The sequence below is a fragment of the Triturus cristatus genome, chromosome 6, assembly GCF_964204655.1.
Source record: "Triturus cristatus chromosome 6, aTriCri1.1, whole genome shotgun sequence".
NCBI lineage: Eukaryota > Metazoa > Chordata > Amphibia > Caudata > Salamandridae > Triturus > Triturus cristatus.
Window position 1 is genome coordinate 1,245,376,077 of NC_140589.1, and position 72,089 is coordinate 1,245,448,165.

The following is a 72,089-nucleotide window of genomic DNA, read 5'->3' on the forward strand; positions in this document are numbered from 1 at the left end:
TTATTTGTCCACACTCTCACTGTAGGCTTGCAATACCCTGCAATTATCCAGTTCATCATCTTCCTGTCTCAGCCCACCCTTTAGAGATGTCATAATTAAAATCCCAGTCTGCCCTGTCCAATGCTTTTTCAGCATTTAGGGAGACAAGGACTGTGTTCCTACTTATCCTAACGCCTATGTCTATGACGTGCTGCACATTCTTTGTGTTATCACTTATTTGTCTCCCCTAAATAAAAGCAGTTTGATCTGGGTGTATGCTCTGCCTCAAATCCCACGGAATGTACATTTTAGTGAGAGCGATCCCATTGTGATTAGGCCACCTTTGGCTTTACCAAAGGAGGTTGGAGTGGCTGCAGAAAAGTAAGATGTAAAACCATCCAAAAACAGGTCTCCTGGAGACAAATTAAGCTTATTTCATGATAAAACTGAGCCAGGGCTTGTAATTTTTGTTACAGGCCAAGCCCACTATATTCCAACTTAAAAACTCAAGAGAGTTGGAGACCAAGCTATTACGTTATTAGTAACACTACCACTGGGACAAAGAATAGGCATCTGTTTAGAAGTATTCTCAAGTCAGTCATCATTATCCGGAGTACTCAGGGCCTCAAACCTGTTAGACATTTGCATGTTAAAACTGTCAGGTAGAATATTGGCCCGGGAGCAGCTGGAAACAGAAATATTAGAGACTCCTAAAGCCTGGATTGTAGAAGATACACCAAGAGAGTGGGAAAGATGTGACATCATCTTACCTGCAACACCTGGCGGATCAAGATTTGCTACTACATAATCCCTCTCAAACAGTTTATGATCCAAGCCAATCCAGCCCCTAGGAGGTCTGCATTCCATTTATCTGTAGATGGCACTGAATGTATTTGGGCTATAGTTTGCATTGATGTGTAAAGGGTTGTAACAATCTAAAATATGCTTTCATTTGACAAGCAATTCAAGTGGTTTAAAGGCCAGGAGTTCCTGCGGGAACTGAGGAGTTAATAGCCTGCTCACCAATCTAAGACGCAAATGTAAAAACATGTTCATGTCTCATGCCTTAGTGTGGTTTGAGGATATAATGGTCGTCCATCCTATGGATCTCCCACTTCATGAAGTTCAGTGTGAGCAGGTGGGATAGGACCTTGTTTTCACTAGTCTTAGTGAATTGTGGGAGGTTATGTTATGTTAAAAATATTTATATAGTGCACGTTCACCGACCAGTTTCTTGGCACTGTGGTGCGGCAGAAGAAAAGAGGGTGAATGTAGTAGCTCAAGCTTTGCTTTGGAAAGAAGTGTGTTCCAGTCCTGCAGTGTACAAGTGCACCGTAGTGATATCAGCTGACCAACCAGGAATATTTTTGCACAATACCGTGGATAGTGGCGTCGGGTCAGTCACACATCGTTTTAGTGCCAGATGGGCCAAATACCATTGAGGGTCTATTCAATAAAGGGCAAATTGTGCCTGAGCACAGAGCACAGTTCCATGTCAGATGCCACCCTGTTGAAAAAGGAGACTCATTATTTCTCAAGACAATCTAGGCTGCTTTCCGGGCAACACCAGCCTCACCAGGAGAGACTTCAAAGGTTGGAAAAGCGTTTTAGCAAGGGGTTTTGGTATGTTAGTGAAATAATATAAAATTATAGGAAGAATCACCTTTTTGTTGCTTCAAACACAGCTTGCCTTTGTGGTTGGAAGCTTCGTCTATCTCTGTATTTGGTCTTCTAACTAGCTGAATGCAGTCCTGTAGTTAGTTCTAAGTATATTGTCTGTATTTCCACTAACCCAAATGCATAGATATTTAATCAGGTTGCCACACCATTCTAGTGGAAGGTCTGGCTGAATTGTTTTAGGAGGTGAAAGGGAATATTGCACATTTTCCTCAGTTTATGAAAATGCCAACCACTGAACAAAATGTTATTATTTCACTGAGTACCTGGCTCAGAGTCATGTTGGAGTCTCTCTTATGTAAAGTGATATCATCAGCATATAGTGATACGAATATATGTTGGGGTGTAAATCTAAGAGCCTATACAAAATAAAGCTGACAAAGTTTAGCACCCAGTGGTTAAAGGGCAATTGCAAAAAGGATGGGGGACAGAGGGCATCCATGCGGCGTGCTCCTAGACATATGTATGAGGTTTGAGATCCACCTATTCATGTAAATGTTGGCCACAAGAGAGGTGTATAATAGTCTTACTCAGTTCTCAAACAATAAGGGCATTCCCATTCAAGTTAGTATTGTTATCCGGTAATCCCACTCCAGGGAGTCAAAACTTTTGTGGCATCTAAGAAGTTCACCACTGCATTTGTCTATGGGTCCAGTTGGTGCAGCATAGGGTGCGTAAATTGTGGAACATGGAACAGCCTGGGACAAATCCCACCTGATCAAGCAGGACAAGGCACAGCAGCTAGGGGAGCATTCTATTACAGGATATTTTAGCCCAGATCTTGGTGTCACAATTTATGAGTAGTAATGGTCTGTTTGGATCACACCTGCCTGGGGCCATCCAATGCTTCAGAAGGGTGATCAGAAATGCCTCCCACATCAAGGGGGCAAATAAGTATTTTGACATAGTCTCCTCAAATACCTCTTAGAGGTGTGGAGGCAATAACTCAGAGAATTCAGACAGAAATTCATCCATGTGGGGGCTTTACCAGTTGGTAGGTCCTTAATTACTACCTTGATCTCATCTATTGTAATGTGCTAGGCAAGAAAGGTTCTGTGGGCTTCACCTAACCACACTATAGTTGTATTATCCAAATATGCATCAATGTACTTGGCCACCCTGGGATGTTTATAGAGCTTCATAATTTTTGACATAGACCCATAAAATCTCCTCTGTTTCATACTTGTGGTGGCTGTCTGCATCTTTTATGTATAAGATGGTATTAGCTGCCCATGCCTGTTAGATAATGCCAGCTAGCACCTATCTTGAACTTTCACCCTCTCCATATGAGTTCTATGTGCCATGTTTGCCCATGTAGTGAAGCTCTATTTCAGCCACCTTGTTGTATTTTGATATTTTGGATCTGATCTGTTAGTGAGTGTTTTTGTCTCTAGATACCATGAAGGCCTCCTCCAGCTGTTTAATCTCTCACTCTAGTATAGCCAAGTGGCCTGTGGCATTTTCAACACTCCATGTTGCTTGGCAATACATTGCTGACTACTTTAATTGTCTCCCATACACTCACCCTTTTGACTGAGCCCATGTTACTCTTAAAGTAATCTATAATGTCCTACCTGATCTAGTCTCTATACAGTCTGTACAGAAGTGCCCAAGCAGGCAACCTCCATTACGCCGCATTGTTCAACTATCCAGTGAACGTTAGTCTGAGGAGGACTGGGGACTGGTCTGATAATATCTTAGCAAGGTGTTCAACTTCATGCATCGAGGCGCACACATCACAAGTGACTACCCTGTTGTCCAGCTGAGGACAAATATGTGCCCTCTGTAAACTTAGGATGCTAATCCTCTAAATGCACGCCAGGGAGTAGTCAGCTATGATTTTCTGCAAGGCAGTCACTGCTCAGGCAATGCATCTGTGTCCATTATGTGAACAGTCCATCTGAAAATTGAGCGCCAAATTAAAGTCGCTCCACATAGAATGGCCTGCAGGGCTAGTGATAATGTCAGATCCCCAGATGCCATAAAAAAAGCTGGGAACATTGTTTTTGGGACTATATTTGCTGACTAATGTACTATATCAATCAATCAATCAATATGAACTTTATTCGGATAAAAACAACATATCCATAAAAGTACAATTAAAAATAAGATACAAGAAAAAAGTACAAATATACAAACACATCAGATAATAATGTACTATATGTAGCCCACACTACCTTGTACTATAACATATCTTCCCTGAGTGTCAGGCAGTCTGAGTGTAGCAAGTGGAAGGGTACCCTCTTTTTGATAAGTATCCACAGCTCTTGCGTACGTACAATAGAGGGTGTAAAGTAATGTCCCGACCCATTTGCAAACATGTTACTATTTGTATTTAAGTGCTTCTGCTGCAGAAGGACAATGTCTGTTGTATTCCTGCCTTCAAATGCCAGAACCTGTCTAGTCTAACACGGACTATTGAGACCTCGGGCATTCCATGTGACAATGGTGAAAAACAATCCTGTGGCACTATCTCCCATGTGTGTCAGAGTTTAAAGGTACCTTGGAAACATTTAAGAATATGAGCAGTAATACTGACTGATGTGCTACATGTAACAGCGACCCTGACTGGCTGAATCATATGAAATATGATGAATGCACAAAATCATAATTCCAAACCCACGCTAACTTTCCGAGCATGCCAGTGAGTTCAGCCACCCTCCCACTGACCAAAATAATTATTGTCACTAGCAACCAAACTCAGAAAGTGCAAGGTACAGACGTTCTCACGTAAATGCCCAGTCATTCTCCTCCAGCCGAACTTGGGGTGGCCAGAGGCATCAAGCACGAAGCCCCCACCATTGGATAAGGGCACCTATGAACTACTCATCAGATTCCACTGTGTTTTAAACTATGATAAGATTTATAGATGATGGAGCAGATTGTGTCGCCCCCTATGTGTATACATTATACCAACTGTGTGTTTATTGCCGTGCATTCCCAAATCATCCTTCGTTATATTGCACAGCAATAACTAAAACAGGCCTGTAATTGCTTTTGGATCTTCCAGATTGGGCAGAACATGCATTGCAACACCAAATTAAAGCATTTTACACAGCTCAATTGGACCCACTAGCTGACAGATTTTGGTGTAATTGTTATCTCTCACTCTTGCTTCATATTTGGGTCATCAGAGCTTATACGGGTAGGAGGAAGCATGCAGAGGGCAGGCAAAATTTAGTTGTTACCATAGTGCATTACTTTCAGATTTGCCGGGTTAAGCAAAGCATATGGTATCTGCAGCTGTTGCAGTTTTTTCTTCGCCTCTAGGATTGCCAGAGTAAAATCAGGGTAGAGAGATATATTACAACCTTTAAAATTCAGATCCCTCTTTACTCTTGCCAGTTTACGTGCCTGATCTCTACCCCTGAAGTTGACTGTTTGGCAGTTATAGGCCTGGCAGAAGCTCCAGGCACAGCCTTGGGGCCAGAGAGCAGTGCCCTCTTTCTTACCAAGCAATGAAATCAGAATATGTTCGGCAAAAAAATAAATTTTTCTAGTGTCTGTAGATTCGTATATGCCCAGCATATGAAGATTGTTCCATTGTGGCCTAGCTTCCAAGTCTTCATTCGTCACTTTCGTGATCGACAGGACCTTGTCCTACATATGACCTTATGATGCATATTGAGACATTGCTCTTGCTTGGACTTCAGATTGTCTTCCATGTTTGAAATCCTTTGTTCAGCTTCCACAAGAAGCCCTTTGGGTTTATCAATTTTCAGAGCCGTAACATCTATTTTCTGGTTAAGGGCATCTATCTTGTGGTCAATTGAATTCAAGCTTTATTGCATGCTCCTCAAGCACAATTTCATGACTAAGTCTGAGTCACTCGTCTCCTGACTCATTGCATCTGTTTAGCTCAAAATGTTATCACATTAAAGCTTCTACTGCTTGGTGTCAGGTTTGCAAATAATGATCAAGAAAGCCTATAAGTTGAAGTGGAGGTGCAAAGTTCTGGTAGTTATCCATCCGGTAGTTTTATGATGAAGCTCAGCATGGGGCCATTTCTCAATCATTTATTTATTTATTTGAGGGTTTTATATAGCGCTAGCTAGATCTGAAGGTATCAGAGCGCTTTACAACAGTAAATGTTCACATCAAAGATAACATTACGTTTTTCAAAACAGAACACGCTCTTTCTGTGTTTAGGATGCTTCAGTGCAGCAAAGGCGCATGTAACCCAAATATAGACATGCACTCAAGATATGTGCTTAGATCAGAATACGTCTAATGTGTTCTTCGATGTGAGATACCCACCTCAGTGGGGGCATTAGCAGACGGCTCACTATGCCCACAGCGCAGTCCTATGATTTCCTCTCTTTATGAAGGACCGTGTTCTGCCTCTATGTGCTTTCTTGTTTCTGGACATTTGTGACCTTCGTTCTTGCACTCTGTGCAGGCAGTGAAAGCCTGCTGCAGAGGGGCTTTTAAGTACCTAGAGATCACATTCTTGTCCTGACTTCGCGAGACTTCAATACAATATAAAGGTTTCAGGCCACGGCCACCTCCTTCAGTGAAGACTCAAGGCCTCATTAATGAGGTATTGCCGTAAGGCGGCGCCCCAGGCCTTCATGCTGCGCTGCCCTACGGTAAAAGAAAAGGGCAGGAATGTGCCATATCTGTCAGATACGGCGCAATCCTGTCCTTTTCCCCTGCGCCGGCGCACAATTGGTTGCCGTGTGCCAATGCAGGCACCTTTGCACCATGGCGCAAGGGTGCTTGCGTTGCAGGGATGATAAATGTTGTGCATAAAACAATCACAAGCTGCAGCCCACATAGAAAAAGGAAAAATGAGGAGAAATAAAGATATTTCTCCTCGTTGTGCATGTCTTACATAGTTTTTGGCGCTGCCTCAGATTAATGATTTCTTGTAAATCTGGGGCAGTGTCAAAAAGCCATGGATGTTGCTGGGAACGCCCCCAGCAACACCCTTTGCCCACCCCTTTAACACAGAAAACTGCGTTAAAGGGAACGATATTTACGAGGTAGCATTAAACCAAAAAGAGTGGCTTTGTACTGCCTCGTAAAGATGGAGCAAGCTCCTGCGCCACGGAACGTCACAAAAAGCAGTGCAAGGAACCTTCTTAATGAGGCCCTCAACATCTTGCGATTCTGGGCAAATCACTTAATCTCCCCAGCCCCCCCCCCCCCCGCCTCCCCCAAAATGAATGGGTAAACTAGTGCCCATGTAAAGCGCTCTAATACCTTCTGGTCGAGTCGGCACAATAAAAAACTGCAAAACTAATAATAATAATAATAATGTTAATAATAATAAAGCATCATCTAACACTGACTGAGAAGCTTGAGACTCACTTGGCTTGGACTACGGATCGCCTCAAGTATAGATTGTATTGCCCTTCCCGAAGCTACTGTAGCAAGACTGGCTTTTGATATCACAGAGTGGGCCAACAAAACTGGCAACAGCAAAACTAGCCATATCAGTGAAATATATATTTTTTTACTTAAATTATACACTTACCCGAAATGGGTACGCCATATCAGGCGAGACAGGACAAAACAGATGAGCTGAAGGGTTTATGCCTAGAAGAGGCGGGGCAATCATATGAAATCCAAACCAGAACTATGTTACAACTCCTTGTTTACCATTGCACAACAAGCCAGTGGCCTGTCTCAGGGATGGGACTTTCCTCAAGCTGCTAGGACTGCGACGAGGAGATGGTATGGGAGGCAATGCTCACCACTGACATAGGGTGATGTACTGGTGACGAGTTTGATATGTAACAAGCCCAACCCAACCCTCCATTCTTCTGAAGGTCAGTAAATTGAATAAAGTGGCATTTGTACAGCACATAGAAATAGCAGAAGTGAGACATGAAGTGCTATGTAAAAACAAGCCATTACTTTTCAGTCCCAGCCATGTTAGGGGCATAGCCAGGCTCCTGCAGAGTACACCGCCGTTACAATGAGGTTTTTACCTTGTGCCTTTACCACACATTTTTAGCACGAATATTTTTACCACATGCATGCCTTTACAACGCATTCCTTTACCACGCATTTAAGGTAAGTTGAGGAGTGTGGGGGTCTCCCCCCACAAATACATTGTTACTATGTATACAAACAAAGTGTGGTAATGGCATGCGTTGTAAAAGCATATGCATAGTAAAAACATGCATGGTAAAAAAATGCATGGTACAGGCATGCGATGTATTTTCCTGCGTTGCACCATCATACAACCCTCCTGCAGCCCCAGCGGTACAGGAGGACCCTCAATCCTCTAGGGGGCACCCAATATGTGAAGGGGCATCCATCCATTTGACCCAAGGGCAATGAATACCATTGAGATATGGGAGACTCAGGGATTCCTCATCACATTTGGAGAGGGGGGGGGGGCATCATTTCGCGCTATGCCACTGTCCCCATGTCTGGATCGGCTGCTCGCAAGTATTTTTGAAAGACGTTTTCTAGCTGTGTGTGTGCGCGCGGCTCTCTTAGCCTGGGAATGAATGACAGTCTGGACCTTTTCCTTGAAGACAACAAAGAGCGCTGTATTCTTCCAGCGCAGACGAACAATAGTAAAAGAGGATGTCTGAGAGCAGAGGCAGCGGAGGTCGCTCAGAAGCAGAGACTGGGCAGCAGTCTGAAAAAGGCAAGATGCTGAATTTGAAGCAACTTCAGAGGACTTACTGAAAAAAAGAGGAACCAGCTGGTTTTGTGCTTCAGTGCAGTACTCATTTATTTGCATCTGAATGTGGGAAGGGTATTTGTGAAAGAAATGAACACGAATATTTTCCCTTTCTATTTTCAAAAATTGCAAGTCCCAGAGAAATAAAGTGAAGACAAATCATTCCACACTATGGGGCAGATTTACAAGCCCTGTGCACCACTTTTGCGCCGCCGTTGCGTCACTTTTGTGACGCAGCGGCGGCGCAAAGCTAGCGCCATGCTGCGGCAGATTTACAATGTGACGCATCTAGGGAGATGCGTCACGTTGTAAAGCCCTAGGCCACATTAAACCTGCATCAGGTTTAATGTATGCAGGGTGGGCGTTACGTCGGAAAAAGCCTCGGAAAAGTGACGCAGTGAAATCTACGAGATTTCACGCAGTCACTTTTCCGACGCTGGTGCATCAAATCCTTACGCCTGCTTCAAGCAGGCGTGAGGCGTGACGCACCATGTTAGGGATCGGGCAGGTTGGAACAGTGCTGGAGTTGCGTCGAGCTTGCGACACAACTTCAGCACTGTGCCAACCTTACGCAGGCAGATGCGTCACGCATCTGCTTGTCCATGTGCCACGATGCACCGCATTGTAAATGCGGCGCATCTGCAGTGGCGCAAGGGCAAACTTGCGTGACGCATCTTCCCTGGCGCATCTCTGCTGATTTGCAGGGATGCGCCAGGGAACGTAAATCTGCCCCCCAGTATTTAAGTGAAAGTAATCCTCTATGTATGGCATTGCCTGAAGGCAGCTAGTAGACAGCAAGATGAACCAGTGAGGAAAGTTTCTGTAAGCTGCAGCTGCCTACTAGTAGACTGTCTAAAATTGACAGAGGTCAGGAACATTAAATGGCTGAACTATGTAAAAGGGTTATCCACTGACATCGGGCATCCGGAATTTTTTGCTGATCCATCAACCTTATCTCACATATCCAAAGCCGAGCTTAAGCGACTTATTTTAAATCATCTGTACCGTAAACGCTGGCTCTTAGAATCACAGAAGTCCACCACTGTTGATTACCAAAATTCGATCACTGTGACTGGTATACAGCAATACTTATTACTAGAACCATCTCCATTCATCCGTATGCTCCTGACCCGTCTTCGCACTAACACGTTCTTCAGACTCCTTACTTTCCCTGACCCAAATTGCTGGGACACTGACCTACAAAAATGCCCCTGCGATGGCCTCTCGCCCCAATCCAATATCCATTGCATCCTTTTCTGCAGATTTTATCATCTGCCAAGGACTACTTTTTTAAAACCACTGCTGAGATCTTGGGGTATACGCACATGCAAATTGGCATACTGCAAATTAAAATCCCTGGAAACCCCTTTAGTCCTGGCAGCTATGTCATCTTACCTGAAAATGACGTTGAGGCTGAGGTCATCAATGCAACCCTAACCTGTTTTACATTTTGTTGCTTAGCTGTACCTATCTTTTTAACTTTTGTGATTTTACTTATGTTATTAACTGCATGTAATTTTAGCTGTTTTAAGGATTTTTATTCATGTGTACTTTTTTGATATTGTATTTACATATCGAATAAAGCTCAATATCTATCTATCTATCTATCTACTAGTAGTTGTCCTTATAAGAGACACTGTAAGGTGCGCATTTATAAACACTCTGGGTCGGTGCAAACTCACAAAAGGTGCCGCAAACTGGCGCCCAATGTTCATAAAGTGTTTATGCCCATATTTATCAAAAATTCATGCAACGCAGCAAACCACCTTGCCGCACTGCGTGAAAGGGGAAGGGCAGGAGTGCACCGTATTCACCATTACACGCCGCATTCCTGTCCTTTTCTAGTGCTGCCGTACTTTTGGCTGCTGGTGGCAATGCTGGCCTCCTTGTGTCATGTTGGAAGGGTGCCTGTGCCTGTTTTCCTGCACAAAAACAATCCTTAGAGGAATTTTCCTCTTTCTATGTGTGCTACAGAATGCAACACACTTAGAAAGAGGAAACAACCAGGAGAAATAGAGATATTTCTCTTCATTGTGCCTCTAGGCGGAGGCATACAATTCTGATACATTCTCAGGTCTACCAGTGTTGGTAAATCTGGGAATGTGTCAGAATCCATGGGTGCATATGTGGGAACCAATGGAACACCTCTCTGCCGTAGAGTGACGCAAGGCAGCGATTTGAGCTACCTTCTGTTACTCTAGATTTAGCAAGCCACACAGAGCTACCTTCCCAGGTGTGGCAGCTTCTTATGAAATAAACTTCCAAGGGGCATATCATCAAGGACCGGCGATAATTATCGCTAAGCGCACTTAGCGCTAGGATAATTATCGCCGGGTATCGTGGAATTTTATCGCTGAGATAGTGTGCTATTAGCAACGCTTATCTCAAAAGCGATACAATTCAAAGCGCTAACTTCCAAATGAGAGATTATCTCTGGAAATCCAGCGATAATCTCAAAGTTTGGCGATAGCTTGATGAAAAAATGTATTGTTACATTCCTTGTACTTTAAAGGTCGTACTATTTTCAAACATTTACCTGATGTGGAAGGGCTGGACGGTTGAAGTAATAGATGAGTTAAAAACCTAGAGCTACATTTTGATGGCCAGCCCAGTCTGGTGGTGTTACATCACAAATTACTCATGTGAAGGTAACATAGTGGGGAAAAATGTAAATACTTAAGTGTCGTCACTCAGTAGGCCAGTGACAGATTGTCATTTGTAAAATGTTACAGATCAGTTGGTTTTTGACCAATTTATTTGTCATTGTACAAACAAGACCATTCAACAAAAACTCTTGTCATTAGGTAATCCATCGTTGGAGGAAACATTGCACATAGCTAAGAGCATTGAAACTTCCAAAATCTTAGTGGAAGAACTGGTGGGAGAAAAAACTGGTGTTATTTGTTTTGTATGACTAAACAGGAAAACTATTGTTGAGGAGTTACGTTATGCTAAAGATGTTGCCAAGTTTTCATAAAAGTTTTTTAAACAAACTAATTTATGGTTCAGGTGTGGTAATACTGCTCATTTTAAAAGTTCGGCTAAGAAAGTTACTTGCAGAAAATGCTACAAATGTGGACATTTTGCAAAGATATGTCAGTCAGACAAGACAAACAGAAAGGGTAAATAATGCTGTCACTGAATTTGTGTAAGCGGAGAATGATGATCATTTGGAAAAACTCCTAGTGGGGCTTCAAGGCATGGCTTTGGTTGTCAGTGAGGAAATTGTGTCTATAGGCAATCCCGCTGATTGTGTGGACCCCATACCTTGATATGTTGGTGGGTGACAGATCAGTGTGGATCCTGGTGGATTCTGGGACCAGAATAGCAATAACCAAGGAATGGTTTGAAGAAAAATGGCTGGGTAGAGTTCTTGTCCCCCCATTTCGCGCCCCAGTGTCCTAAAAAGGAAGACGTATTGAATTGTCAGGAGTTTTATAGGACATGTTAACGTTCAAGGACAGGAAATATTTTGGAAAGGTTTATGTGGCGGTCAAAGGGTTATCTATATTGGGTTGGTTCCACCAAGGCCTCCTCAAGATAATTTTGGGACCTGGCACTAAAGACCAGGTTTCGATAATAGGCGAAAGATTGGTGAAGGAGGTTATGGCCAAGTTTCCCTCTGTATTCTCTGATAAACTGGGAAAAATGAAGTTTGGGGGCCCCTATTTGGAACAGCTTAGAATTTATGATTCAATTTCACCTCTCTCATGCCCTCTTTGGCCAGGTCACTGACAGTGTACAGGCACGCTCCTCCAGATTCTAAATGTTTTACATCTAACAATCAGCAATTGTGAGGTGTGTTTTCAATATTGTAACACAGCAGAAGCTCAATAATATTACTGCAAATAATCGGTGAGGCACTCTCCCATTTCTCATACGTGAGGTCCTGTTTTGATCTAAAAAAAGCTTTTTCTATGGCTTTTGAATAAAACATAAATATGAATGAATGTGTCTGTCTGCAACACAACCGGTGCTCTTGTAAAACGCTCCGATACCTTCGGGTCGAATTCGCACTATATAAAACTGCCCAACAAAAAAAAAACATTTTCCTGCAAAATGTCTGTAAAAGACTCTCACACATCACCCACATTAAAATAAATTGAAGGAAAGCTGTATTTAAAACAATCTGTTTGGGAATTATTCTAGGTTAATAGGGCAAGACACTGAAGAACAGAGCTGGCTGGATCAGGGGACTCCCCTGAAAGATAGGGGCCCTGGGTTAGAACCCTCTTTGCTCATGCCTTAAAACATCTCTGTTGGCAACTTCCAAAATCCACAAGCTTTTCGATCTGAGGTTGTCATGTTGCATTACTGTAGATGCAAGTAATCATGGTCTGTGGGCTGTCCTCACTCAGTGGTATGGTAATGTCGAAAACACAATTGGACATGCTTCTAGAGTGTTGAGAGAAGAGGAGACCCACATTTCCACCACTGAAAAGGAATTGTAGGCCTGCTGGTGGGCCAGTCAGAAGTTTAAACCATACATTCGGGGCACAAAATTCACTGTGAAAAGAGATCATAAATCTCTGGTGTTTATCCTGAGCGGTGGTAAAATAAACAAACAGGAACCTAGAATTTCCATACTGTCTAAAAAACTGTTGTAATATCATTTTGCTATAGTACACATTCAAAGGGCAAAGAATGTAAGAGCTTATTTTCTTTCTAGATTTGCATCCGAAGCAGAGTGTGGGGGTGATGGTAAGGATCAACTTGATGAGCATTGTTTATTGCAACACTTGATCTGGAGGATATGTGGTATTTTCAGAGTCTGTGTAGAAGGCGGAAATGTTGGCGGATGAGAATATGATGTTAGTCATTAGGTATGTGATTAATGTATGGCCCACCGAAAAATCGGTTGAGAGTTGTTGCCAACCTTTTTGGAAAGTTTGTGATGAGTTGTCAGTGCAAGATGGACTTTTTGTGACAGCGGAGAAATTGGTGCCACCTGTTGGTTTGAGGGATAGGTTGATCAAGGTAGCTCATGGGGGACATTTGGGATGCACTTTTCCTAAACGGTGGTTGAGGCAAACACTGTGGTGGCCCTCAGTGGACAAAGAAGTTGACCATTTTGTCAGGGAGTGTGTTATATGTGCTAATTCGGAGAAGGGCCTGGTGGTAAAAAAAAAACCCCTTACAGCCTATTGAGTGCCCATTTAGACTGTGGGAGAAAGTTGTATTTGGCCTGGTTGACCTTTTCAATATTTTACAGAGTCAGTTCCAGTTTGCATTGGTTGTGGTTGATTTATATTCAAAATGGCATGAGGTAACATTTGTAGCTGAGCTGAAGGCCAAGGTTGTCATTGAATTTTTAAAAGATAATTCCTTTCAGGAAGGGCTTCCATCATTTCTGTCTTTTGATAAGGGTGTACAATTTATCAATGAGGAGGTAGACAGGTTTTTGAAATCTGGGGCTGTAAAGCATTTGAAAACTTTGCGATATCATCCCCAAACCAACTGCAAGGTGAAATGCATGAACCAGGTTTTAGTTAAATATATTCAGTGGGCTATTGCCAACAGGTGTGTTGTGATGAATGCTGTACATTCGATGTTATGGTTCATCGTACCAGTCCCCATTAATCTACCCAGACGTTTCCATTCAAATTGGTGAGAGGCAGGAAACCTGTTACCAAGGTTTGCCCGAGTTGGATGAGTAATTGGGTAAAGTTTGCCATCACTAGATGATATTGATGCCAAAGCAAAGAGAAATATAGTGGAAGCTAAGCCCAAGAAATAGGAAATGTTTGACAGTCACAACTTCATAATCGAGGTCAAATTGTGTGTAGTGCACATAAAGAAGGGTAATTATGTGAAGAATTGTGGTGAGAAATGTAGTGGACCCTTGGTGGTAGAAAGGGTGTGTGGTAATGCGGTAAGAGATAATGATTCCAATTAGTGGAATATCAGAAGAGTGGTGAACTCAAGGTTGGTTCCAGTGCTGGGGATTTGAGTGTTGTTGAGGGGAGCAGAGTGAGTGAAGCTAGTGGAAATGTTTCTCAGGGCTCTACTTCCCAAGGGTTGAGAGTGGTGAATAAGGACAGGGATGCGATTCAAGTTGTCAACAAATTCGCAGTTATGAGGTTTGTAGGAGCATGCAGGTCAGAAGGTGCCACTCAGGCTCAGGAAGTAGCTCGTGGGTTCATGATCTGTTGCTCATTTTTGCTTGTCACCTCTGTTCTTCTTTGAACTGGTTTTAGTTTTAGGTGGGACGTTTTTGGAATCCATAGATATTTCCCCTATATTATAAGGTCTAGATGTAAGGTGATTTAGATATTGTTCTGATATACCATGTTTATGTGCAATGATTTCATTGTCATGTCTATTCTATTTTGCTCTTATTTTATGTTATTTTATTTGTTCTGTTTTCTCCAGTGGTTGTATTGTTTCCAGTTGGGTTCCCCTAAAGTGGAAAAGTAATGTAGTGTTCTTATGTCATTAGGTGGGTTTGGGTATGGGTAGAATGTTGATATGTCACTGTTGAAATGATATTATGTCAAAACTGGAATGTTGGGGAGAGATTCTGTGTCAGTTGAAGAGAGACTGAAGGTGGCTCCTTGATGCTTCCCAGGAGTGGTAGCTTCATATGAAATAAACTTCCAAGTTTTCTTCTCATCCGTTTCGGTCTCTGGGTGTTTGCTGAAGGAGACACCACAGTTGCCCATGTGCCCCCTTGCACGGTGCATGGGCGACGCGACACCTTGATAAACATGCCCCTTAGTTTCCAGGCCAACACTTTATCACACAGGAAAGCAACCCTAGAAGTAACACAGATTATGCTTTGTGCTGCTTTGTTTCCTGCATGGAGTTACACTATAAATTGCTGAATCCCCCGACAAATTTGTCTTTATCAGCTAAGAAGAAACTGATGCCTTATAGATGTCATATATTGGCTTAATCATACTTTATGTGCCTGCCCCCATTTGAAAAGAGAATTCTCTTGAGATATTACTCCTCAAGAAAGCATCTGAAAATAGTCGAATTCACCTGTGTAACAATATAATATTCATAGAGCTAAAACCTGAGCATACCCAAGGCTAAAAATAGGAGGAACCAATGCCATTCAAATCGTATTTTGTAATTACAGATAAGTAAACATGATGTTATAAAACATTTGTAAAAATATATGAAGTAGTTAGAAGTATGGTAACCTACCAACAGTAGTTTGTAAAAAAGCCAGCTCATGTCAATCTAACATAATTTCCAACTTAGAGAAAATAGCAAGCGGCTGTGGCCATCAGCCTATGATGTAGAAAAACATCTCTGGAGCTCTGGAGCTCTGCAGCCATCACCCCGGCCCTTTCAACATTCACCTGTAATTCGCGTTCCCAAGTTCACTGAGGACAACATCACTGGAAAGGGGAATCTGCACTAGCTGGGTGGAAGTTATTTTTCTCTAGGCACACCCAGAGATGGTGGAGTTGTAGTATCCAAGGGATGTGCCACACTTCCATCACAGCTCCCAAGATGGCGTCCAACCTGTAATGGCATCCGTCTCTGTTGGCTATTCAGTGTGGCCTCTGCCCTACCTCCAAACCATACAGGATGCAAGTTAGCTTTGGTGGCCAAGGTGGATAGAGTGGCCCTTGATGTTCGGCAACTGTAAGTGGATCAGTGCAAAGTGACAGACAGGGAGAGTGCCACTGAAACACCAATAGCAACTCTAAAACGCAGGTTTTCACAGCTTAGGGCACAAGTGTTAGAGTTGGGTGAGTGAATGTGATTCGGGAAAAGTAGGGCAGAAAAAGATACTGGCTGAGTGACATAGTGGTGCTGCAGTAGGTCTTGAATTTTTCTCGGTAGAAAAAGTTCACAAGGCAATGGTGTCCCTTTCCGCTTTCTTTCCCTCTGGTGGTCCATCTCGGTCAATAATCGCCGAAATGTTGAATTACAGAGGGCCAGCAGATTGGACTGCTGCATTATGAGAAAATGAGAGTGATGATCCTTTCGGAGTACACACTAGCAGTGCTGAGATTTGTAGAGAGACACTATTGGTAATTGATGATTAACTTTAAAACCATTTAAACTTTATGCCACGAGGCTCTCCATTTTGCAAATGTCAATGGTTACAGAAGTGTCGCAGGAGATGGATAAGAAGTTGTTGTCAAAGGTAATAATTCCCATGGTTGGAGATCTGTTTGATGCAGGGGAGCTAAGAATGGCAATATATACATTTTAGAGGGCCATATAACATTCCTATTGGACAATTCTTTAATTGTGGCTTGCGGACCCTAGTGGCTAATTTAACTTGAGAATGGGATATGGGAGCCAGAGACACAGAATGTAGTGCAAACCATCTAGAAAATTGCGACAAGTAAGAAAGTAGTATAGCCAGCCACGTAACACAGGCCGCCGCAACCCCGTGGTGCGGGGGGGGCCCCTGGGCTGCAGGGGGCCCCCCTCAGCAAGGTACTCAGGCCTGAGAGCTCCGGTTTAAATCCAGAGTGGGGCCCCTCAAGGTATTTTGCAGTGGGGCCCCTCAACTTTCGTTACGCCACTGAGTATAGTTATTTAATAAATACAGGCTGGGGATGCCGGGTAAGGCCTTGTTAGTTGTGTTAAAAGTGCGATGCGATGGGACAATAGGAAGGTATATTTCAGATGCTGAATTGGGAATTGTTGTGCAAGTTGCCAAAGTATAGAGGAGGCCAAGATTTCAGCTGATGCAATTCAACTACTTCCCACTACATCTCTCTGACTCCTGTCCCCCTCCATCTCCAGAATGCATGGCTTGCAATCTGGCACTTGTCTTACATGCAGATTATCAGTGCAACCTTCCTCCATATGATCTGGGAGTTCAATTTTAGAAACGTGTAGTTTCTGACATTGCTGTGGTTAAAGGGAACCTGTGTCGAATAAACTAGAAACCAGCATGGCTGTTCTAAGAGACTGAGGGGCATATTGACAACAATGTGGCAGAGACTCCTTGGTTTAACGCCATGCTCCGCCACTTCTGAAACACAGGGCTGCACCATATTTAAAACAGTACGGTGCAGCCCTGCGTTCCCCACTGCGCTGGCACTAAATTTAGCAGCCTAGCACCAACACAGATACCCTTGCACCATGAAGATTGCTTATGTGCAGGGAGGTGCACAACTCAGCACACATGGAAACAGCAAAAACGAGGAGAAATAAAGCATTTCTTCTCATTTTGCCTGATTAAGACCAGGTTTTCCCTGGTCTTAATTTGGTGCTGCCTCCTATTTACACTGCCCTTGTAAATAGGGGGCAACGTCAAAATTAATGGGTGTGGCAGTGGAACGCCCACCACAACACTCATTGCCCTCCACTTTCACGCTAAGTACAGCGTGAAAGGGTGCCTTATTTACAAGGTGGCGTTAAGCCACGTTAAGTGGCTTAACGCTGCCGGGTAAATAAGACGAAGTGCATATCGCAACTGGAGCGTCACGTTCCTGTGGCGATAGGGGCTTGTAAATATGCCCCATAGGCAGGAAAGCAAGTATAAGTATTCCCGTCCATAATGTAGAAAAGTTTACGCTCACCGTTGCATGGAAGTCATCATTTGTCCAGCTTGTCTGATTGCATAAACGATATCCCTAAATCATCTGTCACAGAGTGTCTGAATGAGAGAGAAACTGGTCCGCAGTGGCTGGTGCTGACCCCGCACTTCCTGTTAGCACTTTCCAGAGACACTGGTGATAGACCTTTGAATGATGTGATGAGAGATGTACGAGTGTAATTAGTCTGGTTGTGCATGACACACTTCTTTGGTTGAAACACTGCAATAGCATTTACTCTAGCATGGGTCCCGCGCACGGTCTCTATACATACGACTATGGAATGCAGGTGTAGAGGGGGAACTTACTGTGGGGAATGATTATTTACACTTCAGTAATTTATCTTATTACCTAGGGCCTCATTTAGTTCATAGGAATTTTGGACACCTTGCCACCTCAGTTTGGACCCAGTCATATGCACATCAGTCCTGACCCTGCTGCAATAGCAACTGTCCAGTTCGAACTACCAGGCCATGGTCCTCTCTAAACCGGGGCACATGCAACCCAAGACTGGTTTTGGTTGATTGAAACACCTAAGAACACCTGCCTGTCTCCTCTAAGAAAGACTGTCACAGGATTCACCCACTATCTGTAACCAGGACTGGCTTTATCGCTGTTGGCCGCCGGTGTGACAATCATTTTTGGCGCCCCCCCATGACCTCCTCGGACTCTCCCATATCCACCGGGCAAGAGTGCCCCATATCTCATAGGCACTCTCTAACATACAGTTATATTTGCTTTAAAGCACTGGTAAAGGCAGACTTCATTAATAAGAATGTATAACTACCGAAACAAACCCTATTCAGCAACATTAGGAATAGATAATGCAAGACGGGGGAAAAAAGCACAACGCCCTAACCTATTTAATGCAGATTGCATGCAGCTCTTTGATTACAGTTCGTAACAGTCACTGTTCTATATTAGGGTTGTATCTTATCAATTGTGGTAACAGGAGGTTCTCTGTGAGAAAAGCAGTAATTCACACAGCTATCCACATAAAAAACATACCTGTGATCTGCATGGCACAAGTTATTTGCAGCAGGCATATTAACCCTCTGCTCTACTTCATTGTAAGTGAAAACTCCCACTAGACAAAACTGGGATCCCTCTCTCTAGCAGGAACATTCATCACATGAGTTATCTTTACATTTTTAATGCTTCCTGAAAACTGAGCCCACAAGGAACTCTGCCACAGGTGTTTGTAAATCATAAGTTATTGCTAAACACAGCGTCCTCCCTAAGGTCAGCGTCCCCTCCCCAGGTCAGCGCCCAGTGCGGCCGCACCAGTCGCAATACCCTAAGGCCGGCCCTGTGTGTAACTCACAGTATTGTGCTGCACAGCCACCAGGGACTCTACAAAAAGAAGCCACAACACTTAAGACTGTAATATCAGTTTAACAAACAGTTATCAACAAGTGACTGCATCCACAAAGTCCACAGCGACCAGAGAGATGATAGAAACAAAGATTTTCTATTTTGTATAAAACTTTTTTAAGGGCATTTCATTGTGCAACAAATACATCATTGAGTGTTATAACAAAGTCGTCAATAGCATAAACATCAATAGTATAAACGAGTCATAGTCAGGCCCTATGGAATAATGCGGCAAGGTAGAGTAAATTATGCAGCAAGAAACGGCAAATTATGCAACTAAATGTGACACGTTTTTTTATAGCATTGTTTGTATTATTTTGTTCTTTTAACACTTGTTAACTCTGTCTGGGCATTGGTGCATCTCATTAGTACCAGTGTAATACCCAAATATAGCAATAAGCAACAGAAAGGTGACCAGTCAACCTTTGCAAATAGCCTTCCGCTGTGCGGCAACACATACTGCCACGTTGTTCATAACTTTTGAGCTGTTTGAGCTAGAAACTATTTTTTTAGTTAAAATCTGTAGATTATGCAGTAGATGATGTGGTATGTGGCAAATCTATAATTATGCAAAAATCTCAGTGGCCGCACAATCACATTATTCTAGTGGCCCTGGTATCATCAGTTCATCGCAATCATTAGTTTATACTTTTATGTCTAATGATTTAACCAAGTAATCCTCACATTGCGTGCCTGTGCTGTAAGTACAGTTGTAATGAAATGCGACAATTCACTTAAAATATAACTCAGAGAAAGCGCCTTTATCTATGATAGGACCGGATTCTTGCCTACCTGATTCTCTCCAAGAATCCTCTCAAGTCGCCAGTATCTTTTTATCTGCTAAATAGTGTAGAGGGGAGGAAACCCAATTCTTAGTACATAATCACCAGAATCAAATCTCATTTAGGAAGGACCACTGACTCTGAATCTAAAATGTGTAGGATTTTATTACAACCAAAAATAACTGCACATACAGACACCTCAGCACAAGGTGAAGAAGATAACTGGGCACTAGAACAAACGCAAGTCTATGTAAGAGTCTCATACGACTCAAAACAAAAAGAATAACAAGCTCTAGAAGCATAAGAAATGCAATGGTCAGTCCAATGTCTACATTAGGAATCATTAGCCTAAAAGAAAAAACAGTTAGTCTATCCCTACTCTAGCTCTAAGGTGACATCCCTACTTAGCATTTCCCTCCCAGGCAAGAGAGTAACAAGCATTTACAATGCAACGGTCTCTGCATTGTTAAAGTTAGAGCTATTGGCATTGCTCATGACATTATTTTTGTTTATGTGCACTGACCTGCTGAACTGTTTTACAAATCATCACCAACTTGACACAGGAACCAGCGGCCACAGGAAAAGAAGGGCCGCGCCCGCCGTTCCCTGACTGGCGGGGCGAGCAGGCCGTGGATCCCGAAGTTGCAGCCGGTCTGCAGATCCGGAGCGAGGGGGCGGAGAGGCGGGAGACACGGAGCCCGGCGGGAGAGCCCCGGGGGAGATGGGGTGAGTGCGAGCGCTGGGGGTGCTGCGCAAGAAGTGCCGGTGTCAGAGAAGCTCCATGCTGCATGGGGGCGGGGGGCTCATGTGCTCAGCTTAACAAGGCAGCCCCGCCCGCCCTCGAGCATGGCTTTTCCAGCATCGGTAGCTGTTGCTAGGCGACGCCTGGTCCGGGCTCGCGACGGAGCGCCAGCAGCACCCACAGGCAGTCCCGCAGCCGGTACTCCCACGGGACCCGGGCCCCCACCGCCACCGCCCCCGCCGAGCCACCGCCACCGTCCGACTTAGCGGCCATGTTGGAGAGAGACTTCCGGAGGGGCCGGGAGAGGTGGGGGGATGGAGAGCAGGGGAGGAGACAGGATGGGAGGAAACAGGAAGACAGGAGCGGCGAGTGGCAGGCCGGGGAGGGGGGAGAGATGAAAGAGGGGGAGGGGACACGAGGGGCGAGGTGCAGCCCGGGGTGGATGATGGGAGAGGACCATGGAGGTAGGGAGGAAGCAGGTGGGATGCGCGTCGCAGTGCCTTAGGGACCCCATGCTGCCTGCACGCGCCAGTAGGCTCTCTGATTGGTTGACAAGGTCCACCAATCACAGTGCTTATTTGGTTGTTGCCAACCAATCAGAGAGCTGACTGGCGCGTGTAGGCAGCGTGAGCACGACATGCTGTCTTGGGCAAAACACGCCCAGAGAAAGATTCGAAAAAAACACGCACCCGAATCGCAAGAGACGGGGCTTGTTTGGAGAGACAAACCTCTTCTCCAATGGCTGACCAGCATTTAAGAGGCCAACCAATGGAGAAGAGGAGAGAAGAGAGGCGGGTTCAAGCCCCTCTTCTCCAAGTCATTAAATCTCGCGAGCGAGACTGCGCAAGCTCAGCCTTCGCTAGCCGAGGCCTAAAAAGGTGTCAGAAGTGAAGACTCTCTTAGAAGTACATTCACTTAGTCAGAGCTCGTTTTAAGATGCTCCTTCTAGCTTCCCATCTAAACCTGAACTGCTCAACCCTCGGGGCAAGTGTCCCTAATACAAAATCCCAAAAACTTAGAACACGCCGTTCGGCACACCTCTTCAGTCAGGTCTTCTCCCAGTACTTTACCAGTGAAACTTGTACTCCATCCAACGACGGTTAGCTTGACCTTGGATCCCAGGCACCTTCTCCGCTGAAAGTATCATCCGTAAATTCCAATGTACTCCCCTGTTGGCTTCTCGTACCATCCTACCTCCTAAAACAAAGACCTAGTCTCTCTAACGAGCTAAATGTCCTTGCACCTGCAACAGAAACAGGGGAACGAAAAACTTTTCTCTTCTCTAAGACTTTCCATCATCCTGAAACCCAAAGCCTTTACCAAGGGAAATCATTTTCGGCCTACAACATTAGCTAACATAAGAAATGAACAGGCCTTTCTCTTTAAACGTATATGTGATCAGGCCTTTACACTGTTAAACACATTACTAAATCACACATTAAGCATTAGTTCATTATTCTTTTAAACGTAAATAAGCAGACTACACGTGCAACTTTAACATGGCACACGTTAACCTAACACATTGCATTACATAAAAAACAACCATTATGCATTTACTAAGATACATTTGCAATGCTCTACGACATTATTCTTTGTGAAAATCATGGTTACATTTCTAATCACCTCTATGTGAAACAACTCTAGTGATACAATTTCTATGTCACACTTAAACTACTTCGATTAATATGTGGGTGCGGACTAACAGTGAATATGAGGCACCCCTACAAATTTCAGAATAACGTGACGCTCTATCATCTATATAATGAACTCTTAACTTGTGCTGAACAGGAATACATCAAATAACAAATAAGGGATTGTATAACGTTGAATGGAGTTAACGGTCCGCCTTTCAATGAACACAGATCCAGCAGCCATTTCAAAGGGGAGCCGAGACCTCTTTGTAGCAGGTGTAGTGCTAGAACCAGGGACTTGTCACTCAGTCAGTTTATCTCCTGACAGCCTCTTTATTTCTCTGCTGCTATCTCTATTATGGGGCGGAGAAAATGGGAAATTATTCTCTCATTTGCAAGGGGCCACATCGCTATGCAAATTAGGTTATTCCTCCTGGGGTCGCGCATGCGCACATTTGGCGGTTGGGCGGTTTATTTTACAAGTCGCTACACGTAATGCAGCCCCTGTTGCATGTGTTGTACCTCTTCTGTGTGCATGAGAATCAGGTACAGTTATCTATGGTGGCCCATGTGTGAGAGGGACCTTGCAGTGCTGCTGCTCAGTAAAGGCGGGCAAACCATTGAATGCACAAGGCTCGCCCTTGGTCTCTTGGGACAACCGAGCCAAGTACTGGAATAATCCCTCAACAATTGGGGCTGACGCTAAGGGCATAGTTAAAGCCTCTTTTTGCAATAGAAATGTTATCGATTATCATTGCAAAGCCAAATCCGGAAGTTTGGTGGTGGCATTTTTTGCATGCAAAAGCGCCCCCACAAGAGAAGAAAATCTTGACCAGTTTCAACCTCCCTTAGCCCGTACACTCTTTATAAAATTCAGGGTGGGAAATTTACTTGTTAATAAATTCATAAACAGCTGGAAATCTCACCAACTCACCTCAGCAGCCTGTGAGTTCTGCAATCAAGTATTCGAGGATGTTGAACATGTACTATTCTTTTGCCCAAAGTATGATAGACCCAGGAGGAGTTGGCTTAACCCTCTGCATTTTGATGGGCATTCTGCGGTCTGACACAAGTCAGGCCCTGGTTTTCGGAATCTGTTGATACTTATATGCTGTATGGCTACTTAGGAAAAAGGCGGCTATGTCGTTGTAATTTACAGGTCCAATATTATAGGTTCCTTGCTCTGGTTTCACATCCCACCTTATTACTAGGGAAGTGTGGGATGTCATGTTTGGAAAACTGTGCTACCGATTTCATAAAGCATTAATGCTGCTATATCCTGGTTTTTACCTACTCTCTTTTAACTCTAATACAAGAAATCATGTGGTATTGTACATTGTTGTTCTGTGGAGTTGTTTCTATTCTGTCGTGAAAAGAATCCTGAGAGATGTCAGGTGTTTTATGCTCCTGTTGTTTTTATTTTCCATGACTGGAATAAGTACTATTTTTTTTAATTACACTGCGCACCTTATAACGGGAAAAAACTTTTACAAAGCAGTCATTACATCTCACTACCTTTACATAGCAGTCATTACATCGCAACATCCTTTACATCGCATGTCATTACAATGCAGCCATGACATAGCATGTCACTACAACGCATGACATTACAACGCATGTCACTACAACGCAGGCATTACATCGCAAGTCATTACAATGCATACCATTACAACGCATAGTACCCTTACACTATCCAACACTTAGCCTACTGTTGCACTCACTGGAGTTAGAATAGTAATTTTTACCCCTACGCTATCCAACACTTACCCTACTTTTGCACCCCCTGGAGTTAGAATAGTAATTTTTACCCCTACACTATCCAACACTTACCCTACTGTTGCACTCACTGGAGTTAGAATAGTAATTATTACCCCTATACTATCCAATACTTACCTTAAATGCGATGTGTTGGTATGCATTGTAATGGTATGCGTTGTAAAGGTATAATGCGATGTTATGGAATGCGTTGTAAAGGTATAATGCGATGTTATGGAATGCGTTGTAAAGGTAGTTTCTGAAAATGCCATGTAATGGCATGCGATGTAAAAGAATGCGTTGTAAAGGATGTTGCGATGTAAAAACTGCATTGTAAAGGCATGCATTGTAAATGTATGCGTTGTAACGTCATACATTCCCTGTTATATGTTAGCCATTACATGAAGTCAACCTGACTTTGTTACCTTCCAAATGGCATAACTGACCAGATTGTACCCCATTTTAGGTCTATCTTTTAGGTTTTTGTCGTTCTTGTGTTTGTTTCAGCAGGAAGGTACCCTGGTGTTAATGGTTATATGGCTATCTTAAACCACATTTCTTTTAATAGGATTGCCTTGATTTTTAATTCTATGTGCTTGCTATGTTCTTCATGATTTTTAAACATTTGTATTTTGAACTTTTATGGTTCAAGGACTGAAATAAGTATGTAATTGGACTGAACCAAGACAAATTAGAGCATCGTTGGCCTTATCCCTTCTCTCCTCTTCTTAAAACAGTTAAGAAAACTCAGTATCCTGCGAAGGTCACCTGGATCCTTTACTATACACGGCATAGATCAGATCTGAAAAGAATTTGCCATTTTTTCCTGTGAAGAGGCGCCTTAAATACAAACAAGTAAAAAACATGTATCTGCAGATTGTAGTCATTACACTCTGTGTAGGTGTATTCTACGGAAAAGCCTGTACCTTGACAACAAAGGCGACTTCTTTCTGTCGGTAATCAGATGTATTACCGTATTGGTGCCTCGTGTCTCTTCCACGGCCCACCTCTATGATTTCTGATTTGGTGAGTCCGGGAATGGTGAGGGGTGGTTGTTTTAGAGTGAATGAACCTTCTTTCTGCACTTCGACCTCCTTCATGCACTCTTGCTACTATTCTTCTCCCTGCTAAACCACCACACTACACTCATCCTTGCCTCCATTCACTCACTCATTCACCTCCTCAAAGGGGGAGGGGGATTGGAGAGGCAGCGGTGCTGCCAATTCCTGCGTGTGCCTACCCCGCGACGGCCGCAGGTAAGAGGAGGGCGTTGGAGGGTGGCGTCAACCCCCCCGACCCCTTTGCAACGCCACTGAGGTTAGGGTAGATTATTAACTCCGCCGTGCCAATATTTCGAAGTCTATTTTATGGTCACAATATATGTGTAGTGTTGTATAGCACCCTCCCAGAAGTCAGAGCACCCAGGAAAATGTCGGGGAGCGTGCCATGACCGTCAGCTCTCACTCAGAGCCCCTCCTCAGCAGGAGATGTCAATGCTTCTTTTAAGTTCTGCAAAGTGTAAGGCATTATTATCTGATTTTGCCAAATTCGTATGTAATTGCTGCCTTGTTGGTGTTATAATTATTACGAATTAATTTTTGTGATTGCGAAAGACAGTATTATATGCCTAAAGCATTTAAACATTTAACATTTCTGTTCAAGAGCAAAGCAAGCAGATATTAGATCTGTTAAAAGGAGTTTTTTTCACAAAAATAAACAATGTTTTTAAAAACAGATTATAGGGGAAAAAACTAGGGGGCAGATTTACAAGCCCCTTGCGCCACTTTTGCGTCACTGTTAACATGGGAAAAGTGACGCAAAAGTGGCGCAAGGGGCTTGTAAATCTGCCCCTAGGTTTACAGGACATCTGTCCATCCTGCAGCTTTTGAGCGTCATGCCGCAGGCTGCGTGCTCGCGGGCTTGCGAGAAGAACGTTAACAGACGAGGCACGCGCGAGGAGGACGCTGTGGTTTGGATGAGACGTCAGGAAATTCCCTCGTAAAATCAGGCGTCCTGCTACGGGTGTGGATTTCTATCATCTCGGGGCCCTGCCAAAGGGTGTCCAGCCACAGCAAGAGCGGAGCGAGGCCGGGGGGAAGGGTCAAGGAGGTGGGGAGAGCAGCTGGGGGCCAAGAATCGTGATACATGACTGCAAAAGGAACCAATCAGGTATTTGTAACTGAGATCAGTTTAAAATAAATCATACGTGGGAAAAGTCTGGGATTACTTGTGAAAAGTAGACCGAGGCGCGCCGCTAAACAACTTCCCAGACCGCGCAGCTAATGACTGTTGTTGGCTGTGATTAATAGCTCCTTTTTTCTTCAATTTAAAACACAAGGCAGATGGGAATAACTGCACTGGGGATTTGGCAGAACCAGGTCCTACTATGTTGTGTAGATTGTTCCACACTAGTTTCATTGGACAATATTAATAAAACTAAATAGCAGCTACTGCCAGGCTGCTGTAATTAAACTGCCTCTTTTCCTGCTGTGGATATATCCAGGGCCGGCTTTAGTACTGGTGGCGTCTGGTGGGACAATCCCTTTTGGCTCACCCCACACCCCGTGACTGCTTCCTCGGATTCTCTCACTACCACCGGGCAAAAGTGCCCCTCATCTCAAAGTGCCCCTCATCTCGCCGATCATAAGATACTGCCACCACAGCGTCCTCCCTGAGGTCAACGCTCCCCTCCATGGATCAGTGCCCAGTGTGGCCACACCACTCGCGCTGCCCTAAAGCCGGCACTGGATATGTCCCCAGTCCCTCTGTGAGCTGCCATGGGGGTTTCCATATTCTCCTGTCCCTCTTCCTTTGGCCTGCTTATTCATTTTCAGGGAAAGTCCTCAAGAGGGGAAAGAGAAAGACAACAGCTCATGGCAATCAGCAGCCTCACTTCTGGTGGTGTACTGGACTCTACCGCTCTGTGTTGAATGGTCGAGGTCAGCCAAAGGGGAGTGTATTCACTTCAACACTCTGTCTAGCCTGCTACCGTTGACTGTATGGTTAAGAAAGGCCCAGCTTCTGAGATATAGGACCACAGACACAGGACATTGCCTGTACGTATTCCCTGTGGGTACTGGGACCCATACCCAGATCGGCCTAAGCGTTTATCGATTGGCCAGGGTTTTTTTAGGTCTCGCCTGGTGTTAGCAGCGTGCATGCGCTACTCTCGACATGCGAAGGCTTCTTGGAATCAATACGGATTCCGAAGTCATGTTTCTGCTCCACCTGCAGTTTTCATTTGTGCGCGTCGTTTGGCATCACAAATTATGCAAAAGACAGTGAAATGATTGCACCGGAGGCATTTTAATCCCTCCTGGTTGCCACCCTGTCTGCTTTTGGCCCCGCCCATCGGGATAGGATGTTTTACTGGCGGCGGTAGACACTGTCTTCTAATTAGTGGGTAAGCACTTTTTTATTCCATTCCGCAGCTGCAAACGGTCACAGGAGGCAGTGTGTTTTTGTACACTAGTTTTGTTTTGTTCTTGAAGCACGCTATGCTTGCTTTCACTTTCCCACTTTCACACCCACCACTAGCGGGACTGGCTGCGCACCTCGTCGAAAACTTTTTTTACACACTTTAAATAATGGCGGCCGTGAAAAGGGGTAAAAAAATTTTGCCCTTTATGTTGGCCTGCTCCGCGCTCACAAGTGTCCCCTTTTTATCCAGCAAATACGACCTGGCAGCTGCTGTGCACAAGACGAGTGTTCTCCGGGCAGACAATGGGTTCTGTCAATACGGCCCTTCCCTTTAAGGATTAATGCACTCGGTCTTTGCGTCATTTCAGGAGCATAATTACTAGTTTTATGTGCTTTTCTTCAACAAGCAGTTTTTTAAATTTGTTTTGGACTTTTTTTTTTCACACTGTAAACTTGTTCCCTTCTTTTGTGATGGTGGTTTGCACGGCTCTGTCGGCAGTCATAACTTTTGTCTTGTGTTGAGTTTAAACAGTGCCTGGTATGTTAAGTGGGAGCGTTGCCATAACAATGCTCCTTCAGTGGTCAGTGTGCTGTTGACTACCCCTCCCCCGGCCTTAGAGATAAGAGGTGGGAACGGCTGAGTTTGTTTTTCATTGAACCTCTGGGATGCTGGGCATACAGAAAGAAGCTGTTGGATTTCGATTTTTAATTTTGCCCCTCTTGCTGCATTTACGCATTATATAATCGCTGTAAGTTGCAGGGGTTAATGTTAACCAATTTAATGGTACTCATTTTACAGACCTCAGAAGGATGGAAAGCTGACTAGGCCTCTTCGACAGTCTGCATACCTGCAAAGGCGTCTGACTTAAGTAAGCGTCTCCATTAGTGCGAAGGAAGCAGCTAGGGTCATAAGAAGACGTGCGCTGTTAAGAGCTCAGGAGATTAGGGCAAGACAAAGTATTAGTAATTATCTACAGCGCGCTCTAGGCTCTCCATTGCCTTAGCAGTAAACGATATTCACTTATTGATGAAATACGGAGTCTACGCATCCCTGGGATCTGGACCTTATAAAAGGTGCAGCATTTAAAAAAAATATTTATGTAAATATTTGTAACTGGTCCGCTCATACTCGGTATCTCCACTCTATGTAAACCATACCTTTTTCTTGGAATCGAAGCACTAGGGTCAGATATGATCACATCTGGTAATGCCCATTGCTGCCAAGCCTATAAAATACATGGACCTTTACACATCTGAGCTGTTACTGGCACCATTTAACTATAGATAAGTGCTTGAGGCCAGTTCAGTTCTAGGCTTACACCGAAGTGAATGGGTGCGACCCGTTCAGAAGGCAGGCCAGTGCACTCTATAAATGATATATTGTTCACCAAGGGGGACGGCCTGGTGAGGCGTGGGTGCTTGCATTACATATTTTTTGCCAGGATCTTGAGCGCCAACAATCCCTTAATTGCAGAAAGTGCCTAGTGCAATTACTGTGCAAAATGCGATTGAGCTATTCCTCAGCTTGTCTGTTCACCTCTACAAGGTGTGGCTGGTTGACTTGATAAGTGCATCCTTTTAAGGTGACAGAAACTCTTCTTTCTCACTGGAGCATTCTAATGTAGTATGTATGTAGCCCCTGTATATCTAATTGTGGCTCAAGGTGCTTTGGTTTGTAGTATGAGGCTGCTGTTGTGCATGGTTAGTAGGGTGTGGGTTAATGGTTGTCTGCCTAGTGCCTGTATGCAGGCCCACTTGGATGATGCGGTCCTGTGGCGTTCTGCATTAGTATGGCTTTGCCACATAATTAATCATCACTGCCTAAACAGTGGGGACGCCTGTATCCCCTAGTAGAACCCGGGCATATTCACATTACAAAGAAAAGTTCTCTACACGGATAAATCTACTATTGTAAACAACACCCTTTTTGTAATGATAGATAATAAATCGTCAACTGCATTAACTGCGTATTTAAACAAAAGAGTTTTTCTAGCTGGCACTGATCGAGTTACTAAACATGGCGGTAGCAGTCCTGCACCGGGAAACCCCATCGCAAAGGTTTGCTGGTCACCTTTCAGTTGCTTACTGCTGCAATAGGTCTCACCTTTGATTAAGTTAAATCCTTTTGCTTTGCTAATGGTATTGTGTAGCAAAGCAAATGGTTTTAACTTAATAAAAGGTGAGACCTATTGCATTTTTAATTATTGTTTGTTTACCTAGCTTCAACAAAATTCTATTGGGAATTAAACAGCAAAAGAAGGAACTTTGTAGACCAACTCTTACAAGTTTTCCGACTTGACCAATCTCTATAAATCTTTCCAAGATCATCCTTAATAATCAAATTTCCTTTACTGAAAATTTTGTGCAGATTCTTCAATCGGGGCCAAATTTATGAGCGATTCATTAAAATACTTTTTTGATGGACTACAGACAGTATTGGGGATTGGCATCCCATGGTTACACCTACCAAAACCGAATGGTACCCAATTTCGCTCTCTAATAAACACAGACTACTCATTTTTCTATGTCCAAATGAGGACTACATCGTCGTCTAATGTTGCCCATCTTGACGAGAGATATTTACTTGTGAGATGTTTATCCTGCCTTAAGATGTCTAAAACCGAAGTATTGCAGTTTTCCAGAGTTCACAGTAAATTTATTTATTTATTTATAGATTTATAGAGCGACAGCTACCCAACAGGGTTTCCGGGCGCTGAGAAAGCCACACATTGCTGAAGGAGCACAGAGCAAGTTATGCTGAGTTGTACAGGAAGGTCTTTAATTTCTTACGGAAGGCTAAAAGCGAATGACACAACCTAAGATGCAACAGAAGAGAGTTCCACAGTTTGGAGCCAAGATAGGCGAAAGAGCGACCTCTCATATGAGTGAGACGGACTCGGGGAACAGTAAACAGAGAGAGCCTCGCTGATCTCAGCTGTCAAGTGGGCACGTAGGGTATGACCAGACTTTGTATGTAGGGTGCGCCAAAACGTGTTTGGCCCGTTACATGTAGCATTGGGCCTGAAGCCTTGAGCCAATGAAGTTGATGGAATAACGGTGAGACTGAGGCATGTTGAGGCAGCTGGAAAAGAACGATGGCGTCCGCATTTTGAATGAGCTGTAAGCGATGGACAGAGGCTTTATCAGCAACCAGGTACAAAACATTTCCATAGTCAAGTCTGGAAATCACCAACGCCTACATTGCTGTTCTCTTGGCAGCAGGAGGAATTAACCAAATGATTTTTTTAGCCATTTGAGAACAGCAAAGCAGGTAGCGGTGACCCCAGACACCTGGGCTTTGAGGGAGAGATTATTGTCAATAATGAAACCCAGGTTCTTAACTTTAGGGACCGAAGCAGGTAAAGGTCCCAGAGTGTCAGGCCAATGGGTAATTCCCCAAAGTTCGGGGTTGTTTCTCAGAATGAGGACCTCAGTTTTAGAGCCGTTCTGCTTCAAGGCGTTTCTGGACATCCACAAAGAGAGATTGCTCAGTCCGAGCTGGAGTAAGGAAGAGTCCTGATGCTGAGTGGTTGAAAGAGACAAGATGATCTGGGTATCATCTACGTATGAAAAGATAGTCAGTCCGACTTCTCCACAATGTCTGCCAGACGGTGAACCATGGATTAAAAAGAAGTGGGCTTAAAATCGAGCCCTGCGGTACTCCTGAAGTTAGAGCTACTGGATTTGATTTAGTTGTGTGTGAGAAGACGTGGAATGACCGATCTTTTTAAAAAGAGATCAGGCACCTCAAATCCACACCCACAATGCCTGAGGCTTCAAGACGATCAACCAAGAAGGAGCGTGAGACCGTATCAAATGCCGCGCTTAGATCCAGTAATATGAGAGCTGCCGTGCCACCACAATCAAGCTGTTGCCTGAGATAATTCAGTGACCCCACGTAGAGCTGATTTGGTGCTGTAGCCAGATCGAAAGCAAGATTGTGATGGATGAAATAGATTGTGAGTAGCCATGTGTCCAGTCTATAGGCCAAGATGTGCCACAGGGCTCTGCCCTGAGTCCCGTACTTTTTAATTTGTAAGTCCAACCCCTGGCAGTGATAGCTAGGGACAGGGGTCTCTCCATTATCTCTTACGCTAACGACACGCAGTTAGTGGTGGTTCTCTCTGATGATTCTACGCAGGATGCTCCTAAATTTAGGAGTGGGCTGGCGGCGGTCGCGGAGTGGATGACCGCTAACTGCCTTCAGCTTAATGCTAATAAATCGGAGGTGTTGTTGGTGGGAAAAAATATCAAACTTTGGAGTAAGAACAGGTGGCCCAACACCCTTGGGAGAGCACCTACCCCTAAATCGGGGGTGAAAAACTTAGGGGTATGGATGGACTCAACCCTCAGTTTTCAGGACCACACCAAGAAATTAGTTGACATGTGCTTCGGGCTATTACGTGGACTGAAACCCCTTTTGGCTTACTTTGACTCGTCCACGAGACAACTGATTGTCCAGGCGGCCATATTGTCAAGGCTTGATTATGCTAATTTGCTGTTTTTTGGAGCATATAAATCTGAGGTCATGCGCCTACAAAGGGTCCAAAATGTGGCTGCCAGAGCTCCTTTGGGTCTCCCGAGAAGGCTCCCCATCTCAGGTGCAATCCTGCGATTACACTGGCTGCCGGTGGCCAAGCGCATAGAATTTAAACCTCTCTGCCTGGCCTTTAAAATCCTGAAACTTTCTTCTCCCTCTATTTTGACTGATGTGCTGGTCCCATATACACCCACGCGCCATCTGCGCTCTATGGGGTCATGCTTGGCCCTTGTCCCAAAGGTAAAACGCTTACTTGCCGGGGGACGATCTTTCTGTTGTCTGGCGGCCAAGCTTTGGAACTTTCTTTCCCCTCACATTCGCAGCCTGGAGAACTACTTGTTGTTTGGGAAGGCAATAAAAAGTAATCTCTTCCCTGTGGTTTAGGCTCTAGTTTGCAATCTGCCTGTAGCAAGCGCCGGGACGCATCTTTGCTGAGGCAGCTGTTGCGCTATACAAATTGGACTAACATAACATGTGAGAGGAGAGTTGGGAAATGATAGGCCTTTCCAGGACTTTAGAGAAGACAGCGAGGTGGGAAATAGGATGGTAACTAGACCAACAGGGAAGATCAAGTTGGGTCGGGGGAGCACCAAAGCGTGTTTCCAGCTCAGTGGAACTAGACCAGAGCTTAAGGAGGTATTGAGAAGATTTAGAATCATTGCTAAGGACTGACTCGTCCAGAAGTCTGAGCTTGGATGGGGGAAGAGGGCCATGTGGGAAGCCGGACTTGATAGATCCCAGTAAAGATTGAAGAGTGGCCAGGTCTAGAGGAGGCCGGGCCCTGATTTGACGAGTCACGTCAGAAGAGGTAGCCTGAGGCAGTATATCAGCCTGATTTGCATGAGAAGTGGCACGAAAGGTAAAGTTGCCTTGATGGGAAGAATCTGAATCAAGCTGGTGGTGAATAGACTCTACTTTATAAAAAAACAACAACGCTAGCACGTTGTACTGATGTAACGAGAGTGAAGGAGAAGGCAGAAAAGTACTAGCTGCTGAAAGTTGTTTCACAACCTTAAATAGGGTATTTTGGCAGTGTTGGGAATTTGTAATCCTTTAAAGAAAATAGCGCGAGCTGATCTACATAGAGCATGGTATTTTTTCAGTGCTGTCAGGTAAACTAGCTGAGCCTCTGGCGCATAGTGCTTCCTCCATTGTCTTTCTAAAACTTTGCAATGTTTTTTATCCTGTTTAAGGGAGTCTGTGAAACGGGGCAGGAGGATGTACTCTGAGTTGAGGTTTGGCTGACAGGGGAAGGATAGATTCAATAGCCTCTGAAAGCCAGTGATGCACAGAAATTTGATCAGGGTCGGGTTGGGATGTAAGGCAAGGGATTGTTCTTAAGAGCCGCTCATTTAACCCCGGCATATCAAGTTTGGACCAATTCCTGGATTTTGGCGTTAAAGTAGGTTGAGTAAGAGGGACCAGAACAGAGTATATGGTAAAAGGAACAAAAAAGTGTTCAGACCATCTGAGTTCAATAGGAAATACAGCAGACAAGGTGGACAGATTGGAGAAATGGGGTCCAAGAGGTGCCCCACTGAGTGATTAGGCAAAGAATTAATAAGCTGGAGGTTAATAGTCTTCAAGTCTTCCATGAGAACTAATGCCAATTTATTATTGGAGTCCTCAAGATGAAAGTTGAGGTCACCAAGCACTGAAAAATTTGCCACTCAGAGAATATGAGGGGCAGTGAGTCAGCAAGAGCTGCACCCCAATTGTTAGAAGGCCCAGGGGGGCGATAAATAAGAGCACCTGAAAAGGTGAATTTTGAGGAGAAAGGAATGGAGAAGAGCATTGCTTCACAGTTAGGAATTAGGAGTTCTTAGATTCTGCAATTGTCAAGTTTCTTAAAGACAATAGTGATGCCGCCGCCTGTTTTAAGTGGTCTATTAATACCTAATAGGCTAGGATCCATCATGAAGCCAGGTTTCTGTTAAGGAAACCTCATCAGGGTCAGTGTCAACAAGAAAATTAAATAGATGCAGCTGGTGTTTGGGATGAGAGCAGCAGTTGATGCTGAAGCAGCAAAATTTGTCAGGTATACGAAAATCAGCTACAGCATGTGCAGGGGGGTCATTTAAAGAAACAGTTGTAGGCACTGGATATGTAGGTATTGCACTGCTCCCTAAGCCTTGCCATGAGCCCCCTTTGAGGATTGTTATAGCCTGGTTGTTCAATTACAGGGACAGAGATATTGCAGATGAGGAAAGTCATGTTTGAGAATGGAGCTGTCCAGCAAGCAAGAAGGTCTGTTGTCGAAGTGCAATTTGCAATGAGAGAATTGAGGAATGAATATAGGTCCCGACTCTCTGCAAAGTTACAAGTGATTAGATGACACTAATTCCTGGTTCTTTACAAATCCAGCTGATGCATAAGATTGGACTCAGGGCTAGAACACTTTGCCTTATAGAGAAAGGGATAATGTTTCTGAGAAAATTACACAACAAGATGATATACGAGGGGCTGAAACTTTTCAAACACTCGCCCCCAGTAAAGAGATCTGGGGTGAATCCATTGTTGTTTTGTTCGCCATGCCACTCCAGTTTGGACACAGCCATATGCAAATCAGTCTTAACCTTGTTCCTCATGGGAACAGTCCAGCTCGAACTGCTAGGCCAGGTCCTCCCTGGGACTGGTTTCGGGGTATCACCCCTCATCAGTCAGGCTAGCTTGAATGCAAATCATATCAAATCAGGCCTTGTCATTGCAAATGGCACTTTCGTACCTAAAAATGAAATGTACTGATGGTGTGCTTTTTGAGTTTGTTCATTTTATTATTGTGTAATAAGATTGTGCCTCAATCCTGACCCAACAAAAGCAAGGATGAGAGTATGGCTGCAATTGACTTCCTACTTCCGGCTTGGGCACAATATGTAAATACAAATTAAAACCAGTTTTTTTCAAAAGAAATTATTTGGGACAAAAAATGTTAATACAAACTCCTGCACTAAATCGCTTTGCCTTTTTAAAATGTATTCAGTACCTCGCCGCCACACCGCCAAACCCATGGTTGGGCCGCCCACCAGATTAGAAGATTCCTCCTGTCTGGCAGGCTTTTTTTGGGGCATTCCGACGGCGGTGCCTCTAAAAATGGGCATCACAATGGAAACACAAAAAAGAGCTCCTGCACGGCATGGACTGAAAAGTCCATGCCATACAGGAACTGTGGTGCATCCACGCAGAGGGGCACATCTTGTGCCTCCCTGCATGCACCTTGGGGCGCAGAGGCACAAGGGGGGCCTGTAGGGCCCCCTTTGATTCATCTCTGCCAGGGTTTTCATGGAGGAGGAACTGCCATGAAAACAATAGTGGAGAGGAAACTCCTAATATGCTTGGCGGGACCACGTCAATCCCACCAAGCATATTGATGCCTTCTGAGCACCGCAATACTGCCAGGTAATGGTGGTTCTCTGGTGGCTACTGCGGTGCTATGCCGGTCCAACCGCCGTAATCGTACTGGGGCATATGGAAGACCGCCGGGCCTCCAGTAGTCTGGCGGTCCGTGGACCGCCAGACTCATAATAGAGACCTCTATCTGTGGCATTGTTTTCTGATATTTCCACTAGAATGAGATGATTACTGTTATTGTGCACCTCTTCACACCTTTTTTTGCGTAATCCTTTTTCCCGGTTGACGTTTCAGTGAGTCTTCGCCCAACATATGGACTTTTTATTTGGGCGGAAAATCGTTTCTTCCTCCTGAATCTCAATTACAGTAGGAATTGTGGGGTCCGTGTGTGAAGAAAATACATAATGCTGTAGAAAAATGTATGGAGGATTATTATTTGTTAGAGTTGCATAAAGATTTCTACTGATACCCTTTGCTTTTGATGTAAAGGTTTAATAGGTAAGCTATGCTTATGAGAGCCTCTTCGGGTGACTTTTTTCAGATGGACAAATGGGAGTGAAGAGCCTTACAGTGTCATATGGATTTTACGCTGATGTGATTGTGCAACCAATAGTGCTTCTGGAGACCTAAGCTCTGATCAGTGTTTGAAACACGATTGGTGGGAATGCAGCCCGAGGATTTAAGTGGCTGAGAGTAATTACATTCACCTTGATGTTTGTTGGAGTATACACACTAAGTGGGTAGGGAATGCCCAGACTTTGATCCCTTGCTGTGCCACAGTGCTCAAGTGATATCTCACGGAAGTGACCAAAACTGGCCTGGGGTTCCTGGTATTCCAGTCTGGAGGCGACCCGGCCTTGCAGTCCCGGCTGAACTGTTGCTATCAGGACACCACCAAGACCCATTTGCATTTGACTTTCTTTGTCTAGAATGTCACAGTAGGGGGAAAACTATTGACCGGAACGCGGCCTGAGCAATTGCCAGTGTCTGAAATTAAGGCAAGCATTCCCTTGCATCGACTTGTTTATTGATTAGCTCTGATCACAGCCTATGCGAGAGCAGCACACAACCCAATCCCCTTCAAAGATCCACCAATCAGGAAACTTGAAGATGTAAACAGCTCTCTTGAATGAAAGAGCACATAAAGTAGTGAGTGAGAGAAGAGAGAGGCTTGGGATGAAAGGATCTTGTACAGTGTACACCAGCAGAGGGAATCTGTCTCGAATGTGTTTGAGCCCCTGAGCTTACCTTATGTGCCCTCGGGTAATGTCACATTCTTGATTCCCAGGCTTCAGATCGCGTGTCTTTTAAATCTGCAAATAGCATTTGCCAGGATGGACATTCCGTCAGCGTGGCCAAAGTTTGTTTTTACAAACCCAAGGTTAATGAAAGGTTTGTGGCCATTTTTGATGGGTTCAACTGCAAAAGTTGATAAACACCCGCAAATTCGTAGGGAAGAACTACAACGTTGATAGGGAGTGTAGATGAAGGGTTTCTTCAAAGATTAAAAACACATACGAAGGGCCATGGGAAAAAGTTAAATCTGCAATTTCACATTTGCATCTAATGTGCTCACATGAAATTGTAGACCTGTTGCCGTTCTGCTCGCCGAATATGTATATTAAAGTTCAGGAATTGTTAGAGAATTCCAAACAAATTAGAATCACAAGAAATGTATCTTCCAGTAACACGAACAGTGAGAATGTGCAGTGTCATCAAGTTCTTCAGTGGCTCCCAAATACTTATGGATCTCCATACTTCAAATCAGGGCCGGCTTTGGGTAGTGTGACTGGTGCAGCCGCACCTGGTGCTGACCTCGGGAGGGGGCGCTGTGTTCAGAAATAACTTACGGTTGTAAAAGCACCTGCTGCTGTTCCTTGTGGTCCAGCAGTTTTCAAGCAGCAATAATAATGACAAGACATATCTGGTGACCAATGCTCCTGCTGAAGAGAGATCAGAGTTTTATCTAGAGGCAGTTTGACTCATCATAAAGTAGCGCAGAGGGTTAGTATGACTGCTGCTAATAATGTGTATCATGCAGGTCACAGAACTGTTTTTTATGTGGATAGCTCATTGGGCTACTGCTTTTGTCTCAGAGATCCTTTTGTTACAGAAGTTCATGAGTTACTATCCTGATATAGAACAGTGACTTATAAACTGGCAACAAAGAGCTGCATGCGAACTGTATAATATAGGTTGGTCTTTCATTATCTATTCCTAATGTTGCTAAAAAGGGCTCATTTAGCTAGATATACATTCTTATTAGTAAAGCCAACCCCCACCAACTCTTTAAGACAAGCAAAATGTATGTGAGAGAGGGGCTATGGAATGATGATGGGCACTGTTGAAAGGTGCTAGTGAGGGGATCCGTGGAGGCATATACAGCGACAGCATTGAACGTGTTTTTTGAAACCGCGCACTTGCCACCCTGGATGCCTTCCGTCACTGATCTCTATTTGCTAGACAAGGTTAACATATTAATATTGGGGCCCTGATGATTTGATCCTATAAATGCTGCCCACTTGGAAGAAGCTGTGAACTCTATAGCAACTGAATACAATTCACGTTCTTAAAAACCTTGCATCATAAAAGACTTCCAAACTTTGGGCCTCATTTACAAGGTTTTGGCGCAGGGCAACACTGCAAGGAATCTTGCTGCACTGCCCTATGTCAAAACAAAAGGGCAGTAATGCATTCCTGTCCTTTTCCCCAGCATTGGCGCACAATGGGCTGCCATGCGCCAATGCAGGCACCCTTACGCCATGGTGCAAGTTTGTCTGCATTGTAGGGTGATTGTTTTTGTGCAATCGCCAATAGGTAGTTATAGGTAGGACCTTGATTCCATAGGAAAAGCGTTTTTGACTTGCCAATAACTTTGCTGTCGTTTGACAAATCTTCATGAAATTTTCCCAAAAACGTATGCCAGTGATTCTTGTTGCATAGGGAAAGTTTCAGGGCAATTTGTGAAGCGGGGGCTGAGAAAAATGGGACTCAATGAGAGTGCATTTGCAATGTTAATTCCCGTAGGACCTGTCAATGCGACTGCAGCTTAAACTGCTGGATGAAATTACACCAAATTTGGTAAAAAGTTAGATTTGGTTAAGAAGATTGTGCTTTGTTATTTGATGTAAATCCGTTCAGTAGTTCTTCAGAAATTTAAAAAGAAAAAGTTAGGGACATCTGTGTTCAAGGATATTTTGTGGTAACATTGCGATTAATCACTAAAACAAACGGGCTTGTGCAGGGAAATGCAGAGCTCTGATTGGCTGCCAACACTTCAACCAAGAAGTGTTAGCAGCCATCCTGGGACTTGCTTCACCTGAGTCCCAAGAAATAAAACTGCAAAAATGGAATAGGGGGCATGGTAGGAATACCTTGACCCCCAATCCATGGTCTTGTGGTTCCCCTGGGACCCCACCATGGCATAAAAGCAATACAAAGAAATGGTGCAGTGAATTCACAATATTCATGAATTTGCGCCAAAATAATGGGCGCAGGCTCCCGCGCATGCTTTAAATTAAGCCCCTGGGTGAGGCAAGGTCCCGGAGGCATATAATAAAAATTGGAGGGTGGCGCATGGGGCCCCCTCCTAGAGCTTCTTTAAGCCCCGGGGACCGCCACCGCGCCTGGGGTTTATTTAAATTAAATGTGGGGGAAGCAAGGACCTCCCGGCAGGCCCAGGGACCACCACCTCCCCAGGGTTTTATGTAAATTAAATGATGACAGGCCATGTGGACCCCCCACAGCCCCAGGTACCACCACCTCCCCAGGCGTTATTGAAATGAATTGAGGTGGGCTGTGTGGACCCCCGCAGCACATGGGACTGCCACCTTCCCGGGCTTTACGTAAATTAAATGTGAGGGAGCCTTGCTGAGCCCCCAATCACTGGGGACCACCACATCCTGAGGGCTTAAAAGAAATTGAATGCTGGGGTGCTGTGTGGACCCAACCAAGAAAGGGAGGTACCGCCACCTCCCCGGGACACATTAAGATATGTATGCGACTCGGCCCGCTTGTCTGCCTGCTCGCCGGGGACCACCACCTCCCTGGGGCCAAATACAAGAAAGGAGGGGGCCTGCAGCAACCCGCAGACTCGGAGACCACCACCTACCCCGGGGCACTGTAGTGTAATGGAGGGGGGCCACTTAGCCCACCCCTCCTGGAGACATAGATGACCCTGGGATCATCCCCCCATCCAGGGCCGGCTCCTGCTATGTCCCAGAGTGCCCACCACTGGGACATAGCTGTTTGAAGTGGCTTGGCGTGAGCTTTACCGGTCCCACCAAGACACAGTAAACGTTCCACTTCCAGCAAGGGAGAGAATTGAAAATGCTCTTGCTTGCTGGAAGTGAAGCAGAATTGCTTTCAGACACAGGGAGCTGCAGGTTTAGGAGCTCCCTATGTCTGAAAGCAGTGCCGGCTCCTGAAGGAGGCTGAGGGCTGGCAGGGACCGCGGGGGCCTTGAGGTTCCCTCCACGGCCCCCGCAGTCCCGGGGTCCACCACCTCCCTGGGACTGTGTAGTATAATGGAGTGGGGCCAAAAGGTGAAAAACGAGCAGAAAGAGGCAGAATAAAGGTTAGAATTGATCTGGAAGAGGGAGAATAAAGGTCAGCAATGAGCACAAAGAGCCTAAATAAAGATGAGAAAAGAGCAGCAAGAGGCAGAATAGAGGACAGAAACGAGCAGCAAGAGGCACAATAAAAGTAAGAAACAAGCAGAAAAAGGCAGAATAAAGGTCAGGTCAGAAATGAGCAGCAAGAGACATAACAGAGTTCAAAAACTAGAAGAAAAAGGCAGAATAATGGTTAGTAATGAGGAGCAAGAGACAGAATAGAGGTCAGAAACGAGCAGCAAGACGCAGAATAGAGGTCAAAAAAGAGCAGCAAGAGGCACAATAGAAGTAAGAAACGAACAGAAAAAGGCAGAATAAAGTTCAGAAATGAGCCGCAAGAGACTGAATAGAGGTCAGAAACAATCAGAAAGAAGTAGAATATAGATCAGAAATGAAAACAAAAGGCAGAAAAAAGGTCAGAAACAAGCAGCAAAAGGTAGAACAGAGGTCAGAAACTAGCAGGAAGAGGCAGAATAGAGGTCAGAAACAAGCAGCAATATGCAGAATTGAGGTCAGAAACCAGCAGTAAGAGGTATAATGAAGGTCAGAAACGAGCAGAAAGAGGCAGAATAAAGGTCAGAAAGAGGTAACATAAAGATGAGAAATGAGCAGAAAGAAGAAGAATAAAGGTGAGAAATGAGCAGAAAGAGGCAGAGTAGAGCTCAGAAACGAGCAGCAAGAGCCAGAATAACGGCCAGCAACGAGCAGAAAGATGCCAAATAAAGATCAGAAACAAGTAGAAGGAGGCAAAATAAAGGTCAGAAACGAGCAGCAAGACACAAAATAAAGGACAGAAATGAGCAGCACGAGGCAAGGTCAGAAACAAGCAAAAAAGGCAGAATAAATTTCAGAAATGAACAGAAAGACACAAAATTGAGGTCAGAAATGAGCATCAAGAGGCAGAATAAAGGTCAGAATGAGTAGAAAGAGGCAAAATAAAGGTTAGAAACAAGCAGAAAGAGGCAGAATAAAGGTTAGAAACAAGCAGGAAGAGGCAGAATAAAGGTCAAAAATAGGCTTGCTGTGTAGTGCTGAGACCTTGTCAGAGGCCCTGGCCCTTTCTCAACCACTCTGCTAACGTGTTTTCTGCCGCACTACTCGTAGAGAGATAAAGCCCTCCTGGATGCTGAGGGGTGTTGGGGGGCCAAAAACTTCTCCTGTTAACACCAGTGAGTCCCACACAATGGGATTGATAAGAGCTCGTAGGAGGCCCTACCCCCTTTCTCCACCATTCTGCAACCACCCCTTCTGATGCACTTCTTGTTAAGGGAAGAAGTCCCCTTGGATGCTGAGGGTCGTTGAAGGCCAAGAACCCCTCCTGTTACTACCTGTAATGCCAATGCAGGTAGATTGTTGAGAGGATGTCAGAGGCCCGCCCCCATTCACAACCACTCTGCAAACGCGCCTCCTGGTGCACTACTCATGGGGAGGGAATTTCCCTTGGAGGCTGAGGGTAGTTGGGGACCAATAACCCCTCCTGTTACCACCAGTAAGTACCACACAGTGGGATTGCTGAGAGCTCATTGGAGGCCCGCTCCCTTTCTCAACCACTCTGCACACACATCTCCTGCCATGCTGTTCATTGGGAGTTGATGTGCCTTTGGCTGTTGAGGGTCATTGAAGCCAAGAACCCTATTGTTGCCTTCAATAAGTCCCACACACGTGATTGCAGAGAGCTCATCTGAGGCCCCGCCATGGGTCTTCTGGCGCACTGCTGGTTGGGGAAAGAAGACCCCTTGGCTGCTGAGGGTCATTTGGGGCCAAGAAACTTTGAAATAGGGGTGGGGGCTTCCCAATATGGGCATATCAATGCCCCCCGCCGCAAAATAACAGTTTTTCTGCCCCCGGGGGATCCCAATGCCCCCACCCCCACGCCGCAAACGTACAGTCTTTCTGCCCCTCCCGGGGGGGCAGAGAGCCCACTAGAAACCAGGGATTTTGTTTTAAATGTAAATTATGGGTGGGGGCTGCCCAATATGGGCATGCCAATGCCCCTACCCCCCGCAAAATTACAGTCTTTCTGGGGGCAGTAGCCTCCAATCTGCCCCCCGGGTGATAGAAAGCCCACTAGACACCAGGGTATTTTACCCCGATTAATTTAGGAGTGGGAGTTTCCCAAGATGGGCATGCCAATGCCCCCCCAAAAATCCAGTCTTTCTGACCCCCCCGGGGGGAAGATGGGGCAGGAACCCCCAATCTGCCCCCCCAGGGATAGAAAGCACCCTAGATTCCAGGGATTATCTTTTTATAGGCCCCGGGTGGGGGCTGCCCAGAATGGGCATGCATATGCCCCCACCCTATCCCCCCAAAGAAAACAAAAGACTTTCTGCCCCACTGGAGGCTGATGGGGGCAACAGCCCCTGATCTGCCCACCCCCCCTGGGGGGAGGGCAGAAAGCCCGCTAAACTCCAGGAATTTTTTTTATATAGGTAGGGGTGGGGGCTGCCCAGAATGGGCATGGGGTGGGGGCTGCCCAGAATGGGCATGTTAATGCCCCCCCCTCCCCAACAAAAGCTGCAGTCTTTCTGACCCCCCTGGGAGGCAGATGGGGCAATAGTAGTAGTAGTAGTAGTATAAGCTTTATTCGATATGAAAATATCATAAAAGCAGTACATTTCCGAATAAAAATAAACACATTATTTACAAGGTTAAAATTGTTAAAAAGTGATTAAATCGTCATCTAACACAGCTTATACAATACATTTTCCAATACAAATTATGGTTCGTAGTTTTTTTTTTTTTTTTTTTAAAGACCTTAAAAAATCTAAAACTGAATGTGTGGACTGGAACCCTACATGGAAAAAAGGGACCCAATCCATGAACCTTAGCTAAGTAAATGCTGATCACAATTAATGTCTGCACTGATTAGACAGGGAGGCTTCCTAGCTAGTATCTTGCTTCTAATTAGCCAGGCAGAGCCCAAGAATTTAGCCACCACGCATATCAGGGTAAGAGAGGAGGTATCTGTACATAGGATGCGGAGAGCATTACGATGGCTCATTGGGCCCAATAATTGGCAAACCGGCTTTAGCCACCTCTTTCTAGGGAGCCTGTACGCTGGGCAGGCAAACAAGAGATGTGCAGTCGACTCATTATGATAAGCACAGCCCGGGCAGGGTAAAGGTTTCATGGTTGGCCCTTTCCAGCGTGCAACAAAGCTGTTGGTCGGAAGAGTCCCAAATCTCAGCTTCATGTATAATACCCGGTGTCTAGGGATCTGGATAAAGTCCAAATAGGGTTCCAATGAGCAGGTGTGTTTGTGTTGGAGGAAACCCTCCGCCAGTTTCCCCAATCTTGGATTTTGAATGACCTGTAACTGTACCCATTCCCAGTATATTTTTTTTATAACCTGTTTTGTGGGTGGTGTCTGGCTACGCCAAGCCTCATTTAGGCCAATGGCAGATAAAAGTTTCCGGAGGTCTGTTAGCCATTTTATCTTACTCCTAGAGTCCGCTGCAACAAGTTCATCAAGAGCTGCCGCATAATGGGACAATTCGGCAGTCCTTTTGATGCGAGCCCAAAACAGAAGGGGACGCAGACGTACTATATCTTGGAATGAGTGTCTCCCTAGGTCAAAAAATAGAGGCTTCAAAGGCGTTGAAGAAGGTTAGGAGAGCATATCTCTCATAAACTTATTTTCCGACGTGGCAAGATCACTCACATTCTGAAAGCCCCAAAGCTCAGAACCATACAGGGCCGGTGAAAGCGCTTTACCGGCATAGACCGCAAGCACAGGGGCCACAGGCCTACACCCAGCAAGACGCTGTTCTCTCAAGATGGCGCCAGATGTCCTCTTATGATTTAAGAGCATCTTGGCAAGGTGGGGACCCCATTTCATATCTTTAGCAAGGCAAATTCCCAAGTAATCAAAACCCTCCACAATGTCCAGCGGGACAGCATCTAGGGTAAAGTGATTTTTAAAGCGTTTGGACGGGTTGATACACATGGTCTTGGTTTTGGTGGTGTTAATTATCAGACCATGTGAGTCGCAAAAAGTGCCAAACCTTTTCAAAAGCCTCTGAAGACCCCTCAGGGATTTTGAAATCAAGAGAGTATCGTCTGCAAACAGGAGGGTCGGGATCTTCTCCCCGGCCAGTGATGGAGCATCTGCCGGGTCCTGGCATAGAAAGTCAACCACCCCGTTGATGTAAAGAGAAAACAGGGTGGGTGCCAGCACACATCCCTGGCGGACACCCCTGTTCACAGCGATTCTCTCAGTCAGTTGCCCTTGAGACCCCCTTCTTACTTTGGCATAATTGCCATTGTGAAGGCGCTGGATGATGTCAAGGACCAGAGGGGGAGTACCTAGTTGTTGTAGGGTAAGCCAAAGTTTCCCCCGGGGTACTAGATCAAAAGCGGTCTTCAGATCTATGAAAGCCAGATACAAACTGCCCCTTCCCAACAGTACTGTCTTCCAATAGATCATAAGGAATCTGAAGACCTGATTGATTGTTCCCACCTTGGTCCTAAAGCCAGCTTGGAAGTGGGACAGGATATTATTGTCTTCCATCCAAGTTCCCATCCTGACTAGTAGGACCCTGCCAACCACTTTCTGTATCACGTCGATTAAACTAATCGGTCGGTAGTTGGCAGGGTCTTCCCTGTTCCCCTTTTTAAAAATAGGGACCACCTCAGCGCCTTTCCAGGTGTCTGGCACAGGTGATCCTCTTGCTATAAAATTCAGGGTCAAAAGAATGAGATCTGCCCATGTCTCAGAAAAATGCAAAAGCAAATCACCAGGAAGTCCGTCTGGACCCGCCGCTTTACCTGGGGCTATACTTTTAATTGCTCTCATCACCTCACCCAAGGCAAAGGGATCCAGATGATAGCCAGGGGCACTAGTAAGAGGTAGGCAAGCCGTGTCAAGAAAAAGGGTGGGATTAGCATCATCAGAATACAGTTTAGAAAAATGAAGCGACCATTGGGTGGCAGTTATATGGTTGGACATTAAAGGGTAGGTACTCCTGGCCCTCTTATTAATAAGGTCCCAAAAGCCTTTCGAGTCTTTCTCGTTGGATGCATGTTTTAATTTATCCCAATGGATCACGTCCCAGCTTTTCTTGGCCTCCCTCTGGGCCTCGGAGTACTCCTTCCTAGCTCTAGAAACTGCCAGGGAATCTTTTTTCCTGACTTCTGAAATAAGAGCCGCCCTTTTTTCCTTGCATTTAGTAGAGTACCAAGGGTTCCCAGCCTTTGCCTGTGTGCCTCTGGTGCTAGCATTACCTCTAACAATAAAAAAGGCACTCAAATTAAAGATGAAATCTTGATAGATCTTATGAAAGTTAAATTGAGCCGGGGCAGATTTAGCATAATTTGTAAATTTGCTAATCTCAGCTTCTAGAATGCCCTTTATACTTGCCAATTTGTGTTCCTGGATAGCAACTTTCTGCCATTTGAGGCGTCTGCAGCAGTTGGTAGGAATTACTTCTCTAGTGAACAGAATCGGTCGGCTCATTGCCTCAACACCAGAAGCCTGCCAGACATTATTTAATACTAAACATAGGGGATTGTGGTCACTGTCTGTGGAAGGTTTAACTTCCATGTCTAGTAAGTCGCGTCATAGCCTGACATCCATGCGAATATAGTCAATGGGGCAATAGCCGAAGCTACCGCGTGGACAGCCGCTCGTATCGCGCTCTGCTGTATTGCTCTGATGTACTTTTAAAACTTGTAAAAACTTACCTAAAACTTTGGATTGTATTGTTTTAACCCACGGCACTGCTCAAATTCGTTCACCCTCGTCTGCCTTCCTGACACTCCCCTCCCCAGGCCCCAGCCTATCGGCCGCAAGGAGGAGGAGAAAGAGGGCGGGGCTTAGCTACATATGTCTGCGGCAGCGGGGAATTGTTGCCGAAGCTACCGCGCGGACAGCCGCTCGTATCGCGCTCTGCTGTATTGCTCTGATGTACTTTTAAAACTTGTAAAAACTTACCTAAAACTTTGGATTGTATTGTTTTAACCCACGGCACTGCTCAAATTCGTTCACCCTCGTCTGCCTTCCTGACACTCCCCTCCCCAGGCCCCAGCCTATCGGCCGCAAGGAGGAGGAGAAAGAGGGTGGGGCTTAGCTACATTTGTCCGCGGGAGCGGGGAATTGTTGCCGAAGCTACCGCGCGGACAGCCGCTCGTATCGCGCTCTGCTGTATTGCTCTGATGTACTTTTAAAACTTGTAAAAACTTACCTAAAACTTTGGATTGTATTGTTTTAACCCACGGCACTGCTCAAATTCGTTCACCCTCGTCTGCCTTCCTGACACTCCCCTCCCCAGGCCCCAGCCTATCGGCCGCAAGGAGGAGGAGAAAGACGGCGGGGCTTAGCTACATATGTCCGCGGCAGCGCGGGAGCGGGGAATTGCTGCCGAAGCTACCGCGCGGACAGCCGCTCGTATCGCGCTCTGCTGTATTGCTCTGATGTACTTTTAAAACTTGTAAAAACTTACCTAAAACTTTGGATTGTATTGTTTTAACCCACGGCACTGCTCAAATTCGTTCACCCTCGTCTGCCTTCCTGACACTCCCCTCCCCAGGCCCCAGCCTATCGGCCGCAAGGAGGAGGAGAAAGAGGGCGGGGCTTAGCTACATATGTCCGCGGCAGCGCGGGAGCGCAGCGGACGTGCGCAGCGGGCGCGCCGGCGGCTCGCAAAAGGCGCGCCAAAGGCAAGCCTGTCTGCGCCCAGCCGGGCCCTGGGACCAAAAACCATGGACATATTATTACCGACTCCCCCAAAACGCTGCGCTCGCTAGCCACCCGCAGCTCACCCCTCAATCTGACCACTCTCAACTGCCTCAGGGAACATAGGATATACTTCAAATCTCATCAACAAGTCATCCCCCTCACCCCAGGTCCACACCACCCTATTACCATTTGCCCCAAAACCTTTACGCAGACCGCTCTACGTATATTATATCTTAATGGTTAAACACCAACTGGATATCTTTTTGCTACTTAACCTGGAGAAACCAGATATTCTTTTGATTACTGAGACTTGGCTCACCCAGGATTCTGCACCCGATATCTTAGCAGCACTCCCTCGGAATACTACATACTAGCAGCTAATCGACCTCAGGGCAAAAATGGTGGTGGAGTCGCCGCCATCATCCACAAAGATTATGTCTTCAATGCACTTACCCCTCTGGTTCTCCGTGAGGTGGAGAACTTAGTTATTAAATTAGACGCCATGACCGGCTCCATCATCTTTGTGTTATTGTACCGACCCCCTCATGCCATGCCCACCTTCCCGTCTGCCCTTAGCGAACAAATGGCCAACTTGTTCACTAATTATGCCAGCATATTGCTCATAGGCGACCTGAATTATTGGTTCAATGACGCCCGGGGCGGGCCACATGTTGCGGAACTTACGGAATTCCCAACCAATCTAAACTTCACTCAACACGTCTCCTCTCCCACCCATGTTAAAGGACACGTTTTGGACCAAATCTGGTCTTCAAATCTTACCCTTTCGGAGCTTCTTGTATCACCCTGTATATGACCACTACCTTATTAATTTTACGATCACTACCATCACTAAAACTAAGACTCCCTCAACAAGCGGAGGTATGTCTAGAAGATGGAGTTCTGTAGACAAATTAGGCTTCGCTAACTTCTTAGCGAGGTCGATACCCCCTTTTAACTCAGACCTCAACTCTATGAACACTTCGATCTCAGACTGGCTCTTAAGTGCCTGTGATTCTCATGCCCCTCTCACCAAATTCACACGGTCTCGTCACACTGACGCACATAAGTGGTTCTCCTCCGAGCTTAAAAAACAAAAACTTGAGCTACGGCAAAAAGAAAGAAAATGGAGACTAAACTATACCACGGAGGACAAAACTGTGTTCTCCCTAGCCCGGAATGATTATAAAAAGGCCATACGTGAAGCCAAAGCTGCATTCTTCTCTGCCAGAATACTCACTGCCCAAAACAAATCTAAAGAAATTTTTTAATATAATTAACAATCTCTGCAACACAGACAGAATTCACCTCAGTCAGCCTCCTACTCAGGAGTTCTGTAACTCCCTCAATACCTACTTCTTGGATAAAATATCTACCATCAAAGCATTCCCGCCATCTGCTGCCCAGACAACATGGACGTCGTCACAACCAACGCCTCCATCCTAGATCATTTCCCTGCCTTATGCCCCCAAACCTTATTAGACGTGTTAGATCGAGTTAAATCCGGTTCCCCCAACGACTACTGTCCCCCACCTATTCTAAAAGAGGTCCTTGTCAACCTCCCCCACGCTGTTCTCCCCCTCTTAAATGAATCTCTCCTCCAAGGCAAGATCCCCACGGCTTTTAAGAACGCGATAGTGGTCCCACTACTAAAAAAACCTGGGGCCGACCCACTGAATCACTCCAACTATCGCCCTATCTCTCTGCTTCCGTTCCTTGCAAAGATTCTTGAGGCCCACATTGCCAGGTCCCTCTCGAACTTCATCGAACAATCTGACCATCTAGAACCTAACCAAGCTGGGTTTCTCCCTGCACACTCTACTGAAACGGTCATCCTCGCTATGTTAGACCCTTTGCGAGCCAACGCTGACAAAGGCATTCATCAGGCACTTATTCTTCTGGATCTGTCGGCTGCGTTCGACACGGTGGATCACAACATCTTATAGACCCGTGTCGAACAAGCAGGCATTCAATGACCGGCATTCAATTGGATCCAATCATTTCTTTAAGAAAGAACTCAGGCCGTACGTTTTGGCACCTTTACTGCTCCCATGATCGCCACTTCCTGCGGGGTTCCCCAGGGCCCGTCCCTCTCCCCTCTCTTATTCAATCTTTATCTTAAACCCCTCATCAACTCCTTAAAACAAAGGAAGGTCACGACCTTTAACTATGCCGATGATCTCCAACTTGTTTTTACACTGGATGGCTATAACTCTGCTTCTGAATTCCAAGCTACTATGCTCCACATCCAGTGCTGGATGAATATCAATCACCTTAAACTTAAGCCCGGCAAGACTGAATTAGTCCTACCGGGAAAAAGCGCAATCATGTGGGGGCCTCATTTTTGGCCATCTGACCTTGGACCCCCCCCCCCCACTCACTCTCCCTCAGTAAAAAGCCTCGGAGTCACACTAAATGCCGACCTCTCACTTAGAGGTCAAGTGGGCACCGTAGTCTCCTCATGTATCTTCCAACTGAGGAAAATTAGGAAAATCGCTCACTTACTCACCCCCTCGGCTCTAACCCAGGCAGTGATAGCCCTCGTACTGTCTCGCCTTGATTTCTCTATCTCCATCTACCTCGGCCTACCTATGTTTTTGCTCAAACGTCTTCAAATAGTGCAGAACCAGGCGGCTAGATTAATATTTCAGCAACCCAAATGGCATTCCGCCAGCCCCCTTCTGGCCAAACTACACTGGCTCCCTATTGCACAATGCGCAGCTTTTAAGACCGGATGCTTAATCTTTAAGGCTCTACACTGCAGAAGCCCCAAATTTATCAGTGACCTGATCGTGAAACACATTCCATATCGCACCTTACGGTCTGGCCACCTACGACCGCTTGCTATTCCTACCATTAAACTCAAACGCCAGGGGGGGACGCAGGTTCTCGTACCCTGCGCCGGGCTTCTGGAACTCGCTGCCCCTAGACATCAGAGCGCAGGAAGATTCAATGGGATTCAGAAAGGCCCTCAAAACATGGCTGTTTGCGCTCTCACACGACTAGCCTGCCCCGCCGTGTCATTTTGCAACAATTAGCGCCATGAAACCCTCCGGTGACCGCCCGCTTTATAAATCTCTATTAACATAACATAACATCTGCTCCCCTGGGATGGGGCAGAAAGCCCACTAGCCACCAGGGATTTTTTCCAAAGTTCGGGTGGGAGTTGCCCAGAATGGGCATGCCAATGCCCCCACCCACCCTAAAAAAGATGTCACAGTCTTTCTGCCCCTCCCAGGTGGCAGACGGGGGAAGCCCACTATGCGCCAGCGATTATGCTGGCTTTTTTATATGCAGGGGTGGGGGCTGACCAGAATGGGCATCCCAATGCCCCCGACCCCCCAAAAGAATAGCCACAGTCTTTCTACCCCCCCTCGTGGGCCTATCGGGGCAATAACCCCGATTTACCCCTCCACAGGGCTGCAGAAAGCCCACTAGGCACTGACTTTTTTTCGGAATGTGCCTACTGTATACCACTTTTGACCAGTGTTCAATCCTCATTTTGCTCACATTTCAGTAGAAAAATGTATGTGTGCTGCATCAGCTTAAGGCAGGGTTACTCATAGTACAGCCCGCGGGCCGCCAGCGGCCCGGCAAGCCTTCCTTGGCGGCCCGCGGACCTTTCAGACATCGTATCGGTGTACGAGCGAGGAAGAATGGAGTTCAGGCAGGCAAGAGCCCTATTATGCACTCGAAGACGGAGGGCTGCTCTGGTTGGCTGAAGCTCCCGCCCCACGTTCGAAAATAGCCCGCAGTGTGCAACGATTGGCCACTCAACCGGAGGCTGCAGGCTATCTCTCCAATGAGCTGTGGAGAAAAGGGAACCCTCCGGTTGGATGATCTACGTTGGAGCCGAAGCCCGCGCTTCGGTCAGCCTTTGTCTCCGTGTCCATCCATTCAATTGTAGTCACACGGACCGCTCGCCCCCGGTCAACTGGGCGAGGAGCCCAGGATGTTATAAGTGTACTGCCCTTGGTCACCCTGGAACACGCCGCCGTTAACTGCGCTCGATTTCACGTTCACATCGTCTGCTTTATGCAGACACCCTTTCGAGTCTGCCCGGATACAGTCAAAGCACCAAGGCACACGTTATCTCACATTTATTATAAACTGAGGTCTAATAACTCCCAGACCCCCTTCTTTCTTTGGGAGGGAGATGGAGGGAGACGGAGGGAGGGAGAGGGAGGGAGGGAGACAGAGGGAGGGAGGGAGACAGAGAGAGACGGAAGGAGATGGAGGAAGAGGGAGGGAGAGAGACGAAGGGAGAGAGACGGAGGGAGGGAGAGGGAGACAGAGGGAGAGAGACAAAGGGAGGGAGATGGAGGGAGACAGAGGGAGAGAGACAAAGGGAGGGAGATGGAGGGAGACAGAGGGAGGGAGACGGAGGGAGACAGATGGAGGGAGGGAGAGGGAGGGAGATGGAGGAAGGGAGGGAGAGGGAGGGAGGGAGGACGATGGAGGGAGGGAGGGAGATAGAGAGAGTGAGGGAGACGGAGGGAGATGGAGGACGGGAGATGGAGGGAGAGGGAGGGAGAGAGACAGGGAGGGAGACAGAGGGAGGAGGCGACAGAGGGAGGGCGACAGAGGGAGGGCGACAGAGGGAGGGCGACAGTGGGGGACAGAGAGGGAGGAGGGAGACAGAGAGGGAGGAGGGAGGGAGGGAGAGGGAAGGGGAGAGAGGGAGAGGGAGGTGGAGAGAGGTAGGGGGAGGGAGGGGAAGGGAGAGGGGAGGGGAAGGGAGAGGGGAGGGGAAGGGAGAGGGTAGGGAGGGGGAGGGGGAGAGGGAGAGAGAGAGAGATGTGTGTATGCCGGATCTGGTGGCTCAGTGGACGAAGGCGTCTGCTGCAGGGACCTGTGTTCAACCTCATGGTCACAATTTTTTAGCCCCGCCCCTCCCCCTCTGACCCCGCCTCCACCGGTGCGGCCCTCAGCCACAATCCACACTGTAAATTTGGCCCCCGAGAGAAAGTTTGTGAGTACCCCTGGCTTAAGGTAAGTGCCACCACTTCTGTTTCTACAGGTCACTAACTGCTAATGTCAGTAGTTCAGAGCGAGGGTTGCGTATCGGCACAAGAAGTTTGGAGTCCCGAGATTTCATTTAACAACTGAGTGAAGTCCAAGTCTCGAGGTCTTGGGCTACTTGATTGAACCAATTGTGCTAAGTGCACTGGATAGCAAAAACTTGCAAAAGCTATCTGTGGGAGTGCAAACAAGGTGCCTCGCTAACCTGGAATATTCTGACCTACCTAATAACACTAAAATTGTCACTTCAACATGAAGCATGCACCATACTTAGTATTTGTGTAAAGCCAGCACCTTTGTGCAGGGGCAGATTTTAGGACATGTTGCTCTTTGGCCGTGCAATGGTATACACTGCCAAAAACCAACAGTACACCACTTACACATTTCATAATTATGGGCGAAATTACTGTACTGTGAACATGCTACAAATTGTGGGCTGTTAGGCATAATGGAAAAAGTAAATCTATAAGTTCCAGAATATTTGGAGGTGGTTGAATAAAGTCAACGACTGGAAGAAAGGTGACAAGTATTGAATAACAGCCATATGTAGGTTTGGTGTTAGCCAAGACCTTTTGTTTTTACTAAAATCATTCAGACAACATACTTATGGGGGGTTTCAGCCAGACCTCTTCATTCATTGGTCTGCTGTTGTGCCATTCACATCTTGATTCCGTCTACTACCGCATACAACATGGGGCAAAGGAGCAGCCAAATTATGCCATTGGCTATCTTCACAATGAGTAAAAAAATTCTGCTCTTCCAAAAGGAATACATCCAGAGACAAAGTATCTTCAATCAGTGCTAGGGACTACTATGGCAAAGTGTGCTTTTTGAGACTAAAATATTTTTGTTTTAGGTTGTTGAGGTCCCACTAGATCCCCAAACAATATTGTTTTTACAAAAAACATGAAAAAAAGCAATCTTTGACAAAGCCAACAAGGCTAGCAGCCAATGCCAAGATCTATTACCTTTGCCAATGCTTGTTTCAAAGAATAGGATTGTCAGTATATAGCTAGGAAGAGAAAGGAGGCACATTGTAAGACTGTCAAAAAGCTGTGAGATGTAAACTGATTTCATTCTTGTGCCACACCGAGGCAAAAATGATGTGTTTAGCAAGGTTTGCTCATGAAGAGCAGATTTCAGAAACTGATGTGAGTGGTGCTGTGTTTTCTGTCTGTGCCAATGTGCGGTGAGATGCTGTTTAGGATCATGTTACATATTTGCAGGTGGTCCATTGTTTTGCTCCATTTCTTTCTGCTGCGGTCAGTGCTGTTTTGTACCACCCTTTCTCAAGACAATGAAAAGGCGAACAATCGATCGTCAGGAGGAGGGGTTGCTAAAAGTTTTTTTGTAGGTGTTTCACTGTTTAATTTTGTTACCAGATAGAACCATACAATTTGTGGAGAAGCTAGATTCCAGTTAGGGAATGCCACTAAAAAAAACACTACACTGGAGAGTACAACGCTTCTTACTTACTTCTTACTTACTTACTTACTGCCCGTTATGCCCATTGGTATTTAGGGCAGCACAGACACTGTCTGTCATACGCAGGTTTGTGTATGGTGCCCCAGCTGTGGTTCAGGACTTTCTTTTCTGTTTCCATAGTTTACCTACAGGTGCTCTTGGGCCTCCTTCTCTGTTGTTTGCCTTCTGGGGTCCCGTTGAGAGCTGTTCTTGTGATGGAATGCTTCTTAGTGGACTATAAATCAAGATATTAGGAATGTGACCAGCCAACCTATGACGTTATGAGCTATGTAAGATTCACAACCAAAATGCATTTAATTGAACAAATTGGCCACACAATTCTGTCTAAATGTTAAATTAGCAATTAGGGTTAATTCTTTGACTTGGAGCTATAAGCACTCAATTGTTAAGTGACTGTTTAGCTGCCTAGTTCCTTCAGGTAACATGAAACAGCAATTTGTGGAACCTTGACACAGTTTTTACGAGCATCCAAGTGCAACCTGTTCAGTTTAGCTTTTTCGACTTCAGTATCGCACTACCTACGAATCTGCTCACATCCCAATACACTTTTGCCATAAACTTGATCCCTGACTACTGACCATCAAGCCTTGACTATTGGTTGGGAATGCATACCACTGCAGGGTACAGTCCACCAGTAGTGGCTGCTATGCGGCAGGAGTCGTGGGGCGGGGTGGGGGCGTGTTTAAAAAAAAGAAATAAAAAAAGGAAAAAAAAGAAGATTTCACATACCTGCTGGCCACCGCCTCTCCTCCGTACTCTTTCGTCAACGCAGGAAGCGCACAGACTCCCAGAGTCCCCTAAGCCAATCACGATGCTGCTGTCATCAGCATGACAGCAGCACAGTGATTGGTTTCAGTGGCCTGGTTCGGTATTCAGACAGGTGGTGGGAGCCTGTGCATGTTCTCCACCCGGCTGTGCAATACAGCCAGGTGGAGAACATGCTAAGTGAGCATGTCTGTTTGGTTTGCCCAAGACAGGAGACACTTAGAAAGTGCCCACCACTCCTCCCACTGCTCTGTGGCCACCCCATCCCCGCCCCGCACCTACATAGCTAGTACTGGAAAATAAAATGATAATAACATGGTGTTATTATTATTTTCATTTTTTCTGTGGGGTGACACTCCTCCGCCTTAGTGGAGGAGCCGCTGCTGCAGTCCACTAGGCCCCACTGTGATAGTTTAGTTATAACTTGTTTTAATATAGAGCTTCACATAAACGCTCACACCACATTTCATGAGGCTCAATTTATTGACATTTGGGAGGGTGAAAGTCTGCCTAATCGTTGCTCGAATTTAATCTCAAGACCTGATGATTACCAATTTTTTCAATGGCATGCTTCAACTCATTGAGTTACTGTACTTCTCACTTAGTTGCTGTGTGCCTATCTGCTCTGACCTTTGTTTTTGTAGCTGCAGGAATGAAGAGATGTTTATTTATGTTCGTAGATTCACAGAATTTCTATTTTGTAAAATAAATAGGGTGATAAATATCCTCGGGATACAGTGTGTTGCTGTTATTGCTCCTGGCTTGCTCTCTTAATCTGCCATCATCAATTCATATTTCTTTGGAATGTTCAGCGCTCCATTGAACACCTCTCATACTATTTTTGATCTTCTGCTACCCACCGACTACTCCATCTTTACAAATGACAGAACAGATAACGTTAGGGGAGGTATTGCAATCATCTTCAGAAACGCCCTTCAATTCAAGGTACTTCCTAACAGCTCCTTCCATACTTTCAAATGCCTTTCTCTTGAGCTTTAAGTGCAACACTGCTCCCCTTTCAGATTTAATGGAATATATCAGCCGCCCGGTGACTGCTCCTCTTTCTTGGAGGAACTCACCTACTTCGCCAGTGACCAATACTCTCAAAGTGACAGACAGATTTTTCTGGGAGACTTCAATCTTTACTGGGGCTCCTTTGAAAACTCAGTTGCCAATAAGCTTGCCACTTTCCTCTCAGTTAATGATCTTATCCAACACTGTACAGAACCAACACATTCTAAGGGCTCAATTCTGGACCTTGCTTTATCCAAAACAGATATGCTAACTTTTGCTGCCCCTATTCCAGTAGACTGGTCCGTCCACTTCCTCATCCCCTTCTCTCTTCGCCTATTTCACTCTGTAACTCTTGGCCAACCTAACAGGACTACTACCCGGTTCTGTAACACATTGACCTTGACATTCTTTGCAATTCTGCTATGATATCACTTCCAATGTTAGATCCTAATTCGGATGTCAAAGATCTTACCTCCCAATGCCTCTCCAGCCTTGCAGTCGTAATTGATAATGTTGCTCCACTTCAAAGCAAAAAGAAAAGGCCTATTCCTTCTGCCCCATGGTTCAATAAATCCCTTTATGAAGAAAGGAAGAACCAGAGAGTTTTGGAGAAACAATGGAGACAATCTCCATCCACCACTAATCTCTCTACTCTGCACTCAGCAAGATCATAATATCACAAACAGATCTTCCAGGAAAAAGCGTCACACTTCAGAACCCTCTTTGACTCAGCCAAAAAAAGACCTAAAAATCTATTTGACCTAATCAAAAATACAAACTTCTCTCCCTCAACCCTCAAGACTGATGATCCTCCAAAGAAAGCAGCAGAATTCGCTATATTCTTTGATGAAAAAGTTAAATCATTGGTGGATCAGGTCATTCACCCTAAGCCCCTAGAGGCGCTCAAATCCTTGGTCACTTGGCAGAACTTTGACGTCATCTCTGATGATGCCCTCCTCAAATGTATTTTTGAACTGAAACCCTCTAACCATTCTTTTGACCCCATTCCGAGTGACATTGCCATTGACTTCTACACCCACACTCTTTCCTAGTGTACCAGTCTGGTTAACCTCTTCCTCAGCCAAGGCTCCCTTCCTGGTGCCCTTAACCCCTTCTGTGAGTGGGACGGCCGGGGGCCGTCCGACGCACCAGTGCTAATGTGCATAGGACGGCCCCCAGCCTTTCCCGCACATGGCACAGGGAATCCCTCTGGTGTGGGCACCAGAGGGATTCCTTTAACCCCCCGATAGCCTCGGGAACTGGGGAAGAGCTACCCAAGCTCCCGAGGCTGAAGGCATCGTTTCCCTGAAACGATGATCAGCGCGCACGTCGCGCTGACGTCATTTCAGTGAAACCGAAACTGAAATGAGCCAAGAGGCTCATTTCAGTTTTGCTATCTACGTGCTCAGGGGGCTATCTCAGCCCCCAGAAAACGTAGAAAGTCAGGAGAGGTATCGTTGGAAAGGGGAGAATCTCTCCCTAGTGGATCTCTGCTTGGGGATTGCCCCAGGAGGGCGATCCCCAAGCAGGAATCCACCCACTAGGCACCAGGGAGGGGGGAAGGCCCTTTGGGCAAGGGCCTTTGCTCCCCCCATAATATTTTGGCCAGATTTAGTCTTTCTGCTCCCCCCTGGGGTGCAGATGGAGCAATAGGGGGGCAGAAAGCCCAATAGATACCAGGGATTTTTTTTAAACTTTGGAAAGGGGGGTGGGGGCTGCCCAATATTGGCATGCCGCAAGATAACACTTTTTCTGCCCGCCCTGGAGGGCAGATGGGGCAGTAGCCCCGAATCTGCCCCCCGGAGGACCTACAGCCCACTAGATACCAGGGATTTATTTAAATGATAATAATTAGGGGTGGGGGCTGCCCAATATGGGCATGCCAATACCACCACACCACAAATGACAGTCTTTCTGCCCTTCCTGGAGTGGCAGAAAGCCCACTAGAAACCAGGAATTTTGTTTTAACTGCAAATTATTGGTGGGGGCTGCCCAATATGGGCATTCCAATGCTCCCACCCCCGCAAAATTACAGTATTTCTGCCCCCCGGGGGCATTTGGGGTCAGTAGCCCCCAATCTGCCCCCCGGGTGGTAGAAAGCCCACTAGACACCAGGGTTTTTTACCCCAATTAATTTATGAGTGGGGGTTGCCCAAGATGGGCATGCCAATGCCCCCACCCCTCTTCCCACAAAATCCAGTCTTTTTATCCCCCCAGCGGGGAAGATGGGACAGGAGCGCCCAATCTGCCCTCCCGGGAGGACAGAAAGCACCCTAGATGCAAGGGATAATTTTTTTTATAGGCCCCGGGTGGGGGCTGCCCAGAATGGGCATGCATATGCCCTCACCCTACCCCCCCCCCAAAGAAAACAATAGACTTTCTGCCCCCCCCCCCCCAGGAGGCTGATGGGGGCAATAGCCTCTGATCTGCCTCCCCGGGTGAGGGCAGAAAGGCCACTAAGCGCCAGGGATTTTTCTTTTGTATAGGTAGGGGTGGGGGCTGCACAGAATAGGCATGTTAATGCCCCCACCCCCCCCAAAAAAGCTACAGTCTTTCTGACTCCCCCTGGGAGACAGATGGGGCAATATAATCCTATCTGCTCCCCCGGGATGGGGCAGAAAGCCCACTAGCCACCAGGGATTTTTTTTCCAAAGTTCGGGTTGGGGGCTGCCCAGAATGGGCATGTCAATGCCCCCACCCACCCTAAAAAAGATGCCACAGTCTTCCTGCCCCTCCCAGGAGGCAGATGGGGACAGTAGCCCCTGATCTGCCCCCCGGCAGAAAGCCCACTATGCGCCAGCAATTATGCCTACACACAGGGGTGGGGGCTGACCAGAATGGGCATCCCAATGCCCCAGACCCCCCCAAAGGAATAGCCACAGTCTTTCTGCCCCCCTTGGGGGGCTATTGGGGCAATAACCTCAGGTTTCCCCCCTCCCCAGGGAAGCAGAAAGCCCACTAGGCACTGACATTTTTATGGAATGTGCCTACCTGTGGATTTTGGGTCCTAGCGCAGCCGGCACCGAGGGAAACATAGCAAACCTATATATTTTTAAAAACTAGACACTGAGGGGAATCTAGGATGGGGAGACTTGTGTGGCGCTCACTAGGTTCTGTTACCCAGAATCCCTTGTAAACCTCAAACTTAGTTTAAAAAAACACCTTTTCCTCACATTTCTGTGATGGAAAGTAATGGGATCTGCATGTATCCACAAAATTCTACAAACCACGCATTCCCCAAAGTCATCCGAGAAAAATGGTACCTCACTTGTGTGGGTAGGCCTAGTGCCCTTGACAGGAAATGGCCCAAAACGCAACGTGGACACACCACATTTTTACAGTGAAAACTGACCCTTTTTTTTGCAAAGGGCCAAGCAGTATATTCTGAAGCCTAGCTCTGCCGGCACCTAGGGAAACCTAGCAAACCTATACATGTTTGAAAACTAGACACCCAGGGGAACCCAGGATGGGGTGACTTGTCTGGCTCCCACCAGGTTCTGTTACCCAGAATCCCTTGCAAACCTCAAACTTTGTAAAAAAAAACTAATTTTCCTCACATTTCTGTGATGGAAAGTTATGGAATCTGTGTGGGACCAGAAACTTCCACCCACCCCACATTTTTCAAAGTCTCCAGAAAAAAATGGTACCTCACTTGTGTGAGTAGGCCTAGTGTCCGTGACAGGAAACGGCCCAAAACGCAATGTGGACACCACATTTTCACAGTGAAAACTGGCCCTTTTTGTGCAACATGCCTAGCTGTAGATTTTGAACCCTAGCTCTGCAGGCACCTAGGGAAACCTAGCAAACCTATACATTTTTGAAAACTAGACACCCAGCGAAATCCAGGATAGGGTGACTTGGCTGGCTCTCACCAGGTTATGTTACCCAGAATGCCTTGCAAACCTCAAACGTTGTCAAAAAACACATTTTCTTTACATTTCTGTGATGGAAAGTTCTGGAATCTGCGTGGATCCACAAAATCCCACCCACCCCGCATTCCCCAAAGTCTTCCGAGACAAATGGTACCTCACTTGTGTGGGTGGGTCAAGTACCCGTGACAGGCAAGGGCCCAAAACCTATTAAGGCGACATCAACATTTCCTATCACAAAACAATCTGGTTTTGCACTGGGGTCCCATGAGTTTTTGGGCCCGGGCTCGGCAGCAATCTAGGGAACCTAGCAAACCCACACATTTCTGAAAACTAGACACCCAGGGGAGTCCAGCAAGGTATGGCTTGCGTGGGTCCCCCAACATTTCCCTACCCAGAATACCCTGCAAACCTCAAATTTAGCTGAAAAAAACACTTTTTTCTCAAATTTCTATGTGGAAAAGTTCTGGAATCTGCGTGGATACACAAATTTCTTTCTACACAGCATTCCCCCAGGTCTCCTGATAACAATGGTACCTCACTCACATGGGTGGTTCAAGTACCCGCGACAGGCAAGGGTCCAAAACCTGTTGAGGCAACATAAAAATTACCTATCACAAAACAAACCTGGTTTTGCAAGGGGGATCACCTGGGTTTTTGGCCCCAGGCTCAGTGGCCATCTTGGGAAACTACCAAACCCACATATTTCTGAAAACTAGACACCCGGGGTAGTCCAGCGAGGTATGGCTTGCATGGATTCCCCAACGTTTTCCTACCCAGAATACCCTGCAAACCTCATATTTAGCTGAAAAAAACACATTATCCACATATTTTTGGATGGAAATGGATTCTTCTGGGTGTCTAGTTTTAAAAAATGTATAGGTTTGCTAGGTTTCCCTAGGTGCCGGCAGAGCTAGGGTTCAAAATCTACAGATAGGCACTTTGCAAAAAAGGGTCAGTTTGCACTGTGAAAATGTGGTGTGACCACGTTGCGTTTTGGGCCGTTTCCTGTCACGGGCACTAGGCCTACCCACACAAGTGAGGTACCATTTTTCTCGGAAAGCATTGGGAAATGCAGGGTGGGTAGAATTTTGTGGATTCATGCAGATTCCAGAAATTTCCACCACAGAAATGTGAGGAAAATTTGTTTTTTTTGGCAACTTTTGAAGTTTGCAAGGGATTCTGGGTAACATAACCTGGTGAGAGCCAGACAAGTCACCACGTCCTGGATTCCCCTGGGTGTCTAGTTTTCAAAAACGTATACTTTTGCTAGGTTTCCCTAGGTGCCGGCAGAGCTATGGTTCAAAATCTACAGCTAGGCACTTTGCAAGAAAAGGGTCAGTTTTCACTGTAAAAATAAAGTGTGTCCATGTTTCGTTGTGAGCCGTTTTCTGTCGCGGGCACTCGGCCTACCCTCACAAGTGAGGTACCATTTTTATCGGGAGACTTAGGGTAACACAGAATTGTAGAGCAACTGTTATAACCTATTGACTTTTGATGTATTTCTGCCTTTGAAATGAAAGACAATGTGTAAAAAAGAAGTCACTTTGAAAAATGTCCTATAATTCTCATGCTAGTATGGGTACTTACAATTTCGGAACTGTGCAAATATCTACTGTTTCTAAACTCTATATTTTGTTCCAATTTCAGAAATACATAGGTGTTTTTAATACCGATTATTCCATGTATATATTACCCCAAATTAATTGCTGTATACCCGGTATATAATAAACAACCGTTGCAAGATGCTTCTCAGTTATTGGCTCTGGGTTCGTCAGGTTCTTGGTGAACCTACAAGTCCAATATCACCCACAACCAGAAAGGTCCAGCGGATCTAACTGTATATTGCTTTCAAACAGCTGTCATAATTAGAAGAAGTTACAGGTGAAAGCGTTGGCACAAATGGCTGTTTCTTTAACTAATTTTTTATTTTTCCTTTATTCAACTGTTAGTTTCTAAAAAAATTACCTTGAAGGATCTACACAAGTGACCCCTGGCTGAATTCAGAAGTTTGTCTACTTTTCTAAAATGTATAGCTTTGTAGGATCTATTATTGCTTTCACACCCATTTCTACCATTAACTGGAAGAAGGTTGAAAGCACAAAAAATAGCAAAAATAGGCTATGTCCCAGAACAATGTCCGAACTGTGTAAAAAATGTTGGTTTTCTGACAAAAGTCTGTCAGTCCCTAAAAATCTGGGAAAATGGTGATTTCAGCCCCACAAACCCTTTGTTGATACCATTTGCAGGGAAAAAAACAGATGCTTTCATTTGCAGCACTTTTTTCCCATTTAAAAAACAAAAACAAAATGAGCTGTATTTCGGCTAATTTCTGAGTCCCCTCCATGGGAATCCACAAACCCGGGGTACCTTTAGAATCCCCATGATGTTGGAAGGAAAGGACCCAAATCTGGTGTGGATACCTTATGTGGTCAAAAAGTTACAAAGGCCTAAGCACGAACTACCCCAAATAGCCAAAAAAAGGCTTAGCACGGGGGGAGGCCTAAGTGAAGGGGTTAAAACAGGACAGGTTACCCCACATCTTAAAAAACCCTCCGCTGATGCAAATGACTTCAACAACTTCCACCCCATCACCAACCTCCCTTTTCTTGCGAAAATCACAGAAAGATGTGTAGCGAAACAACGTTCCCTACATATTAAGGATAACAATCTTCTCGACGAATTCCAATCTGGTTTCATGCAAGACTGCAGCACTGAAATAGCCCTGCTGCAAGTGATCAACAATGCTCTTCGTGTACTTGACTCGGGGGAGTCTTGTCTAATGATTCTTCTAGACCTTTCTGCAGCCTTTGACACTGTTACTCACAACACTCTCTGAAACACTTTTAAACAGAATGGGATTGGAAGGCAAAGTGCTTAAATGGTTTGCTTCATTCCTCTCGGACAGATCTCAAGTGATTAAAATAGCGAGCAGCCTTTCGTCTTCAATGGCGGTAGGTCAAGGCGTCCCTCAAGGATCCATTCTCGCACTCACTTTTTTTAATCTTTACTTGGAACCATTGGGAAATCTCCTACGTAAATCTGAGATACTTTACCACCTCTATGCTGATCCAAATCTACCTCAAGGTGTCTTCCGCACACGACATCTCATCCCTCAACACTACTCTCAACTCCATTCGAAACTGGATGTTAGCTCATCAACTCATTCTGAATCCCTCCAAAAATGAATTGCTCCTCCTCTCTACCTCACTCTCTCCTCCTCCTGTTCAATCTTGGATGGATAAGCTGACTTTACTGAACAACAAACGTATCATTGTCGACAGTGCTAAATCCCTTGGTGCCATACCTGACAAAAGGTTCAATCTACACTCCCACATCAATTCCATTGCAAAGAATGCACGTTACTATCTGCAGCTTTTTCGGCGTTTCGTTGGTTCTTTCCAGATCAAGACCTTAAAACCTTGGTCCAATCTCTAGTTCTCTCTAGACTGGAATATTGCAACTCTCTGCTTGCTGGCCTCCCCAAATCCCACCTTTCCCCTCTCAAATCCATACTCCATTCAGCGGCTCGTTTTGTATTTGGGGCCAAAAGAAGTGACCACATCACACCCATACTATTTTCTCTTCAATGGCTTCCCATCAAAGCAAGGCCAATCTACAAGACTGCCTCTATCACCTGTTGCAGGGATTCTGCACCTACACAGAACTATGCGCAGGAAAACAGGACCTCGTGTATAGGGGTGTACCAATCTATCAACTTAGTACCCAAGATCCCTAAACCGACTAGTTATAGTGTCTTATTCATTCTTCTCCAAAATCACAAAGCTACAAATGATTAGACAACCCAGAACACAACACTCCCAACTCTCTTAAGAATCACGGTAGCAAGACATAGCCTCTCGCTCGCTCACTCGTAATTGTCCACAATAAGAAATGGCAGAGTCACTGTAATAGTTTAAAATATTTATTTTAACTATTGTGCTCTACAATACAGTATACGAGCCACTACCAGCAGCAAAATGCATAAACTCAAAACAATTAGCATTGTTTCAATTCCATTGAGTACAAAGGGGGAAATCATTATATAAAGACAGTGGAAAAAGGACTATAAGGCCTAACCACCCTCCCCGTGACTGGAAGAAGTTTATTATATAAAAGAAGGTATCTGGGCTTTGTCAGCAGACCCCATACCTTAAAGCCTAGATGGAAGATTTACATCATAGGAACAGCAGAGCTCTTCTCCAACGAAAGGGCTCTCTCCGAGTGTGTGTTCAAAAAACATGTATCCCCGTAATATCAAAGCATGAGTTTCCAGCAGTGCAGCTGTGTTTAGCATGTTATGTCTAGGTGCTAGGGACTGATCAGAACAGAATAACAAGGGGCATTGTTTATCTATCTTGCACATTGTGTTCAGAGTAAACTCCAGGAACTCAGCAGAGAACGTGAAAAGCAGACAGTTCTCATGTGAAAGGCATAAACCGAGTCTTGCAAAATAAAGAGCATGTAGTAACGTGCGCAAAAGCAGCATCATGCCAGCAAAGCTCATGCTAATTTAGCAATGTCGACAATGACCCTAATGGCCATATAACACACCTACAAAGCCTTGCACACTTCCTCCCCTCGATACCTGGCAAATAAACTTAAAATCTCTGGAGGCTCTAGACCTTCACGCAATGCAGAAAAGTTACTGCTTGAGCACCCAACCTTCAAAAGGGAAAGATCGATGGCTCAATCCTTCTCAGGCAATGTGGTTAGACTCTGGAACTCTTTTCCTCCACTACTCCATACCACCACCTCTACCCAGACTTTCAAAACTGACCTCAAAGCTCTCCTCTTCCAAAGACACTTCCCGAAGTAATACATCCCTTTTCATGTCCCTCAAAGAAGTTCTTACAATGTTGTAAATATGTAATCTATGCCTTTATGATCCTAATCCTAATTAGTTTTGGAGTTTTGTGTGACTGCCACCTATTGTTTTATTCTACTTTTTCATCTCGTTCGTATCTGTAACATGGAAGCATGTACATTTCCTCATGTAACGTACTTGGTTCTCTTGTGAAGCACTCTGACTCCTTTGGGTAAAGTCCGCGCTATATAAAATTGGAATAAATAAAGAAAATACAAAAATTGAAGACTGTAGAGTGTTCTGAGCTTCTACTGGCTGAGGGAAGCCCAGAGCATCAACATTCCAATGTTTGTCCACAGCTGTTGCTGTGAACAAAGGCCTCACAGAGCCCGAGTGGATTTCAACCCCCTTGGGCTCCATGTGGCCTTTGTTTTACAAATTAGAACATTCTGCCCTCTAGGGATGTCATGTTCTAATAGCCTTAGATCCCTCTGTAGTGGACTCTACCAGCCATTAAAGGCCCACTCCCTGGAGCGGGCCTTTAATGGCCAGTAGAGCCCGCTATGTCAGGCTCTAAGGCTATATTATTGCCCAACATACGGTCTGAGCGCTGAAAAGAGACACACACAAACACTCATGCAGACATGCATGCATGTACCCACACATGCATGTACGCACACACATGCAAATCCAAGACTGGGAACCCTGGCCAAACTTTCCTGGAGACATTTACTGTCACCACTAAAACTCCCAGCTGCCAAACTCAGACTACACTCTATCCACTCATTGAAAACAGGGACTAACATGGCAGCAGGTAATTTCTTATGACAAATATGATCAGGAGCTAATTTAGCAACAGTCAAGTGACTGCTATCCTGCCAAGTAGTGAAAGACCCCCTCCGGATAATTTAGAGATACCTGCCAGCTTGGTGAGAATCTCTGTGCTTTCAGTGAAGCTACTGTTGCCGAGTGAACATTATGTTTGATGCACCCTATTTTTGTTTTTAGACAATAAACTCCAAAGTGGTAGGAGTTTGTTATTGAAAAACAAAAACTAGTGACCTTCAGCGGCATATCAGTGCCCCCACATTGCCCGTGGTGATGGTGGGGCGACTTCCAGGACAGCCCCTGGCCTGAGTGCTAGTGACTGGGTCTGGAGCCCCCCCTCCATGTACTTTGCAGGGGGGCCTCCTCAAGTGATGTTACACCACTGGTGGCCCTGATGCACTGGGGATTTTCTCACAGGGCACGAGGATCATTACTGTTGTTTCCTGTATGTGGTGTCTTTAGGCTCCACTGGCAGAGAAACCTGTGCTTTGCCCACCTCCAAGTGGGGTGCATGAACCGAGAGTTTAAGGGCTGGTACAACCACTGCTTTCTGGTGGATTCCTCACATCGACAAACTCTAAGTGACCCCTTAAACTGGGTAGTACAGTTGGCAGAATCACTTCAAATATTTTCAAAATATTGAATGAAGTAGTATAGCATGAAAAACACGTGTTCTACGACCAGGATCAATTTAAAAATCTTCCACACTTAAATTTTTGGGTGCGCTACTTTTTCCATAACCAAGAAAAACACAGAAGAAAGACTGTGTTATGGTTTAACATGATTTAATATAGACACGGTGAAGGGAAGATGAAGCAGACAAACCCCGGTCTCAGAAGCCTGTCATGTGCAGCTCAGTCACAGAATACTTTGTTTATTTTTAATTTTTTTCCAATTTACCTTTCGCATAGCTGAGCTCGTGAAAAGTGGTAGAAAAATATTTTGACAAATAGCGGACTCAAAACATCACACACAGCTCCAGTCTACCTCTTGGGTGGTAACGAACATGGCGTATCTTTGGCACGCTTTCGATTTACACTAAATTACCTTGAAAGGGAGGGAAACACGGCTAGGCCCTTGGTTAGCCATGATGAACAATCCAGACGGCCAGCTTGCTTTATTTAATATGAGAGGCAGACATGTTTCAGGAGACGCTATTTGATATTGCTGAACGTTAACGAGATCCAGCAGAAGTGAATTTCTGTAAGCGGGGAAGTTATTATGAGCAAACCTTGACATCCCAAATAGCTGTCAAAATGTAATCATCCTATCAACTTGAAGTAGTGATGATGTTTGTGAAGGCGTGGTACCTGTGACAGATTTCAAACATTTTGCACTGGTGCAACCATAGAGGGACGACTCTTCTACGTTTTGACTGTCTACAGATATTTTATGTTGTGCTCCATATCACAATAAATATGTTTGCTCATTGCAGAACGGGGCAAACGTAATTTCCTCTGTTTTTGTGTGTTTAACAAAGGAAGAACTGAGGGGCATATTTACAAGGGCCATATCTCTGCTTTTTTGGCTTTTAAAGCCAAAAAAGCTAAGATAAAAATATCGCCCTATTTACAAGAGGGTGATAACATGCATTAGCGCATGTTAGCACCCTTTTACCCGACGCCTCCCTTTGCATTCTAATGAGATGCAAAGTGGGCGTCACTGGGCAGTATAACCTTGTAAATATCGCTGATGTACACATCGCGATATTTACAAGGCTGCCCACGCATTTTAGTAGACGTTAGTTTTTGGAGAAAACAGCTGTTTTCTCCAAAAACGAATGTCTGCTAAAATACAGATTTAGCTATACTTACCATTGGGGGTGGATTATGCTGATACAACCACAGGGTCGTATCAGCAAGGTTATCGCCGTTTTCCATGGAAAGCGATGTTCCATGGAAAACATCGCTATCGCTGGGAAATTATCGCCATTGCGCTATGCGTTGTTAATACAACGCTAGCCTGGCGATAATTTCCTGCGATAGCCAGCAATAAAAATGTTCTCGCTAAGAGCGGCCAGCGATAATTATCGCTGCTGTTTGTTAATATGCCCCTGATTTTTTTTTATTTAAAAAATGTGAAAGAATTGAAGTTTCTGTCAAAGTTAGTTTTTTCCATTTCTTGCTAGGAAGGGAGCATCCATGTGTATAATCAGCTTGCTTCATTTTATAATGAGAGGTTAGTCACAACCAGGCTTTGTAGTGTTAAATACAGTAGCATACACATAAACTTATTTCTAAAAGGATCGAAACACGTGTGATATATTTTTGGACTTTGCTTCACAATCTGATTTCTCGTTCCCTAGTTCTAAACCGGCAAAAATCGTGCAAAGGCGCATTTGTCTCATCAGCTCTATGTACTTTCCTCCTTGTACCGGTCATTACTTTTTAAGGGGAATCCAACTTAAGACGGAAAAAAACTGCAAATGGAAACCCCGCTGAGCGCTACAAAATGATCTAGCATTTCCCCCCAGATTTTTCTGTCTCAGACGAGATGAGGAGTTCAGGACGTGCTGAGGACCTGGTGGGGGCTTGCGCCTCCATTTTGTAGTTCCTGTTGTTTGTCCCCAACAAAAGGAACTGACTGTGGTGGCAGAGCCCGTCATGTAATATTGTTTTTTCTTCTTGGCAAAATCAATTGAAGGTGAGTTTGCCATGTCCTTGTTCAAAGTCATGTTTCACAACAATTATTTAAGGCAGAGCTCAAGGTGATTTTCAGAAATGTGTCATCTCTTGGAGAACAGTGACAGCCTTCTGCAATTGTGCAACCTGTCTGTGAGTTCTGGAGAGCTGCCGCAGTTTCCCCAGGGAAGAGAAGCCTCTGTATATATAATACCAGGAGTAGGACGGCAAGTACACTTTGACGATTTCCCCACTAGGTCGAGACTCCTTCTATATATCTTCAAGTTTCAGGTCCACTGCCTCTACAAAGAGAACGACGAAGGGGTATAACGAAAATAAATTAGGGCAAATTGTTTTGGAGATGATTGTTACCATAAAAAAGAAACTATTCAGAAACAGTCCACATGCTGTTCCTCAGAATACTCTGAATCTGAGAGGTCCATTTCAGATGAGGGCGGCCAAGTGGCGCATGTGGAACAAAAATGGAAATACGCTGGCAGGAATTCGTTGCCAGCAATATTTTCTCACTCAAGACAGAACGTGAGATTTCCAGATAATGAGGCTCCTGGTACATCTAGGGACAATCTCTGCAAACAATTCCAGATTTCTCTCAATTGTGTTCCCCCTATATATCCTGTTGGGACCAAAAAGTTCCCTGCATGGTTGAAGGCGTGTACCCCTGCCCTGAGTGTCCAACTGTACTGCTGTCTGGATCCTTAATGCTGACTTTTAGTCATAGGTACACACAGATCATGCATGTGTGCCATGACATAGGCCTGTCTCAAGGATTGCTGTCTTGTTGGACCGGGAGGGGAGCCCAGTGCTAACCTCATGGTGGTGAAAGGCTACCGCTTTCACCAAGAGTTAAGCAGCATGAGCACGTGGTGGCAGCATACGGTGTAATGATCAATAGTAGTGAACATGGCCTTTTAATCTGTGTCACTGGGGTGAGACCTACAGGCTCACTCACCTTTTTAAAAGTTCTACTGCTGTGTGCTGAACTCACCCTCGGCCCACATCAGGTAGAAGCAGAGTGCTGCACAGCACAGGAGTAGTGACTGCGCTGGATGCATGTGTGCCTGGGAAGGGTGCAGAATAGGGATAGAGCAGTACAGGGATAGAGCAGTACTGTGCAGTGCATGTGTGGTTAGTGCATGCACTGGGTGAAATGTATGCCTGCAAGGAATACATTACATGGGATGTAGTTCTGTACAGTATGTGCCCAGTGAACTTATGTGCTGGATGTATGTGTGCCATTTATCGACATGTGGTCCAAAGTGTCTGTGACTCATTCAAGCGTTTGAAGACTATATCAGTGATCATATGATGTGCAACAATGATCATTACCATGCTAACAGTATTGTTGATTTTTATGTATAGTAAGTCAGTATCATAAATCTTTTTTTCGGCCTATATGGCCATAAAAGCACAAGTAAAATTAATACAATGCATTGCATACAACTTGCTGATGATAACCTTTAGGCTATGTAAGACCGGATAATACTTTGAAAAAAATATACATTTCCTATCTGAGATTTTAGATTGGGGAGGTCAACTCCTCTCATCACCAGCCTAATGAAGGTTGTACAGTGTGCAAGCAACGTATGGCCTTTACAATTGCTGCAAAGTAGGGATCAATAAAGTGCATGTGCATAAATAATAGGATAATAATTAAAAAAAATCTTCGCTCAGATATGGTCTCTTTGAGAGGTACAAAAACAATGCCTTGGGATGGCAAGGTGTAAGTTTGTAATATATAAAAAAACAATTTTATTAAAAACATTAATAATGTCAAGATAAAAATGTAAGTATAAAAATGTAAAAATAATCCGTATAATCTAGTGGAGCCGCCGACTTGGCTTACAGTTCCTGAGAGAGAAAAAGTGCACATGCAGAGCTTCAGCTACAGTAAGGTTGTTGCTTATGATTGGGGCTATGCAAACTAAGCAGCATACTCAGATGAATCAGGGGCGATGCATTTACAGGAAAAAACGCTAGGCTATTTACAACAACTGATTTAAAAAGAGACAGTTTAAGTAGAACAGAAATTTAGAAAACACTTATTGATTAAAATAATGCTGAACGTATGGCACATCAATTGATTTCATTCATTTTGAAAGGGAGAGTGCGGCTCCCGATTAGCATGATAGGTAGTGATAGACTGGGCTGGCCTATGAGCTCTTCTTTAAGATAGCACTGCGAGTACACCACATGGAGAATAAAAAGGTCGAAATGGAAAACACGATGGGCATGTCGGTTTCATACTTATGTAGCCTAAGCACCTCGCAACAATGTCTGTAGCGCCCAATGAGACCTTGCCCTCCTATAACCATGGCACAAAAATAACACATGAATTTCAGTTTCTTCTGCGTTCTCACACACTGGGCAAACCGGACTGGATCACCCGCCCACTTATTAGTAAACCAACGAAGCGGGACCACCCTATGTCTAAATTGGAGGAATAGCTTCTTCGCAAGGATCGGCGGTATATCGTCCGGCACCGATTCTAGCCTATATTGGGCTTTTACTTCCAGAAACCTGAGGGTTAAACGACCAGGCATGGACCCCCTCCATAGCTGGGCCAGTTTGTATTCTCTATAGGTCTCTAGAAGTACCTTTCTAGGGATCACGATGCAGGTTTCTTCTGCAGTATGCCACAAATTTCCCCTCCCCTGAGACTCACAGGTGTTCCTAATATATGCCAGCCATGGGAGTTTTCCTGCACCATGGTGGCCCATAACTTCTCTCAGCTCGTCCCTGTACGGGGCCAGTTCGGGGGTGGTCCACAGGCATCGGTAAAATAGAACAGGTCTGAGAGCTACTTCATCTGCCATAGGTCTGATCCTGAGGTCCATTCTGAGAGGTGTCAGTGGGGAGCTAGAGGGGAGACCCAGGAGTTGCCTAGCAAAGGAGTTCTCTGTGTGCGATAGGAAGCCAATTGAAAAAATGACCCCAAATTTCTGCTCCATACAATGCAGCACCCCTAGCCTGTACCTTATAGGGTTCTACCGTAGAGCCTACCAATTTGTGAGTGCAGCTCTTATACACCTTTGAGATACCCCCGCTCTCTGGGACAGCTTCAGGCTTGCTTTCTTTATTTGTTCCCCCCAGTCCATTTTCTCAGTAAACGTAATTCCCAGGTACTCAAAAATAGATACCCTCTCTATTGCCCTGCCTTCTAGACGGGGATTCGGGCGTGTACTGTTATTCGCATTAAATACCATTAAATACCATATACTTCATTTTTTGAAGGTTGATTTCCAAACCCCTGTTTCTACAGAAGACACTCAAAATATCAAGTGCCGTCTGTATACCCATAGGGGATTTCGAGAGCAGGAGAGTATCGTCTGCGAACATCATGGCTGGTATTTTGCAGTTTACAAGCCTGGGGGCATCAATATCCTTTGCAGCAGTCAATGACTCAATTAGGCCATTAATAAAGAGGGAGAAGCGGGTCGGAGCCAAGACTCAGCCTTGGTGAACACCTCTCTCTACAGGGAGAGGAGCTGAAAGTTCTCCATTTTTGCCATAACTAATTTGTGCAAAATGACCTTGATGTAAGCGTTTCAACTGGTGGCAAAGGTACTCAGGGGCTCCCATGTCCAATAGTATTGCCCAAAGTTAATCCCTCGGGACCAGACCATCTGAGGAATTAAGGTTCACAAATATTAAATAGAGGCTGCCACCCTCTGTAGTCACAGTTTTCCAGAATAGGAGTTGCAATCTGAACATTTGATCAATTGTGGAGATCTTAGCCCTAAACCCGGCTTGGAGGAGGGAGAGTACATTGTTTTCCTCTATCCAGGACTGCAGTCGCCCCAAGAGTGCACGGGCAAATATTTTCTGGCTTCATCTAGGAGGCTAATGGGGCGATAATTGGTGGGGATGAGCGGGGAGCCATCTCACCTTAATCCTAAGGCAGAAGGGTCCCTTGGGAGAAGGCGGGATCCAAGGCTACCTGCTGGTCATCTAGGAAAACTGTACCCCACAATCAGCAAATTTCTTGCTTTCATTGCATTGAAATTCTGCCAGTTTGGTTTTGAAAAGAGTATTATGGATAGTACTCTTCAAGGTATTCTCTGCCTAAATATGTGGGTATGACAACGAGGACAGTCCATACCCATGTAAATGAACATAGAAGTACTATTTGTTGCTGAAGGGCGGCAACAAAAATGACTACTCATTTTCCACAGAACAGTACACATTTATTGGTTACAGAGCTGGGTAAGGCACACACAGGAGCAAGGAAGAAGGGACTCTCCCTTCATACTTCAAAAGGTTGCTGTTTGATTCAGTGAGAGATCACAAGAAAGGGACCTGAACACATCTCAGGAAAGGAGATGGAGCTGATAAGGAATTTACAAAGAGTAGGTCTGGGAGCTCGCCCTGGATTAACCTTTTAATGCAAAAATCACTGTGGCTGACTTCTAGAGGTGAACTCTGAACACTCCCCTGAACTGTGTTGTGAAACAATCAGCTTCAGAGTCTTGCCCGCTGTGGCTGACAGCCTGTCAAGAGGAAAGAAGAAAAGGAGAAATGTACACTTCAAAAGAAGCAGAACCCCAACATAAAACTTAAAAGATTCAGACCCTAAATCACATTTGGAGTCTGGAAAAGGACAAAAAGAAGGCGAGGCCAAACATTTGCCAACTGCCATGCAGTCACACAAATTGGTGTACCTGGATTTGCACCCATAATTTGGATGTGTTTATTTAGGTTGCATTTACGACCTGAAAGAAATGGGGAAAAAAATAAAAACAAACATATATGTATATAAGGCACAGTGACATGTAAAGCATTCCCAGTTTGGTCATGTCTTATGCATTTTGCACTTTATTTACACCCGTACTCTTATTGGCTCCATCCCCTAGCAGTCCATGCTTGCAAAACTACATAAATCGCAATTTATCAACATGAATTCCAAAGTGAAGACAAGAAACTCTGCCAGACTTCTGCCCATTGACCAGGACTGGGGCCATGGCTTGC